At 42.2% G+C, this 72,089-nt stretch overlaps 1 protein-coding gene and 1 pseudogene across 1 annotated transcript; one reads left to right on the plus strand and one right to left on the minus strand.

The window, feature by feature from the left end:
• Positions 1–31,171: 31,171 nt before the first annotated feature.
• Positions 31,172–60,428, minus strand: PSAT1 (phosphoserine aminotransferase 1). Its single transcript, XM_007516113.3, has 9 exons — positions 60,245–60,428; positions 55,382–55,442; positions 53,940–54,009; positions 52,931–53,136; positions 51,514–51,686; positions 48,952–49,121; positions 43,932–44,060; positions 33,242–33,379; positions 31,172–32,282 (listed from the first exon to the last, which is right to left on the minus strand). Exons 1-9 carry the CDS (start codon positions 60,302–60,304, stop codon positions 32,177–32,179), a joined length of 1,113 nt encoding a protein of 370 aa, XP_007516175.1. The 5' UTR covers positions 60,305–60,428; the 3' UTR covers positions 31,172–32,176.
• An 8,268-nt stretch (positions 60,429–68,696) lies between these two features.
• Positions 68,697–69,076, plus strand: LOC103107325 (ATP synthase subunit f, mitochondrial-like; annotated as a pseudogene).
• Positions 69,077–72,089: the final 3,013 nt, after the last annotated feature.

Consider the following 72,089-nt stretch of genomic DNA (forward strand, 5'->3'; position numbering starts at 1 on the left):
ATTAAAAGGGAATTTTAAGGTTATCACATCGGCTTCTCTATTCCTCAAAGGGAAGTAGTTACTGTAATGATGTACTTTGAGTCACATGGCTAGTTAGCACCTTGCTCTTTGCTGGAGAACCATGAAATCTATTATATTCCTTTAGGAGAGCAGTTTTCAATGAGAAATTGCTACATTTGTAAAGAACATATTTGCCATGATGGAAAAATTTCACCCACATCTACACAATGAGGGCAAAATTGGACATGACTGAAAGGCTTGGTTAGCCCAATTCTCAGAGAGCAAAACCTAGAAACAAATGTCAGGCTGCCCATAGAAAATGCCTTGATGTGTCACAGGACACCTGATGGAAGTTTTTAATTTGAATTCAAGTATAGGTGGCCTTGAAGGTGTCACAGATCAGTGACTTTGATGTTTTTAGTAGAAACAGCCCTTTGCTTAAATAAGATCTTACATGGATCTTACAAAGTATTGCTCAGCACTCTGAATTGAAAATCATAGGGTAGCAGTTCCTTTCAGCCAGCAGTGGCACCTGAGCTCTTCAAAGAAGTTTCCACAGGCTCCATTAGATCATATATGGTCTCTTGAGTCCACCACCCAAACACCCCAACTATGATACTAACTTGGAGAATATCAGAGAAAGCTGAGGAGGAAAGAGTGCTGCAATAAGAGAAAGAAGATCATCCCTGAAAGACTATCACTTGCCAAAAGGACTTTTAAAAAAACAAAAAACAGTCAGATCCTACTAGTTCTAAGCCACATTACATGAAAATTACTAATATCTTCCTTCTATACGGACAGGGATGGAATGGAGGGGCTCAAGGGTCCTGGCATCTAATGATGGATAATGACCTAGTTTGAGGAGGGGATATATTACTGGCATCTATCATGTGGATGAGAAGTTGTACCCATGTGTCAACAACTGTGTTGTAGACCATTAACCCCCCCCCCATACAGTGAGGGACTTTTGTCCTTTTACCCTAAAAGTGGAGCGCTTAGTGAATAGCACATCAGTTCTAGGTAAACTTGATTAACTACATTTTTTTCTATTCATGTCCATTGTAATTTAAGGAAATATGAACACCAGTCTGCTGCCTAGTATCACTCATTCCAGACTCAACTTCAGCACGATTTTGGACTGGATTATTCTGTCCAGGGTTGGGAAGGGGCTGCTGTATGTATTGTAATTGTGTAGTGGCATCCCTGGGCTCTGGACTGTAGATTCCAGGGACAGCCCCAAAGTAAAGCCATCTATAAACCTCCACACATTGCAAAATCATCTCCTGGTAAGAACACTTCTAGATTCACTCCTTCTGTACCAGTGCCAGCAGTAGCATAAAACAATCTTAGATATGAACCTCCCTGACTTGAAGTTCATCCATCTAGTTATTTAGCCTTGTGAGTGGCTGAGAGTTGGCATGAATGTCTATAGTCACAGCCTCCAGAGGGAGGCTTCCAAGGGATCCAAACTCCCTTTCTCAGCATGTTAGTTTCAACTCCAGCCATCATGAAACACTTTACATTTACCCATGCTCATAGGACTTGCTTTCCTTGATACCTGGAGCTTCCTTTCTTAATCTGTGCACTGCCCCACCCCACTGAAAACTATCTGTCTATCTATCTACCAATCTACTTATCCATCCATCTATAAACCTTTGGCCAAATTAATATTCATATGCCAGATTTCTAGAGATAAAGTTAGCAGCCAGACAGTCCCTGTCCTGCCAAGACTTGGGCACCAGCTAACCAAATCCTTAACTATGTCCTTTTCTGTCTTACTATGATTGCAGGTTGCCATATCTGCCTTTTCTATATATTGAAACTCCTTTAAGAGTTTCTGTTTGTTTGACAACCACCATGCCCGTTAGAAGAAATCAATTTAGTGGGCAAATATTATCCCACATTCACACATTTTCCTTAAATTTAAAATGCTGAGAATGTTGAGGACTCCAACAAAAATAGTGCTTAATGCCACTAAAGAAAAAACAAAGCAAAAAGGCATGATCCACAAAGGAATATTCATTTGGGGGGAGGGGGAGAGACCTTCTTATAATACACTGAAAGGACAGCAAAATTATACATATTTGGCTAGAGGAATGAGTAATCAACTAATTTCAGTTCTAATAGTTTTAAGATGGCTTGAGAAAAATAACCCTGGTTGAAGCTAATTTTGAGTCTTCTCATCAAAAGCTTTGTGCCAGCCCAAAAGTGTGTATTAGTCTAAATCTCTACTGGATTCTCTAAATTTGTGTCCAGACAAATTGCAAACATCACACCATCCAGTGGTCACTGTGAGTCTGCTTTTAACAGGCTGATTGATTTTTATAATGTTCCAGGCAATTTCAAGTTGTCAGTAAGAACTAATTCGGTCTCGTTACTGCCGTCACTCTTGGCAGCTCTGTGACCACTTATTGGTTTTTGTCTTCTTGTTCATTTTCTTCTGCTAATTCTAAAGCCTTTTTTTCCCCTCTCCAAGGTCTAAAGCTATAATCATAGGGAGCCCCCCAACACAATTACAGGTGAAAGCACTGGTTCTTCTCTAACCCTCCGAAGTTGAACCCTGAAACTCTGTACCCCATGAAGCCTTCTGCCAAACCCATACCCATTAGAGCCTGCAAGGCTGTATTGCTTAATCAATCCAGCCACTCTGTAGTTGAAGCCCTCTCTCTCAAGTTGATATTAAACAACTTGTCAATTCACAATGGTGGAGTCCACACTCTCTTTTGGCATCTCCTGCAGCTGGGGAATGGAAGCAGCCTGGTTGCCAACATGACCTTTCTATATGTATTTCCATACAGTCTAAAACAGGAGTCATGTATGAATCACTTAACTCTAGATCCAGGTGGTGCATGAGGTTTTAGAGCAGCATGAGATCTCAACAAGTGCCAGCTTATAGTAGAAGAATGCTTAAGTATATTCCCATTAGTAATATTCAGAAATAATCCTTGCCATTAAGCAGAAACATAGGCAGTTATTACCTGTATATCACACAGTCTTCTTACGCAATGGAAACTTCACTAACCTTCTTTATTTCTATCTTTCTTTTGTTCTCTCTTTTACCTTCCTCTTTTATTGCTTCCAAGGTTATCAATGGGGCTTAGTGTCTATACACGCCTGATGGCCCTTTTTTCCTTTTGTCTTTACTTGATAGGACAGAGAGAAATCAAGAAGAAAAGAGATAGGCAGAGAGAAAGTGAGACACCTGAAATCCTGTTTCACTTATCATGAAGCTTCCCCCTTGCAGATGGGGACTGAGGGCTTGAACCTAAGTGCTTGCACATGTTAATGTGTGCACTCATCTGGCTGCACTACAGCGCAGTCCCACAGCAGAACCTTCTGTAAGGCCTATACTCTGAATAAACACCAATGGTGTAGCACGACAAATACAATAAATAAATTGAAACTGTCTTTGCTTATTCCTTAGGTGATGAGTTCTATATGGTTTAGGAGAAAGAATGACAGCTCCACCGACAACATTATATATGTCCTAATCAATTCCCATGTGACTACCAAGGCTTCAAGGCCACCATATCAGATATATATTGCCCTGTGACCATAGTGGACTGGCAGTGGTAGCCTGGGAGTACTGTGCTGGGAAGTAACCACAGATGAAGCACCTGAAGGACCCCAGGAAAGAAGGGCTGTTCTTTATAGCATTGGCTCCCACACATGTGTAGTAGGCAGCACTAATGCCTCTTTTGCAGGTCTCTTCCTAGACAGGCAGTGCCCAGCTTGTGGTAGGTGAACTTCAATGCCTCCTACTCTCATGGCAATCCCTACTTTCTTCCCCACTAAGACTAGTCCCAGCCCCACTGCACCTGCTTCTGCTTGCTGTGTCTGAATGTCATCTGCTTATATAAAGCAGCAAATAATGAACCCTAGAAAAACATAGGCAGGTGGAAGCCATCTGATTGGGGCAAAGGTCCCCTGAGCCTTATGTCATCCTCACTAAGTCTGAATGTGATGAACTGTATTAAATGTTCTACCCTTGAGTGAGGACTTGAGATAAATGGATTTGGAAGCATTGTATCTGGAAAATTATCTCAACCTGGGAGCACCAGTATTTTTGCACTATTTTTAGTATCTATCTTTACAAACTATTTGTCAAAGGCACTACTTGCAGTAAATCTAATGCTTTTCTTCCCAAACCTGAGCATTTTTATGCAAACTTTTTATCTTTCTGGGTTAGATGAGGCCAAGAAAAATACTCCCATTTATTTTTAGGGCTACATCACCACATTTTATTCCTCTGCTAGAACTCAAGTTCTATGAAAGCAGGGATTTTTGCCTGGTTTGTTGAGTCTGAACCTAACCCAGTATCTCCACATCACAAGGATTCAATAATTTTTGTTGCCTTTGTTGAATTTACATCACAGGATGATCATCCTCTTTTGTCCTGTGTCACCATCCCCCTAGAGGATTAAGGCCTTGGTGAATCATTTTATCAGCTCAGTGATGCGCTTTAGATAAGAAATAGAGATGTAGAGAAAGACTCCTTGTGAATCAAAACTTTTAAAAAATTTTAATATTTATTTCCTTTTGTTGCCCTTGTTGTTTTATTGTTGTAGTTATTGATATTGTCCTTGTTGGATAGGACAGAGAGAAATGGAGAGAGGAAGGGAAGACAGAGAGGGGGAGTTGCCTGTGAAGCGCCCATCCTTGCGCTTTGCATGGCCACCTGTGCTCAAACTGCTGCGCTACTGCCCAACTCCCTTTTTTTTTTTTCTTATTAGTACCACTCAGCTCTGGCTTATACTGATACTGAGGATTGAACCTGGGAATTCAGGCCCTCAGGCATTAAAGTCATTTGCATAATCATTATGCTCTCTCCCCAGTATATCTTAAACACTTCCAAGAAACATATGCCACATGTTGCTGGTTGTAAATTCAAATCAGCAGCTCTTCTTATGAGGCATTGCAAAACATTAGCAGTCTAGTAATAATCATATTGAGCACAAGTGCTAGGTTTTAGAAGACCTCACTTAATCCTCACAGCAAGACTGAATCAGGCAACTTTCATCCATTTCACAGATGAGAAAATGGAAGCACTGAGCTAGTCCAAATGCCAACATCACATAGACAGGTAGCATCTGAAACAGAAATGTGAGACTGGCCATCTAGTTTAAGTCTCTATTTGTACAATATCTCCACTGTTATATGACTTTTTTTTTTAAGAATTACTACATTATGTCCTTTATTTTTATTAGTGGTTTAATAATGGTTTACAAGAAGAATATAGTTCCACACTACACCCACCACCAAACTTTTGTTATTATTATTATTATTTTGTTGTTGTTGTTGTTGGGAGGATTAATGATTTACATTACATACAGTTGTTCATACATATGTAAAATTTCTCAATTTTTCTGCAAAAACACTCTCATCTCCAGCCTAGGTCCTCCTCTATCATTATGCACAAGGAGGGACCTGAAAGCCTCCTCCTCTCTCCCCACCCAGAATCCTTTAATTGTGTGCAGTACACCAAACCCAGTCCAAGTGTTTTCTTCAGAAATTTTATTTGGCTAGATACAGGATAATATGGTAACTAACCAAGGACTGAGGAGAAGAGGAAGGAAACTGTTGAAAGTGTAGAAAGGTTTTTATTGTTGTTAAATGAAAAAGTGCTACAGAGGGCCAGCAAGACAACTCACGTGGATAACAAACTTGATTTATGAGGTTCAAGCTCTGCCCCACCACAGTAGAGGGAGTTTCAGTGCTGTGGCTGTCTTTATTTGTCTTCCTGTCTCTCTGTCTCAGTCTCTATCTGAAAAGGTTTGCCCAGAGTAGTGAAACCTTGGCACAACAGAAGAGGAGGAGGAGAAAATGGAGGAGGAATTGTTGTGGAAAGTTATTTCACAACAATGTGAGATACTTCACACTGCTGCCCTGCACCTATAGATGATTTAGATAGCAAATTTTTTAAAGATTTTTTTTAAAATTTTATTTATTTATTTTCCCTTTTGTTGCCCTTGTTGTCTTTTTTTATTGTTGTTGTAGTTATTATTGTTGTTGTTATTGATGTGGTTGTTATTGGATAGGACAGAGAGAAATGGAGAGAGGAGGGGAAGACAGAGGGGGGAGAGAAAGATAGACACCTGCAGACCTGCTTCACCGCCTGTGAAGCGACTCCCCTGCAGGTGGGGAGCTGGGGGCTGGAACCCGGATCCTTACACCAGTCCTTGCACTTTGCGTGCGCCACCTGCGCTTAACCCACTGCGCTACCGCCCGACTCCCAGATAGTAAATTTTATGCATATTTTGCCATAATAAAGACAAATCTTACCAGACAGCTTGATAAGTAAAGCAGAACAGGAATTGACAGATCCAGTGGGAGGGAGGAAGGGTCTATTGTTCCACCCTTTTTTAACTTTTTCTCCCACTCCCCTCCAGCAACATGAACATACCTTCCAGAGCAGCCCCTGTAGATAGAGGCATCTTCAAAGCACAGGCAATTCCAAAGACATCTAGTCAAATCATACTCTCCAGGGTCCATCTCACAAACATCCTTGTGGCCTCTCAGGGTATAATCAATCCCTGTTCACCACCAGGGCACTTGAGACATTACATGAAGTGGCTCCAGGTTAAGCTTCAGAGTTGAAAAGGCAGCACCATATCGTTATCTTCACTGACACCAGCAACCAACCCCTTCAGTCCCACTCCACCACTCCAGCCAAAATCTACTCCAATCATTTTTTTAAGATTTTATTTATTAATGAGAACAAGAATGATAGGGAGAGAGAGAGAGGAAGAAGAACCAGATATCACTCTTGTACATGTGCTGCCAGGGATTGAACTCAAGACCTCATGCTTGAGAGTCCAATGCTTCATCCACTGTACCACCTCCCAGACTACGAGCTACTCCAGTTTTTTGGGTCAGGCACTAGCACACTTCCATACCGTGATACCCCATTTCTGGCTTCCTCTTCTTTACAGAGTCCACTCCTCGCAACTCTCTGGTCTACCTATACTCAATATCAGTCTCAGTAGTCCCTTGAGTCTCAATGTGCGGCCTGTCTTAACCTTATTCAGAAAGTGAAGGCTCCACTACTCAGCAGTTCAGAAGGCTGCTTCTACCCTCATCTTTGCTATGGACAAGATCTACCTTTAATTTATAATCACCTCTATAAAACATTTATTCCCTTCACCCTTGGTCTGTTTTGGGTGCTTAATAGTTCCCCAAGAAGTAGTCTATAAAAGATTGAGGTACAGGAGAGTATAGGTCACAAGACAGCCCATTGCTCCCTAGCCACCCCCAGGCCCCAAGCATGATTCTGAACCTAAGGAAGATGGCGGGAATACATTCCAAGAAGGCAATGATCACTGTAGTCACTTTGCACAGTAAGACCCAGAGAATAAGAAAATAATCTTTCTTTCTCCTTCTCTATGACCCCCCCTACTCTCTCAGTTTCTCTCTGTTATATCCAGTAAGATGGAAAAAACGGCTACCAGGAGCAGTGGATTCATAGTGCCAGCACTGAGCCCCAGCAATAACCCTAGAGGGAGAGAGAGAGAGGGAGAGGGAGAGGGAGAGGGAGAGGGAGAGGGAGAGGGAGAGGGAGAGGGAGAGGGAGAGGGAGAGAGAGAGAGAGAGAGGGAGAGAAAGAGAGGGGGGAGAGAATGAATAAGAAGACAAAAATAAAGTGGAGCACTGACAGATAGTTTCAATTTAAAAAATAAAAGACTAATTAAAGGACTTGGGCTGTGGCACAACCAATAAAGTTGCCATGGGAGAAGACCCAAGGTCAAGACCCCAGTCCCCATCTGCAGAGGGGAAGCTTAACAAGTACTGGAACAGGATACAGCTGTCTGTCCCCCCTCTCTCATCCTATCTTTCTGTTTCTATCATAGTAAAAAATAAGGGGAAAAATGGCTGCCAGGAGCCATTGTGCAGGTGCAGGCATCGAGCCCCAGTAATAATCCTAGTGGAAATTAATTAATTAATTAATTAATATACCAACTAAAGAAGGAAACAAATATTATCTATTACTATGAAGCTTTCTGCATCCTCCTTAGATCTTGAAGGGACCTATTTCTCTCACAGGTATATCTCCGCCAGCTACTGAAACATCCCCTAGTACCTTAGTGATAGTCTCACCCTATTTACAGGAAGCTAACTAAAAAGAAACACAAAACAGGAAAGGAAGGCATTTGAAAGGGAAACTCATGCTTCCAAACTTAGCCCTGTACCAACTCCTTTGCCCACCACAGGAAAATGATTTGGCTACTCAAACAGTGCCAACCCCATTTTTCTTTGTTTGGGAATATGGTGATTATACTCATGCAATGGAGTAAATAAGATAAAGGACATCACACACACACTAGATTTTTCATTTGGTGAGTCAAATGAAAATCATGTGAACATATCCCTGTGGAAAAAATAATTAATTTTTCATAGACTTGTTATAGGTTTCATAAAATATATTGCACACATATTTTATAAAGTAAGAAAATGGCTTTTTAATGATACTTTAAATATATGACATGACAAGAATTATTTAAAATGTGTTTCTGAGACCTGAAGTTTGGTACTGCCTGCTAAAATATGGATGATTTGGATAAGTCTGTCTTCTTGGGATGAATGTGAGACTGAGCTCATTATAAAGATAATATGAAGGAATTTGGTATTCAGGCAGTTAAGTAATTAGTATAAAGCCTCCCAAGATATTAGAACTTCTCCCATTTAGCTATTGCCCATTGATCTGAATGCATCAAAACAACTACTCTTCACCCAGTGGCTAGTGACACATTAATGGTACACATAGAAAAAGTCAATAGAAAGCCAAGCATGAAGATACACAGCTGAACTCAACACAAATATGGCAACCACTCACTCAAAAGCACTTTAATAAAAATAAGTGTATCAGCCCAGAAATGTAGAAATATCTGATCCAGGTGGACTGGCTTCTCAATCCCTTACCTAGTCAGACCAGCTCCATTTTTATGAGCAACCAGCTCGATTTTCCTCATTGCTGACCAAGATTTTTACAGGACTGTATCTTTTTTTTTTTTTTTTTGATATTTATTCATTTATAAGCAAGAGAAGGAAGAGGAGGAGAAGTAACCAGAGCATCACTCTAGCACATTCAATGGCAGGGACCGAACTCAGGACTTCATGACAGAGAGCCCAACACTTTATCCACTGTGAAGACCATGTCTCTACATCTATATCCTGTATTGAGCATTTGACATAGTCATGTAACAGGGCACAGATAGGAATGTAGAGGACTATCATGTCACCACAACTAAGAAACAGGCCTTGTCAAAACTACTGGTGGTGAGCCATGAGGGTCCTGTGCATATCACGGGCTCCTTATATATCAGAGTTCCAGAAATACCAAGAGGTTTTCACTATTCTGTCAAATAGAGGTGTGCCTGACATGGTATCCGGGTATATATTTTTTCTATGTTTTTCTAAGCAAATTTATGTTATGACTTTTCCAACAACCCAATATATATGCTTATATATCCACATAGGTATGTATGTATATATGTATGTATGTGTGTATGTGGCATACTCACATAAACCTGACTAGATGGAGGAATGAATGAAAGAGATTTCCTACATATACTTGAAGCAGACTCAATACATAAAGATACAAATTTCCAAAATAAAAGCACTTGGGTTTAGTTTCTTCATGTAAGTTAAATGTCATTGCTCTATTGTGTCTTGCACCCTGCTTCAAGGTCCTATGAGGACATTAAGTATCACTGATGCCAGAATTCACAATGTAGCTGAGAAGACAAAGTGATATTCCCCAACTGTATGATATCAAGTGGAACTGCTTCAGAAGTTTGCCACAGGGAAAGCCAACCTCTGGATCCTGAAGGCCTGAAAGATGGCCTGAAAGATGGGAGGCTTTCGGGCAGGGGTAGATAGCATAGTGGTTATGCAAAGAGACTGTCATGCCTGAGGTTCCAAAGTCCCAGGTTCAATCCACCACACCACCATAAGCCAGAGCTGAGCAGTGCTCTGGTGTTTCTCTCTGTGTCTTTCTCTCTGCATCTCTCTCAAAAATAAAATAAATAAAATACTTTAAAAAATATAAGTTTCTGGGAGTCAGGTGGTAGCACAGAGGGTTAAGCGCACGTGGCGCAAAGCGCAAAGACCAGTGTAAGGATCACAGTTCGAGTCCCCAGCTCCCCACCTGCAAGAGAGTTGCTTCACAGGTGGTAAAGCAGGTCTGCAGGTGTCTATCTTTCTCTCCTCCTCTCTGTCTTCCCCTCCTCTCTCCATTTCTCTCTGTCCTATCCAACAACAACAACATCAATAACAACAACAATAATAACTATAACAATAAAAAACAACAAGGGCAACAAAAGGGAATAAATAAATAAAAATAAAAAATAAGTTTCTTTAAAAAATATATATGGGAGGCTTTCCATTAGTGAGGATCTGGGGTGGCATTTCTAAGAGGTAGAAAAGCAAAGAAAGATTTAGAGTCAGAAATTAACCCTGTTTGCTGATAGAACATGATTTTTTATAGTAAATATTTGCTGATAGCCTGTCTGATTGGAGTTCCAGGAAGGGGCTTGTTCTGGGGTTTGGCAGAGTTTTTATGAAGGAAGGGGTAAGTAACTAGCTGTCGAAGAAGTTAATTTATCATATGGGAAAGTCATTCTATGATCTTGAACAGGAGTAACGGGGTATTCTTTCAACCTGGTGAGCATTTTCCTCAGGGTTTATTTAAAGAGCTTGCTCCCCTTGACAGTGAGTTAATGATTTCATTTTCACTCAGCTTTTCAATATCCCATCTCAGTGGTTCCGAAGTTATGGGCTATAGTTGCAGTGGAGGTCCCAGAAGTCAAATAAAGCACCAGTGAGAGACTTGTTTCCACGAAATTGCTAGGACCTTGTTCTAATATCCATAGAGTCAGTGTGAGGGCGAAAATGCAAATTCACTCAAAAGCAACAGCAATCTGAGTTGTCCTAGGTACCTACCCAGCACTACAGATGGAGTCAGTAGAGCTATCACCATAACACTAGGTCTCTGACTCTCCCTATTGTTCATGCAGGACTTCCTCCATCAATATAATACCTGCTCCTCAAGCTTATCTAGGAGTTCCCAGGGATTTTATACCAGCCTGCAAGCAAATTCAGTTCACTCCAGGAAGCCACTGGATGATGGCAGGCTGTCTGCTTTTTAGTCACAAACCCCCATGCCCTACACCCCAACCAGACCAAAACAGCAAGACGGCTTATATAAAACATTAGGCGTTTACACTTCATTCCTCTTTTCAGCAATCTCCAAAGTAGTAATGTTTGTTCCTCATGATATTTTAATGGAGACTTTTTCCTCCAAGAAAAATCAGCTCTTCCAGTTTTTACTTCACTACAAATTACAACTGTACTGTATGGAAAAGGGACCATTCCCATGCTATGTTCATGACCATTTCTCCTATAATTTGTTGTCCAAATAGATAAACATCCCCTTTCACCAGCAGATGCAACTTCTGTGTGTGTAAGGACACAGAAAATGTAGAAGGATTTTCATGGTAGGATATTTGCAAAGATGAAAAGGGAGTATAGAAAAGGTTAATTGTGGCACAGTTTCATGCTAGATGCAGACAACTGTTAAAACAAGGAGATCTGCTTAGAAGACTGCTGCAGAAGGTTGAATATGTTGTTAAATGAAGTAAGACAATTGGAAGATGTTGGCTATAGTAGACAACATTGTTTAAATGGGGATAATCATGGAAACAGCACAGTGGTTTATGCAACATTCTCTTGAGCTTGATGCATCAGAAGTCCCAGGTTCAATTCCTGGCACAGAACTGAGCAGTGATCTGGTTTAGGAAAAAAAAAAAAAGTAGGGGCAAGGGAGAGATCATAATTGTTATGCAAAAATATTTTCATGTCTGAGACTCTAAAGTCCCATGTTCAGTCTTCAGCACCACTATAAACCAGAGCTGAGCAGTGCCTTTGTTGAGATAGAGAAAGAGAGAGGATGAGAATGAAATTAAAGACACTCCAGGATTGATGCCTGTGATTACCCCTGCTAACATTAGACTAAGTACTAGTGGACTTGGCTATAATGATGATGTGTGACTTGTAATTTTGGTAATTATGTTTTACTTGTACTCAGTATGGGGCCTGGATGCAGACTTTAAGGGCTCATTGTTTTTTAGTATCTTATCCACTCAGAGTTGACATATAACTATCACCAGGAAGGAGTATCCACCTTAAATTTGGGGATACCATCTGCCACACATCCTATATACAGAGCATGTGGCCATTGTAAAAATACTCCTGTGTTTATTGCACTGATTCTTTTTTAAAAGATTTTTTAAAATTTATTAATGAGAGAGATAGGAGGAAAAAGAAGACCTGGCACATGTACTGCTAATGATCAAACTAGGGAATTCATGCTTGAAAGTCCACCACTATCCACTGTGCTACCTCCCAGACCACAAAATACATTTTTTAGAGTTGGCAGAGGAATTTGGTTTATTTTCTTTAATTATGTATTGGATAAGGACAGAGAGAAATCAAGACAGAAAGGAGAAATAGGAAGGGAGGGAGGGAGAGAGGGAGAGAGAGAGAGAGAGAGACAGACAGACCTACAGCACTGCTTCATCAGTTGTGAAACTTCTCTCCTGCAGATGGGGAGGGTGAGAAGGGGCTTGAATGGTCCTTGAGCTTTGTAATGTGGGCACTCAACTGGGTGCACCACTGCCCAGCCCCTGCACTGACTCTTCAAAACAGTCTCTAAGAAAGATAGGGCAGGTGCAATAATTCTTATTTTACAGGTGAGAATCAATAAGGTTCATGCCTGTCCAAAGACACAAAAAGTAATAGTAAAACTCAACCAAGTTCACAACAGCTGCACTGACTCCAGTAGTATTCCCATCCTGTAGTATTTCTATGACACCAGGCAAACAGGAAGGAAAAAGAAGAAAGGGAGGGAGAGAGGGAGAAAGAATGAAAAAGAGAGAGAAAAGGGAAGGGAAGAAATGGATATAGTTTTCTATCAGGGTGAAAAATGAATATCTCAAATGAACCTACTACCAGACATTAGTATATCCCATTAAAATAAAATCCTGCATCTTCCCTTGCTCCCTTTAAATGCACAGGAAGCACAATACTTAAGAAAATATCTTAGCATTGACTAGCCAAGATAACCACCTCCAAGGAGAAGTGCTTTCCCCACCCCCACACACATTTTATCTGGCAGCAGTTTCACCAAGGTCTATAAGCATGTCGCTGGCTGCTGACTGGCAGTGTATGAACTGGGAAGTGAAAGGGTTTCTGCACAGGAGGCATTAAGCTGAGACTCTGAGAGGCGCCAGATAGCCCTGACTGTAAAGTACACAGCTAGTGATGGTCAGCACTTCAGGCTACCCCCCTTGAGATGAGAAGAAAGGAGTCATACAGCATCAGCTGCCACTAGCCTGGACTTGAGCCAATAGGCTAATGACCCGGAAATTTGTTTAGGGACTTGCTTCAGGCATAAATTGAAATGCCCTGTTCACTCAGCTGTCTTCTGAAGTATTAGCAAGACCCCAGTCCTGCATTCACTGAAAAACATCCCTCCTCCATCCTTTGCAGAAAAAGTCCTTTGCAGAATTGTTTTTCTAGGTTTAAAATGGAAGTTAAAACAAAGAAGCTGACAAAACACACTCACTACTTGCTACTTGTGTCTTTAAAACACAAAACAAAACAAACTTGAGTCATACCTAGCAAAATTCAACCTGTTCTTGTGTTACTATCTGAAGCAGAGGCTTCAGATCATTGTTTAGTTAAGACTTTGCCTCCCTCTTCTGTTAAAAAGAAGAACAGCTCAAAGCAAACTCCAATTCTATCTTTAACAAAAATCGTGAGAGACAATATCCTAGGATGTTTACATAAGTTGTGTAAAGTGGCTTTAAAAAGGGTCTGGTATTACAGCATCATTTATATAACACTTGAATTAATGCTTCCCAGAAAAAGTAAACTTTAAATCAAATAAAATCAAATCAGGATAAATTGCACACCCACCTGTGTTGCTGAACAAAATCAATGGAGTGATTCTTTGGTCACTGGACTAAAAGATTCAAGATTGATTTTTCCTCCCTTTTAGTAAAATATGAAACCCCCCAGTAACCTGAAGTGTTATTGAAGTCCTGTGTCTCACAAAGATTTATGCAGCAAAGGCACAGCAATTTGTCTAAAAACTTTCAAAAGCAACACAGATGGCTGAATTTGCATGAGCTCATCAGGCTGTGCTGTTTAAAAGCATTAACCTCAGAAATGGGGGTGGGGAACTGGGGGATAAGTTTTCCTGCTCAGGAATGGAGTTTTCAATCATAAAATTAAATATTCTTAGGTTGGGGAGACAGCATAATGGTTATGCAAAGTGTCTTTCATGCCTAAGGCTCTGAGTTCCCAGGTTCAATCCCCAGCACTATCATAAATCAGAGCTGAGCAATGTTACAATGCGCAAGGACCTAGGTTTGAGCCCCAGTCCCCACCTGCAGGGGGAAAGTTTCACAAGTGGTGAAGCAGTGCTGCAGGTATCTGTCTCTCACCCTCTCTATCTCCTCCTTTCCTCTCGATTTCTGACTGTCTCTAGCCAATAAATAAAGATAATAAATAAAAAAAAAAAAAGAGCTGGGCATTGTTCCGGTCTGTCTCTCTTTGTAACTGTATCTCTCTCATTAAAGTAAAATAATATATATATATATATATTCATTCTTTTGCAAGCTCAGTCAAGTCTCAAAACGATCAGGACTTACTAAAGGTGTCCTGCAGGGAATTCTGAGTTTCTGAAGGACACTACAGTAGCTTTAACAAAACAGAAGACCCTTTTAAGCACACTTTTCTTTCTGAAGATGACTTATGTTCTATGGGATGCTGTTGTCTCATTTATAAGCTATTTTCACAGTGGAGTCAAGTGGCACATACACAGTGATACTGCTTTAGACAAGGGTGACCATCATTAGGCATCATATAAGGCATTCCACATAGATCCACCTACTGACACCCAACTAACATCATTCTCATTTCTCAAGCAAAAACAAAAACAAAACCCAAAAAAAAACCAAAGTTAAATGTGACTTACCAGAGATTGCAAGGTTTGAGGAGAGGCAGAGCTGGATTATAGTTCTACAGTTTGTGATACTAAAAGCAACACCCACTGCCTCTTGTAAAGGTTCTCCACTGGGCTGGTAAAACAGTTCACTTGGATAGTATTCTGCTTTGCCATGTGCATGACCCACGTTCAAGCCTGGCCCCCAGTGTGTTGAAAGATACTTTAGTGCTGTGGTCTCTTTCACTCTCTCTTTTCCTCTCAACCTCTCTGTCCCTAAGAAAAACAAAAACAGGGGGGGGTTAGTGGTACTTCTTCACTTGCCTAACAAGAAAAATACACCTGAGTCCAATTGCTTTCCGGGAATCACCTGGGAAGCATGTTCACCACGGCTTCCCAAACTCCCTACCTAAGCTATCAACAGAAATTAAGTCTTGATGGATATGGGCTCTTAAAGTGATGTTCATTCATTCATTAGTTCCACCTGGATTCTCACGTGACTCAAGCCAAAGTACACAACTTGAGTATCAGGAGTGTAGTTATCTAGAACCAGCTGACTGCAATGCCACATGTCCAAGACCAGCTTGCAGGTTTATTTCCACACGTGTCATGTGGAAAGCACCAGGTCATATTTTAGGAGTGGGTCAGAGATTAGGAATGAAAGGACAAAGAAATTTACATCTTGACTGAGCAATCTTACAAATTAATTGTCACAACTGAAGTGTAAGGAAAACATGTGGGAGGGGCCCAGGAAGTAATGCAGTGGATAAAGCCTTGAACTCTCAACCACAAGGTCAACCACATGGCATCCCATGTGCTAGAATGACATTCTGGTTTCTCTATCTCTCTCCCTCTCTCACATTAACAAATAAATATAAAGAAAGGAAGAAAGATAGAGAGAAAGAAAGAGAGAAAGAGAGAAAGAAAGGAGAAAGAAAGAAAGGAAAGAAAGAAAGAAAGAAAGAAAGAAAGAAAGAAAGAAAGAAAAAAGAAAGAAAGAAGGGAGAAAGAAGGGAAAAAGAAAGAAAGGAGAAAGGAAGGAAGGAGAAAATCCTATGGAATCTCAAAAAGCAGGTTAATTAAGTCAAACCAAGAAAAGATGAACTTTCTCCCCAGACAATAACTTGGGTCCACCTGCATATTAGATGTCAGGCTCAGGCAAAAACGGGTGAAGTCATGGGCCCCTAGGAATATATCCCTTGGAATATAAAATAGACCTACTAACTTTTTCTAAAACGGAGACCCTAAATCTTTATCTGCAATATTCTTGCCTTTAGGTTCATGAGTCGTCAAGTTTGTTCTGCTTTCTGTCTTAACTCCTTTTCAGCCACCAGGTTCCAGATGTTACCATGATGCCAACCGGACTTCCCTGGGCAGATGACCACACCAATGTGTCCTGGAGCCCCACTCCCCAGAGCTCTGTCCCACTAGGGAAAGAGAAAGACAGGCTGGGAGTATGGATCGACTTGTCAACACCCAGGTTCAGTGGGAAGCATTTACAGAAGCCAGACCTTCCACTTTCTGCACCCCATAATGATCCTAGGTTTATACTCCCAGAATGATAAAGAATAGGAAATAGGCTCCCCTCCTACAGGGGGGGTCGCCTCACAAGTGGTGAGGTAGATCTGCAGGTGTCTTTCTCTCCCCCTCTCTGTCTTCCCCTCCTCTCGATTTCTCTCTGTCCTATCCAACAACGACAACAGTAGCAACAACAATAATAATGACAACAATGATAAACAAGGGTAACAAAAGGGGGGAAATAGCCAGGGGGGACAACAGCACAGAGGGTTAAGCGCCCATGGCACAAAGCTCAAGGACCCTGGCTAAGGACCCTGGTTCAAGCCTCCAGCTCTCCACCTCGGGATGGGGGGTCGCTTCAAAAATGGTGAAGTAGGCCTTCAGGTGTCTATTTTTTTCTGTCTTCCCCCTCCTCTCTCAATGTCTCTCTATCCTATCCAACAACAACAGCTATAACTACAATGACAATAACAACCACAAGAGCAACAAAATGGGGAAAACGGCCTCTACAAGCAGTGGATTCATAGTGCAGGTACCGAGCCCCACAATAATTCTGGAGGAAAAAAAAAAGAATAGGAAAGCTATCAGGGGAGGGGATGAGATATGGAGTTCTGGTGGTGGGAATTGTGTGGAATTGTATCTCTCTTATCCTATGGTCTTGTCAGTGTTTCCATTTTATAAAGAAAAAAGAAAAAGATGAACTTTCTTCAAGAGGATATAAGCCAGAAAATAGAAATGCATTGGGTTTTAAATTCAGTTTGAGATTGTAAAACATCGGTGGAGACTATAGGAGGTTGGATTGTGTTCTTTATTCAATAGACACCAAAGGGCTCCCCCAGATTCTTTCTGCATCTTGGGAGCAGTAATTGTGACCACCAAGCAATCTTTGGGGACACTTGTTCCTATATCACCCTTTTTTACTGCTTCATGATGATGCTCAGCTGAATCCAGAAAATCTTTTTCTTTTCTCTTCTTTTTATTTCTTTCTTTTCTTTTCTTTTTTTCTTTTTTTTTTTTTTTTTTTTTTTTTTGGCCTTTTTCTTCTGAGGGTGCCTTTACTGAATGCCTGGTTAGACACTCGGCACATCAAAAAGCATCTAATCATGAGTGCAAGACACAATCACCATGCAGAGTGAACAACAACTGGCAGTCTGAAAATTGTCCCCAGTGCAAAACACAAGTGCAGGAGCCAGATGTTGACTCATATGTTGCTATGCACAAGGGACTGGGTTCGAGCCCCTGCTCACCATCTGTAAGGGAGAAGCTTCACGAGTTGTGAAGCAGGTCTGCAAGTATCTTTCTCTCTATATCACCCCCACCTCTCAATTTCTCTGTCTTATCAAATGAAATAGAAAGAAAAAAATGACTACCAGGAGTGGTGGGTTTGTAGTGCCAACACTGAGCTCCAGTGATAGCCCCTGTGGCGACACAATTTTTTGTTTAACAATACACATGAAGGGAGGGCTGGAGAGAAGAAGTATGTGTTTCTATTGCCACCACTTCCCAAGCAATCTCTTAACACAGATGTTTAATTGATCTTTATTGAGCAGAACCTTCCCTTCTGCTTATAAAAGAAACAATAACCCCCCACACACACACCTCTTCTATCTGAAGAAGTTAATCGTCCCCATTTTCTCTTAGAGAGATGATACTTAATGACCAGGAAACAATCACAAGTAGAGTTTATTATCCAAAATACAAGGCACATTCTAATCAACCTTCACCACTGAGACTGCCTTGCTTGTATCTACTGACCTTTGCTTGTACCTGCCAACCAAGGAGAGGTTTCTCCCAGCTGACAGGTGCTTGGTTCTTGCCATCCAAGGTCTCCTGTCCAATTAACAAATGCTTTTGGCTAAGTAATCTATAGGCCTTTCCTGAGACCCTGGAGGATGTTGTAATGTGTATTGATCTATCCTCTCATGCAGCAGTTCCTAGATGAGGCCTGAGAGATGAGCCACAATCATTTCATTTGTACATATCATGCAGGAAATGTTGCAGCTGGCACAAAGATGATCATTTCAGTACTTCCAGGATTCAGAGACACTTCCAGGATTCAGTACAAATTAAATGATTGCTTAGTTGGTCACTATCAGATTCAGAACAGAAGCAATACTTTGTTTTCAAGGGCTTTGTTGGTATTAGCATTCCTCCTTGAAATAACCTTTGTCCACAATAAGCAGGCATTGATATTTCTGTTTTGTAGCTCAGAAGTGTTGCATTAAATGCTCCTACTAGCATGCTATTTGAGGAATAGATTTGACAATAAAGTAGAGGCTAGTGCTCACTATTACAGGAAACTACAGTCATTTGGGAATTTGTTCTAGAGTGATGAATTGTCTGGGTCATGCTTTTTTCTCCTTTTCACTTTGTCCACCTCTCACCTGTCACTCTCTACCAAGTTACTATCTTTGGCATGGTAGGCACCATGCCTATACTTTCCATTCCAAATTGGAAAGACTGTTGTTTGAAAAATCGAAGTGTTCTTGGATAGATAACATTTTTGAAATTACAATTAACCAGAAAAACTGGGGCCAGAAGATGACTCACCTGGTTAAGCACATACACACTACAGTGCTCAAAGATCAAGATTCAAGCCCCCAGTCCCCACCTACAGGGGGAAAGTTTCACAAGTGGTAAAGGAGGCTGCAGGTGTCTCTCTGTCTCTTTCTCTATCTCCCCCAACCATCTCAATTTCTCTGTCTCTACCCAATAATAAATAAAAATAGTTTTTTTAAATTATCTAGAAAAACCTAAGATCTATGATCTCCCTGATCATGTGGTTCTAACATGTCAGCAGAGCAAAGGAAGGTGTGGGCTCTTTACTGAGACAACAGTATAGTTAAGGGAGTCGGGCAGAGCGCAAAAGTGCAAGGACTGGCATAAGGATCCCAGTTGGAGTCCCAGGCTCCCCACCTGCAGGGGAGTCACTTCACAAGCGGTGAAGCAGGTCTGCAGGTGTCTAACTTTCTCTCCCCATCTCTGTCTTCCCCTCCTCTCTCCATTTCTCTCTGTCCTATCTAACAATGACATCAATAACAACAGCAATAATAACTACAACAATAAAACAACAAAGGCAACAAAAAGGAATAAATAATTCTTTTTTTTAAAAGGAGCATAGTAGGGGACTGGGTGGTGGCGCACCTGGTTGAGCGCACATGTTACAGTGCTCAAGGACCCGGGTTCGAGCCCCCATTCCCCACCTGCAGAGGGAAAGCTTTGCAAGTGTTGAAGCACGGAGGCAGGTATCTCTCTTTCTCTCTCCCTCTCTATCTCCCCTACCCTCTCAATTTCTGGCTGTCTCTATCCAATAAATCAAGATAATAATAAAAAAAAATTTTAAAAAGGAGCATAGTTTAAGGAGGGATGAGATTCGGACCTGGGCTTTTACTCTGGGTATGATGGATATGCAGAAAGGAGGTTTTATACCTGAGACTTTCATATTCACTTGGTATCATAGTTAAACTTTTAGGACTTTGTTGACGTTATCAGGAACTTGGCAGCTGTTAGGGGTTTAATTATACCCCTCCCCACAGCACCCCAATTCCTATATTGTAACCTTAACCCTTAGTACCTTATGCTTGTGCTAGGAAATAGGGGGTTCTTAAAAGAGATTGAGGGGCCAGGTGATGGCGCACCTGGTTGAGCGCACATGTTACAGTGCGCAAGGACCCAGGTTCAAACCCCTGGCCCCCACCCGCAGGGGGAGAGCTTCACAAGTGGACAAGCAGGGCTGCTGGTGTCTCTGTCTCTCTCCCTCTCTATCACCCCCTTCCCTCTCAATTTCTGACTGTCTCTATCCAGCAAATAAAGATTTAAAAAATATATTAAATTGAAAAATGAGTCATTTTAAGAACTCAATATGTATATTTAATGTACTGATGGTATTATAGCAATAGTAATTTGTTAGCATTTTATTGGGGAGTCAGTGGTTTACACGTATGTTGTTGACACATGCAATTTCTCATCTCCCCATCATAAATACTCTCACCCCCAACTTAGGTCCTTTTCCACCATCATGCACCAGGACCTCAAAGCCCCTCTCAGTCCCCCCTCCACCCTCCTTTTATTTAGACTATAGTCAACTGATTACACTATACCAAAAAAGGGGGGGGAGGAAAGAAAGAAAATTACTCACACTTTCACACTAGTCATTATCATAAGTTTAATATTCTGAATATGAAAGAAATTATCTGTTTTGTAAAATAATAATGATGAATAAAACAAAAGTCATACAAACGCACACATCATGTTAACTCCTGGAAAATAAGTATTTCATTGTTGTTTTTTTTAAAGCAACATTTACTTCTTTACTAGCCTCCTGAGAAAATGTGAAAGCAAATTACTTGCAATAAAGCGTTCTTGAATCATAGAGAAAAAAAATCTAAAAGCCATAAAACTGAGCTGGCAAATAGAATACATAATTGATCTGCCTATTTTTATGTGTGTGATTTTACTGACCACAAGTTTATGGCAATTATATAGTGTTTCTCCTTCTTTGTTCCAAACCCAACAATAAATGCTTAAATCTAAAAATAATAATAAATATTTAAAAACGAAGTCTTTTGGGTGGATCTTGATCTAACTGACTTATGTTGTTATAAGAAGAAGAAACTGGAGAGTCGGGCAGTAGTGCAACAGGTTAAGTGCACATGGCACGAAGCACAAGGACCTGCGTAAGGATCCCAGGCTCAAGCCCATGGTCTCTGCCTGCATGGGGGAAGCTTCACAAGCAGTGGAACAGGTGTTTCTCTCTTTCTCCTTCTCTACTTCACCCTCCCTTCTCAATTTCTCTCTATCCTGTCCAGTAAAAAGAAAGGAAAGAAAAAGAAAAAAATGAAAATGACTGCTGGGATCTGGAGCACTTAGCTCCAGCAATAATCCTCCTGGCGATGAAAACAAAGAAAAAAGAAAAGAAAAGAAAAAAAATAAGGAAAGAGAAAAGAAAAGAATACCATCCTCTGAAAGCCAAAGAGTCTGGCCTGAAGCATTTCTTTCCCTCAGAACACTTAGAGAGAGCCAATCCTGCTGACATCTTGATCTTGGGTTTCCAGCTTCCTGAAGTGTAAGAAAATATACTTTGTATCATGTAAGGTACCCAGACTATGATGTTTTGTTATGAGACACCTAGAAAGCTAACATAGCACTAAAAAGTTACTGTGAAAAGAGGACTAGAAGAGTAGTCGCATGTGCCATGTTTGCTACCTGCCCAGCACAGCCTGTCGTTACCACCATCTCCCTAAGAATAACATACTATTGTTCTTCTCTCTTACCAATGAGGAAACTGGACCATGTAGACTCTGAATTACTGAAGACTGTACATCTGACTTGTGGAAAAGCTGAGATTTGAACCTGACCACCAGTCTGGGAATTACCTGTTTTGTCCCTGCTATAAGATCTGTGAACAAAAGCTGCGACATCCAGGTGCAGGATAAGAGAGTTTATTGGTGCCTGACCCGGAATTAACTCGCATTATAATTTCAGAACCTTGCATTTTGTTGGAGTTTCTCTTTTACAGTAAAACAGTACACAAAGAAAGTTGGTAATGACTCAGTCAAGTATCTGTCACAATAATATAAGCTAGTGCCCTGTGTCTGTGGTGCTGTATAGTACACAACCTGCCCAACTGCACATGGCAGTCTTCCTCCTCTTTTTCCTCAAGCCTCGTCTGCCCTACACTTGATCATTCCTACTTACTTCCCACCCTCTGGAGAAAACTCATGGAGGTGTGGGAGAGGGTGACTGTATCATCAAATTGCAAGCTCCCTCTGGCCTCAGCATGGGGCTAGGTTTGGGACCAACCTTTCTCCACCCTGAGGTGAAGATTTTTTAAAGAAAAACTGGTGATCTTTCTGATTTTCTAAGTCTAGCCATTAAAATGACAGAGATTTTAATGACATTTTTTCCCCTCCCTCACTGCTGAAGCAATAGATAAAACAATTTATAGCTATGTTTCCCTTATCCCTAAAGCAGGCAGTATTAATTAGGAAATAAAACAACTGACAGGGTGTGCATTAATGGGCTATTAATGCCTGCCTTGGGTTCCTGGCTCACTCTGAAGCCAAAGGCCAAGCAATTTCCAGTGCCCAGTAAGCACACTAATAGCCAATTAAAGTCCATCCTAAATTGTCTCCTTTTTCTTGGTCTGGAGTTTTTACCACTTAAAAAAAGCCTTGAAATTTCAAAGTAAGCAGGCGCTTCTTTCAGCTCATATTCCTTCTCTCTTCTTGAAATAAAAGGTGGAAAGAAATCACAACCATGACAGGGAGTAACAGCCTGGGGTTCTTTCTTCCACCCCTGTCTTCCGGTGTGTCCAAACTGCAGGAAGAGAGGAGACTGTTTTTTGTTTTGTTTTGTTTTTGGAGCAGCTTCTGTTTTAGTGAATGTTGAGTATTTGGTGAGGCTTTGTCTTCTAACAAAAGCTAAGCCCTAAAGCAAGTATCTGTAAACATCTTTAATCCCTGTGATAGCCTCCTTTGGGAGGGGACAATGGTTATTCCTCAAGCAGAAACAGCCACAGAGACTTAAATAATTTATCCACATCACACAGCTATAGAGAGGTGGGGAGAGCTAGTTGCTAAATTCACTTTGATTTCTTCAGATCTGGAAGCCTGAAACCAACTCATGACCTACAAGTCTCTTCTGTTTGCCCAGACCCTGACACAAGGGTCCTTGCCCAAGAGAGAAACAAACTATAGTATTTATAGGTATGGTGAGTACTGACATTGCAGATCTTTTCTCCTCCTGGGGGCAGCCATCTTGCTCTGCCAGAAAGCCCAGAGAAAGGCAAAAGTTAGAGCCTCCCTGCTTGAAGTGTGAACCTTATCCAGCTGCCTAACGGCTGCCTGGGTACTTATTCGAAATGCAAAATCCAGGCCCTGCCTTAGAATTATTGAACTAGAACCTGCATTTTAACCATCTCCCCAGGAGCTGCTTATGCACATTAAAGTTTGAGAAGCATCAAGCTGGAATCTAAATATCCCTTTCCGAAGGGTACATTCTTCTGTACAACTAATTTATTTTTCAATTAATTAATTAACTTTAAGCAGAGCAATCAGTTCTGGTTTATGGTGGTGCTGGGGATTGAACTTGGGACCCTTGTTGCCTCAGGCATAAAAGCCATTTTGCATAACCATTATGCTGTCTCTCCAGCAGTGTGACTAATTTAAATAAAGCAAAGTTTCTTTTTACTGCCTACTCACCCTCAGCCACTTGAATATCATATGAACTTATTTTAAGCCCCATACATACAAACACTCTGGGAACTGCAAATCTTGAGGGTCAGAGTGGTCAAACACTCACCCAGGGGTGGCACCACCATCAGAAGATGCTATGCACTGGAAGAAGCCCAGGTGCTGTGATATTTCTTGTTCTTTCTTTTTTAATCTTTCTCTCTTCCTCTCTCTTTCAGAATGATTAAGTGGCCTAGAGCCACTGGTTCTGCAATTAATTAATTTATTTATTAGAACATGACCAAGGTGTATTGGGTGGAGCCCAGATCCCTGTTAAGACAAACTAAATCCAAACAGCCAGGATCATGGATCAGGAGTGTAAGCCAGGGTCCTCAAAGAGAGTTCATGTCACATCTAGAGAAACCCCCAGCAGACAAGCCAAAGGTAAGACGTGAACTGTTTTTACAGAGTTTCTGAATTGTAAGATTTAAATGGTGGGGGGCAATTCCAGCTTTCTGGCCTGGTTGAAACAGTCCTACCAGGGAGTAAAGACAGCATGTCTCCAAGGCCCTTCTGGAGTTAGACTTTAATGCCTATTTATTGAGAACTTCCCAGTGCATTTGCTCAGTGCTACATCAAGATGGAGTTGTTCTCTGTGCCCTAAAAGCTTATGATCTAAAAAGGCTACAGAAATGAGTAAGACATAAAGAAGACCAAGGGGAAAAGAAAAAAAAAAAGCCAGAACAATACAACAGCCTTAATCAGACTGTCTTTGCCTTTCTCTGCCTCTAAGTCACTGGCTTTAAATTTAATATCTTGTCACATCTTTATCTTTCTTGATTTTTTGAAAGATCATAGAAAGATTTTCTTCCATGGTAAGTCTTTTATATTGTATTTTTCTTAAAACAGAGTAGGGCACATTTACCTTTATCAGATGGTTGCTTATAACTCACCTTGCTTTATTAAGAAAACTGCTAGAGACTCCTATGCCTCTAGTAATAAAAATGTATTTTCAGACCCACTCAAACCAATGAAAGTCTGAGATTTCAGAACCCAAGATAATGAAAGTTCTCTTGGTTTGTTCTTTTACTAATTTTTATTTTAATTTTTTAATATTTATTTATTTTCCCTTTTGTTGCCTTTGTTGTTTTTTATGATTGTTGTAATTGATGTCGTCGTTGTTGGATAGGACAGAGAGAAATGGAGAGAGGAGGGGAAGACAGAGATGGGGAGAGAAAGACAGACACCTGCAGACCTGCTTCACCACCTGTGAAGCGACTCACCTGCAGGTGGGGAGCCAGGGGCTTGAACCGGTATCCTTAGTCGGTCTTTGCCTTAGCGCCACCTATGCTTAACCCGACTCCTTCTTTTACTACTTGCTAACAGATCTTGGGTATCTCCAATGAAAGATAGTAGTGTGAACTACCATTGTTAATAGCACTCCATACATACGATTCTTGTTTATTTCACTTCCTCACAGATTTGGACACTTTTATTGCCTTCAAAACACTGCTACGGTTTGTGAAAAGAGAGAGAGACCTACCCGGAACATGATGGCAGAGGAGGATCTAGCAGGGGTCGTATCATTATGTGGAAATGTCATACATGTATAAACTATTGTATTTTACTGTCAACTGTAAACCATCAATCTCCCAATAAAGAAATTTTAAAAATGTAAAAAAAAAAGGGGAGTCGGGCTGTAGCACAGCGGGTTAAGCGCAGGTGGCGCAAAGCACAAGGATCGGCATAAGGATCCCGGTTCGAACCCCGGCTCCCCACCTGCAGGGGAGTCGCTTCACAGGCCGTGAAGCAGGTCTGCAGGTGTCTATCTTTCTCTCCTCCTCTCTGTCTTCCCCTCCTCTCTCCATTTCTCTCTGTCCTATCCAACAACGACAACAATAATAACTACAACAATAAAACAACAAGGGCAATAAAAGGGGATAAATAAATAAAATAAATATTTTTTTAAAAAAATGTAAAAAAAAAAAAAAAAGGAAAGGAAAAAAAGGAAGAAGAGACCTGGACAATTTACTTCTCAAAATGCACAGAAATAGAATTGCACACAGTAAAAATCTTAATGTGTGAGTGATGTAACATCAGTAACATAACTACTGGTTCAGACAGACAACAAATCACAAATTACCCACTGCACCAAAATGGAAATTTTTAGGGACCATGGAACCAGAGAGAAGACTCTGGGATGTTTGAAAATGAAGGCTTTTGATGACTTCCTTGGCTTCCAGAACTACACAAATGCTTCCTAAGAGTCTCCCTTACTATGTGATTACAGCTTCACTCATTCAAATATAGGATCTGTTTCCCCACTCTTCAAGCTGTGCTCACTTTATGACTCGTTTTGGCCAAGAGGAAATTGCAAAAACATAATGTGCCAGCTAAGACTCAAGAAGGTTGGTGGTTTCTGCTCTTGGAGTCTCCACCCTACCCCACCCCTCCCAACTCCCGCCTGCCCACAGATACCTACTGGGAAGGTGGGAGGGTCAGAAAACATGTGGGCTCCACCCTGCTGACACAATTTTGGTTTAGATCACTGTGCTGTGATTATGGAAGAGAATGTCATTCTTAGGAAATAATCACCACTAAGTGGTAATGGGTGGGATGCGGGAGATGGTTTATCCCATGGTATACACATACCTTGTCATGTGCAAGGACTTGAGTTCAAGTGTCTGGTCACATGGGAGCACTTGCACTGAAGCGTCAGTGATGGTGGAACAGTGCTGTTCTCTTTTTCTTCCTCCTGCTATCTATCTGTGGGAGAAAAAGAAAGGAAGAAAGGAAGGAAGGAAGGAAGGAAGGAAGGAAGGAAGGAAGGAAGGAAGGAAGGAAGGAAGGAGAAAAGAGAAGAGAAGAGAGGAGAGGAGAGGGGAGGGGAGGGGAGGGGAGGGGAGGGGAGGGGAGGGGAGGGGAGGGGAGGGGAGGGGAGGGGAGGGGAGGGGAGGGGAGGGGAGGGGAGGAGAGGAGAGGAGAGGAGAGGAGAGGAGAGGAGAGGAGAGGAGAGGAGAGGAGAGGAGAGGAGAGGAGAGGAGAGGAGAGGAAAGGAAAGGAAAGGAAAGGAAAGGAAAGGAAAGGAAAGGAAAGGAAAGGAAAGGAAAGGAAAGGAAAGGAAAGGAAAGGAAAGGAAAGGAAAAGAAAAGAAGGCAGGGAAGCTATACAGGTCTGCCAAGAGCAGAATTCAGCAGGCATGGATGCCTGGTGACAATCCTGGTGGTAAAAGCACATTAATTAAAAACGTGGGGAAAAAAAAACACCAAGGTAAAGCATATGTCTCCAACTTTTGCCTTTCATGAGTTTTTGGGAGTGGGAAATATGTATATATTGAGAGTGAGGGTATGCCAAAGAAAAGAAAATAATGCTAAGTGGTAATAATTAGTGAATCTTGGTAAGGCCTTTATACTAATTAATGTCACCTCTTTTTCTATCAACCTAAAACCCAGCCTACTCCTTGAGTATTCTCAGGTAACAGATATATAGAAACAAAGGCTGGGGCCGGGCAGTGGTAGACTCCGTTGAGCACACACAGTACCATGCCCAAGAACCTGGGTTCAAGACCCCAATTCACACCTTCAGGAGGGAAGCTTCATGAGCTGTGAAGCAGGTCTGTAGGTATCTGTTTTTCCTTCTCTCAATTTCTCTGTCCTATAAAATTAAATAAACAAATAAAACTTCTTTCTTTCCTTCCTTTTTCATTTTTCTTAATTTTATTTATTTTAAAAATTTATTTATTCATTAATGAGAAAGATAGGAGAGAGGGAGTGAGAAAGAACCAGACATCACTTTAGTACATGTGCTATCAGGGATTGAACTCGGGACCTTCAGCTTGAGAGCCCAATGCTTTATGCACTGCACCATCTCCTGGACCACATCAATTTTATTTATTTACCAAGAGTGGTAGGGTCAGATTCATTAATCCATGCCTTGTCTCATTTCTACTGTTTTGGACTCCCTTAAGCTTAGTACTCATTATTTATATATTTAAGCACTGAAAATACAAATCACATACTTTCTCCCCAGATAAGGCCTGAAGTTGTCAATTTTTTCTTATATTAACAAGTGAGCATAGTTAATATAACCTAGAGAATTTATCAGTACCTAAATTTTTTCTAATATGTTTCCTGTTTTCTTAGAAAATCCAGTTTATATTTCTGGGATTTCTAATACCATGAGTGCTTGTTTTCATCACATTGAATCAACTATTTTAGTCTTTAGTTTCTTAAAAAGAAATTCAATATATCTATGTTCACCACTCGCTTTTTCTCCCCCACCCATCTCTACAATCAAAGCTATCCTTCTGTTCTGGAATAATCCAGAGGTAATTAGAACTTCCTGCCTTCTTTAGCCCAAAAGGAGTCAATTTATCACACACTGTCATGGATTCCAATCTTAAATTACCAAGAGTCCAATTACCAAGAGAGGCAAGGAATCTCCTTTCCAATTAAAGTGATTGATTTCTTTGCAGACCCAGTAGCATTTCACTTTCTAATTAAGCTCGTTTTGATCAAATGTGAGAAAACTCTTCCACATTTTATTTTCCTTCCAAAGAACATGATATAACAAGCATTAATCACGGAGTCATTCCAGGCTGGACCTGCTAATGCCTTTAGCAGAATTGAACATCTAGTCTACCAGTGGGTCTTGCCCATTTTGTGGGTCACAGTGATCCCTTCAACTCTGACGGGAAGAGGGAATCATTATTTATCACACCATATAGATCACCGAGAGGCATCAGCTATGTTGTGTGAGACAATATTCACATAAACATAGATCAGCAGGAGAATGAAAAGTTAAAAGGAGAACATTCTTTTTTTTTTTGCCATCAGAGTATTGCTGGGGTTCAGTGTCTGTGCTCCCAGTGGCCATTTTTCTTTTATTTGATAGGACAGAAATTGAGGCAAAGGGTTATAGGGAGGGAGAGAGGGGGAGAGAGAGAGAGAGGACTACAATGCTGCTTCACTGTTCATGAAGCTCCTCCCACCCCTTCAATCCCCAGATGGGGACGAGGGATTTGAGTTCGGATCCTTGAACATGGTGTCTGCTCAACCAGATGTGCCACCAGTTAGCCCCCATAATTTTATTTTTTATACAAAGACAAGCCACAGCCTAGGAGACAAAGGAGTGTGTGAAGGTAAAACATATGGAACATGGAACACTTTTTTTTTCTCATTTGGGTGGCACTAGAAATTTACATTTGGTCAAAAACTTTGCAAGAGAAAAGTAGAACTTCAAGCTCAGTTTAAAGGAAGAAGTATAATTTGCAGAATACAAAAGAATTGAGGTGATTTTGTTTCTGGGGAGACATTCATGTTGACTAAGTTGTCTACTTGACCTTTAATCAAAAAGGAATGACCAGCTAGTTCTGGATTCTCAGCCTGCTGACCCAAGAGCCTGCATTGTTATCTCCCCTTCTGTCCCTCTCCAGATAGTCAGCAGACTGAGATGTATAAAGGTCAGGGTTTTCACTTGATGAAGGTATTTGCACAAGCTGTACTCCAGAACCTCCATGCAACCAAAAATGCTAATTCTTTGTGCTTGCACAAATGCAGCTGTTAAGCATTTTCCAACAGCTTTTATGGACTTCTAAGATGAGCTAAGGGGGGGGGGGGCTTCGAAGATTCTTAATTTCCTCATTCAATCAAAGAGTGCTATTTGATCATTTCAGGGGAAAATTAAGTTGGACAGTATATTTAAACATCTGGGGGTGGGGGAAGAATCCAAGTATGTGAGATTATATCTCTGCCTTCACTCTAGGCTGTTTGTATGAGCCATTTAAGATTTCTTCATCCAACAGACCATCACTGAACACCTCCTAGTGCTGAGAATGCCAGACTGTGTGGAAATGCCACACAGATCCTTACATGCTGTTCTCTTAGGGGAGGGCAGGGAAGCAGGTACCTAAATACAGTAAGCAAAATAGAGGCACTGGGTTGGGGAGACAGCTTAATAGTATGCAAAAAAGACATTTACACCTAAGCTCTAAGGTCCCAGGTTCAATTCCCAGTACCACCATAAGCCATAACTGAGCAGGGCTTTGGTCTCTCTGTGTGCATTTTTCTCTCTCATTAAAAAAAACAATTAGGGGGAGTTGGTCAGTAGCACAGCGGGTTAAGCGTGAGGTGACTCGAACCGGCATTAGGGTCCTGGTTCAAGCACCCGGCTCCCCACCTGCAGGGTGAAGCAGGTCTGCAGGTGTCTATCTTTCTCTCCCCCTCTCTGTCTTCCCCTCCTCTCTCCATTTCACTCTGTCCTATCCAACAATGACATCAATAACAACAATAATAACTACAACAATAAAACAAGGGCAACAAAAGGTAATACATAAATAAATATTTTAAAAGTCTTAAAAAAAACACAATTAGGGAGCTAGGCAGTAGCACACCAGATTAAGCGTACATAGTGTGAAGCACAAGGATAGCCGCAAGGATCCCTGTTGGAGACCCCGTCTCTTCACCTGCAAGGGGGTCGCTTCACTAGTGGTGAAGTAGGTTTGCAAGTGTCTTTCTTTCCCCATCTCCCCCTCCTCTCTCAATTTCCCTGTCTTATCCTATAACAGCAGTAGCAATGAGTGACAACAATGGACAACACCACTTGTGAAGCGACACCCCCCTGCAGGTGTTATCTCCATTTTCCCTCTGTCCTATCTAATAAAAATATATATATATGTATTTTTTAATTTATTTATTTATTCCCTTTTGTATTGTTATAGTTATTATTATTGTTACTATCATTGTTGGATAGGACAGAGAGATATGGAGAGAGGAGGGGAAGACAGAGAGGGGGAGAGAAAGACACCTGCAGACCTGCTTCACCTCTTGTGTAGCAACGCCCCTGCAGGAGGCGAGCCGGGGGCTAGAACCGGGATCCTCACGCTGGTCCTTGTGCTTTCTGCCATGTGCGCTTAGCCCGCTGCACTACCACCTGACTCCCCCTAAAATATATTTTTTTTAAAAACCCTTCTTTTCACAGATATGAAATCAACAGAAAACCTCCAAATCCCAAAGAAGTGGTTTAGGAATTGAGAGCTAGAAGACAGGACAGTTCTTGTTACACAATTGGGTCAAACATAAAGATAGCTCAAAAATGTCCTGTTTGGCAAACTGCCACCCTAAGTGGGCAAAAGTTCACAGAATCTGATACTGTGAGCAAAGATTGGGACAATAGTTTGCTGACAATGTTTCAGAAGCAAGTCAGTTCACAACCATGGTGTACTAAATCATTTTAAAAATATTTTATTTTTAAATAAAAAATAGAAGGTAGAACCCAAAGCACTACTCAGTCCTGGCTTACAGTATTAGTGATTAAACTAGGAACCTCAGAGCCTCAGGCATAAATCTGTTTGCAGAACCATTATGTTATCTCCAACTGATTTTTTTTTTTTTTAATGAATGCAGAGGGCTGAAGTCTTCTCCCGGTCAGATGTCAACCAAATTGGTAAAAGCAGGTAAGGAGATTCACTGACAAGATCTGGATGTTTCAGGACTTTAATGTTTTCTACTTACTCAAAATAAAATACTGACAATGGATAAGCAATTGGGGAAAAGACTCTTCAAGAGCTCACAGCATCACTGGTCAAAAAAATACATGAAGAGAACAGTTAAATGAACAAAGAATAAGGGGGTTTAACCAAGATTTCTTTTAATTTAGTAGCATAGCTGGAAATCTAAAACCAAACAAGCAACCAACCAGTCTTTGCTTCTACCCACTAAAACCAACGTACAAATGAATTAGGGGACTTCTAAATCTTGTAAAGCAGATTAAAAAAAGAAAAGGACCAGGGAGAAGCAACTGTGAGTTGAATGTGTAATGCACAAGGTCAAGGGCTCTTAACAAATTCTAAGACCCTCTACATAAACCACAGAAAGCCTTATCATTAGAAATATAAATGTATAGAGGTATAAACTATACAGTATTAAAAATATGTCACTTTCATCTCTTTATGAGAAAAACTATATAAAAAAAAGATGTAGTTTGCCTTTAGCTTGGAATTTCTTAACATACATGGCCAGTGCTGACCTGAATTAACAGCTGTGGGGCTCAAGAGACCCCACTGCTATCATCTGGAAAGGATCAACACTCAGTACCTAGAGGACCTTCCTCCATCCACCCTCCAAGCTGGTGTCCTGGCTCTAGAAACAGTTAACTGAAATTTGCATAATTAAATCCACAGGCAAGTTTAAATCATGAGATCTGCATAGAGAAAAATAGCTGTGAAGACAAAATAAGCTGCAATGAGTCTGAAAAGTTAATGGACAAGTTTTGTAATGCTTCCAGTTCCAGACAGCATTACAGGTGCCACTAAATCCCACCAGTTTTGCAGGGATGTGGATATTTTGCTCTTTAAAAAAAAAAGAATCTATGTAACAAGCATGTTTGAGAGAACTGCTATTTGTTAAGTGTTCAAAATCATTCCCAAGTTACTTTAAATTTTGTACTAGGTTCAAGAGCAAAGTATACATTGGTGAGGATGTATTCACAGCTGATGCATCTCCAAAAAGTTCTTCATGTAGGCTGCTAGCTTCTGAACATCCTCAATTGTCACAGCATTATACAGAGAGGCCCGGATGCCTCCCACAGACCTAGGATGAACAATGATATAGACGGTAAGAAAAACATCTAATTTAGTATCAAAATAACTTTTTCTTCTGGTCATTTGCTCACAAGAGTCACAGTACCTGAGGTCACTATATCCAAACTCCCACCTGAAGGCTCTCACAGGAAGCCAAGGGCTTCAGAGATCTGAGCCACTAGAAAATTCTCCCTTGTTGCCTCATAAACTATGTCAAGTGACTTTCAAGGTAGTGTGGACAAAGGTCCCTGAAAATTGTGCCTCTGGAAATGAGCAGCCCTTAGAATATAAGCAAACATCAGAAGCTCCATCTTGTTCTCCCATGAGTCCTTTCTCTCCCTCTCAGCCTAGTCACAGACGGATGAGTAGAAATAAGCGAGTGTGAAACACTGAGTCCCAACAGACAGATTCTAGAGGCTGTCTTACTGAGTTCTTAGCAATGAATTTAAAAGTTTTCCCGGCAACCAACCACCCTGGCTTGGTGGTTGGTTGTGTTCTTGTGATCAAATTGCTAAAGTTAGCTAGGCAGGCATGGGGCTGGATGCCCTTTCTTTATCTCACTGACTTACTATTCATTCCTTCCCTATATAATGCCCCAGACCCTGAGCTGAGGCTAGGATTTTTGAGACAATGAGTCAACCATCTTCTCGGGCTGAAAATAAACTCATTTTTCCTACATCAACCCTTGCTTATGGAATTAATCAGCCTTGCAAGTGGCATCCAGGACATCATGCTTGAGAGTTCAACATTAAGTGGCATTCAGGATCTGTGCCATTGTGTTCTCAGCCAAGGAATCAAGTTGAGAGTTCTATAAGCAAGAGGAGGACTTACACCCTTTAAAAACTGGTATTTACCAACAAATGAAAGTAACTGCTATTTCAAGTTGGAATGACTACTAAATTGATTTTATTCTACATTTCACAAACTAAACCACTTCTGATGACTTCTGGGATAGATGTGTGTACTTACCTGTGCCCTTTCAAAGAGATCATATTGAGTTCAAGAGCTTTGTCAAGAAACCTTTTTTCTAACGCATCATCTCCTTTGATGTTGCCAATTCGAAATGGAATATTCATCTTGCTTCTATTCTGGGGCTCCACTGGACATCTGAAAAATATGTTTGTTATCCTCCTTCATTTTCTCTTTTCTTTTTTTGCTTGTTTTATTGCCACCAGGGTTATCACTGGGACTTGGTGCAAGCACTATGAATCCACCACTCCCAGTGGCCATTATTTTTCTATTTTTACTTTCTTCCTATCTTTATTTGCTAGAAAGGGGGGGCAGAAAGAGGGGAGAAAAGACAGACACCTGCAGACCTGCTTCACTGCTTGTGAGGCATCCCTCCTCCAGGTGAGGAGCAGGGGCTCAAACCCAGGTCCTTGTGCCTGGAATTGTGCAAGCTCAAACAGGTACACCACCACCTGGCACCCTCCCAGCAACTTCTCTGAAATGAGTGGATTGCAATCAACACTAGCAGGAACATTTTTTAAAATTTTTATTTACTTATTTTATTGTCACCAAGGTTCTCAAAAATCATTGCTCCTGGCAGCCATTCCCTTTCCCCCCCCTTTTTTTTTTACTTGATAGGAGACTGTGAGGGGAAAAAGTAGGACACCTGCAGTCCTGCTTCACCACTTGTGAATTTTCCCTCTGCAGGTGGGGACCAGGGGCTGGAATCCGGGTCCTTGTGCATATATTTGCACTCATTTGGTTGGGTGTGTTACAACCCAGTTCCTATTTTACATTTAGATTTTTATGTGTAATTTAAAAATCTGGAATGAATTTTTTTCCAGTGGAATTAGAAATGGGTGACAGAATAAAAGAACAAAAATTTTAAATGGTTTTTAAGTATTTTTTTCAGATGTGTTTGTTTTTGAGGGAGACACTACAACACTTAGTTCTGGTATAAGGAGGTGCTGGGGATTCTAGGGCTTTTAGGGTTTCTGGCATGCAAATCTGGTACACTACCACTATGCTCTACCATCTTCTCAGACCAGAAGTTTATATAAGTGACTGCTTCACTTAAAAAATAAAAATGTGTTTGTCAGATAATTTCATTCACACAGTGAAATGAATGAACTTGACAAAACACCAGCAACAACAAAAAGTAACTGAACTATCTGTAAGACTCTGCCAAAACTATGGTGGCTATTAGGAGGAGGCACAGAAGTTTGGCAGTGGGCACAGTATTAAACGACTATTAAATCATAACTAAAATCATATAAAATTAAAAAAATAATAGTGGTGGTGCAGTGATAAAGTGTTGGGATCTTAAGACTGAGGTCCTGAGTTCAATTGCTGATATTCTTTTTAGAGATGTAGTCTATTTATTTTACTAATATAATATAATGTAATATAATATATATAGATTATTTAGGGGTTGAAGAACTACTTGGGGGATAAGCAGGAAGGCACGGAGATGACTTTGTTTTTAAGGATGTTGTGCAAATACTCCATGATGTCTATCACTTGTACCTTCTCATGTAAAATAGGTCTGTGCATGTTAAAACTGTACAGGGATATGCTGGGGGTGGCTCTGTCCCTACAAATTAGCAGGGACTCAGTCGCCTCTGAGGCATGGAGAGCCAGCAGGGCCAATGCTCTGGGCACCCTGGGGCCCACATGCATGTGTGGGGGGAGCACTGGCAGGTATCTTCCCTGCTACACTGGCTGGAGAAGATGTCATCCTAGTAGCAATGATGCACCACCATCTTGGTACCCTGGTAGGGGGAGCGCTTGGTAATGTAAAGTGGAGTGGATCAGGTGGTTGCTTCTCCAGCAAAGACACTCATTACTGTGTCTGGGGTCTTATTTTCATAGCAATCAGACAGCTGACTGTGCAGCATCACGTTATCCAGACTGTCACTCCCATGAGAATTTTGTGACTAGGTTGGCGCAGGGTGGAATTCCTGTCCTGTGGTGGTACACTATGGATGCCCCTGCCCCTAAGGAGCCTCATGGACTGGGGACAGGAGGGCTCACAGGTGTTCAGGTCTTAGGGCATCCCAAGGGGCCTTGTGCATCTGCATGCACAAGGGACTGCTGCCAAATGGCTTCTCTCTGATACAGGATAGAGAAGATCTCATGACTGTGCTCATCCAGTAGGGTTTCCAGGGGCTGGGAGTTCCTGGTGATGCCCTGGAATGCCACCCAGGGGGGCTTTCCCACCAGCACCCCTGCTGGCTCCTTCTCAGATGCCTGGGCTTGGGGACCAGCTAACTTGGGGTCTCCTCAGACATCTGCTCCAGATGGAAGGATTCACATGTGTCGTCCTCCCTACTGAGTATGGTCCTTGTCCTTAGCAAGAGATGCAGCTCTCCAGACAGGAATGCCACCCTTGCTTTTCTGAACAGATAAGAAAGTAACCATGAGGTTGGTGCTGGGCCTTCCTAGAATCAGCGACCTCCTGTCTCTTGTGTCGGTGGCTCTTCTGGGCCTCTCCCACATGCTGCGGGGAGTAAGGATCAACCTGCCAACACCCATGTCCAGTGGAGAAACAATTACAGAAGCCAGACTTTCCACCTTCTGCAACCCATAATGATCCTGGGTCCATACTCCCAGAGGGATAAAGAACAGGGAAGCTATATCAAGGGAGGGGTTTGGATATGGAGCTCTGGGGAGGACATCGTGTGGAAATGCACCCCTCTTATCCTATAGTCTTGTCAATATTTCCATTTTATAAATACAAAAAAAAAATTTTTTTAAGTTTTTTGTGGTATATGTATTTTTTTATTCTTTTTTTTTTTTTTTTGCCACTAGTTTTCACTGTTTATTGGTGCCTGCATAGCTCCACTATTCCTGGCAGTCATTCTTTTTTTGTCTTTGTTTTGTTTTTTTTTTTTTCCCTTTTGTTTCCCTTTTTTTTTTTATTGTTGTTGTAGTTATTGTTGTTGTTATTGATGTTGTCATTGTTGAATAGGACAGAGAGAAATGGAGAGAGATGGGGAAGTCAGAGAGGGGGAGAGAAAGATAGTCACCTGCAGACCTGCTTCACTGCCTGTGAAACGACTCCCTTGCAGGTGGGGAACTGAGGGCTTGAACCGGGATGTTTATACGGTCCTTCCGCTTTGCTCCACGTGCGCTTAACCCGCTGTGCTACCGCCCGACTCCCCTTTTTTTGTTTTTTAACAGAGAAAAAGAAGAGAGAGGAGAAACCTGAAGCATTGCTCCACAGCTTGTGAAACTCCCACCCTGTCCACAAGTGTACAACCTGGGATTTGACACAGGTTCTTGTGCATGGTAATGCATACTCTACTGAGTTAGTCACCACCCATCCTCAGTATGTGTATTTTTTTAAAGATATATTTGTATTTGTTTTATATGAGATTCAGAGTTTCACTGAAAGAGAGATAGAGGAGTAAGAGCACAACTCTGGCACATGTAGCACCAGGAATCAAACCAGGAGACTTAGGCACTCAATTCCCAGTCTTATGAGTTGAGCTATTTCTTGGTTGCTCTGTGGCATATTTTCAGATGGTCATAACTCTCTTCAAGAAGTGAGGTCTAGCTCTTCACCTGCAGAATCTAGTTTGGCCTTGTAACTAGAGTTGGCCAAGAGACTATATCAGAAGTGATGCAGTGGCTCTCTTGGCCTTAGCACCATCTTCCTAGAACCCTTTGAACGATGAGAGCCAAGTGGAGGAAGAAGCGAATGTGCAGGCTGAAACGCAAAAGAAGATGAGGCAGAGGTCCAAGTAGACTTGTGCACCCATGGAAGCTACAAGAGCAGAAATAAGGAATGCCAGAGGCCAGAGGCGCTGGTACAAATTGGACTTCTGTGCTGCAACCTAGAACTTGTTTCAGCGGATCTAGAACCTCATCACCATTTGATCCTACACAACCATCTTGAGTGACCTTCATTGCTCATACCAAAACACAGTCCCTTTTGCTCCTTTGCCTTGGACTTGACATTCTGGACTAGTTCTGCTCACCTTGTGGCTGAATGTAGCCCATGTATAATAAATAACCTCTTCTGCTATCTTGGCTGAAGGGAGAGGAAAAAAAAAAAAGGAAGTGATGCAGTATAACCTCCAAGTCTTAACCTCAAGGGGTAACCTGCCTTCCTAGTACACCAAGGCCATGTCTTCAAGCCCAGACTAGCCTACTAGAAATGAAAGGCCTAGATAATAGGCAGCATCACATGCCAGACACGTCAGTGGGGCCATTTTAGACCCCTGACTAGGAAAGAGAAAAAAAATGACTCAGGGCCAGGCGGTGGTACACCAGTTGAGTACACACACTACCATGCACAAGGACCTGAATTCAAGCCCCTGATCCTCACCTGCAGGGGTGGAAGCTTCATGAGCCATGAAACATTACTACAAGTGTCTCTCTATTTCCCCCCGTCCCTTCAATTTCCTTCTGTCCTATCAATTAATTATAGTCAATTAATTGGTTTGACAAAGTGAGAGGGAAGGGGGAGAAAGGGAGGCAGGACAGACACCTGCAGCACTGCTTCACCACTCATGAAGCTTTCCCCTTGCAGGTGAGGACCAGGGGCTTAAACCCGGGCTCAGGGTAACAGGTGCATCACCACCTAGTTCCCTTGTCCTATTAAAAAAAAAAGTCACGAGGAGCAGTAGATTCATCATGTGGGCACCAACCCCCAGAGATAACCTTGGTGACAATACAAAATAAATAAAATTAAATAAATAAATAAATAAATAAAAAGAAATATATGAGTGGTTAATTGAGACCAGCAGAACCCCAGATGAATTCAGTTCCACTGCTTAACTAGGACATAATAAATCCCATGGAAGTATCTACTAAATTTAATACAGTTATCGTTTTAGTTCCAGCATTTTTATTTATTATTTTTTTAATTCTATCTTGTTTTACATTTGATAGGACAAAGAGAACCTGAAAAGGATGGGAGAAACAGAAAGGGAAATACCTACAGACCTGCTTCACTGCTCAGTTTTCCCCCTACAGGGGGGGACTGGGGGCTTGAATCCAGATCCTCACACATGGTAATGTGCTCAACCAAGTCTTAGCATCTTGTGAAAGGTTTAGATTGACAAAAAAAGTGAATTTGCATCTAGGAAAGGTTAGCTGCATTGGGAAAAAAAGGGGGGGGATATGTAACTCTTCATTCTCCATTTCTCAGTCTATTTTGGTCTTCCATGTCTAAAGGGTGAAATTCATTATAAAACAGTACATAAAACAAGTGTGTATGAGCTCCCTAAGGGCACATACAAGTTTGCTGTTAAAGGTAACAGGACTCTAGGGCATACCCACAGTGAATACCAGAAGGGAAAAGGTTAATAGGCTTTGAAGCTGAATTCAAGGGCTCAACCCTTTACAAGGTGGTATGTTTCACAGTTAACATATAAATTTAAAATTCAGTGGCTACCCTCTTTTGATATTCTGCTGCCTCAGGCTCCCAACCTGAAGGTCCAAACTAGAGAGATAGAACAGAAGAACATACATCTAGTAAAATAATTAAAAAGGGAAGAATTAAGAATCTGTAGTTATAATAATTTTTGACATTTACAGTACATTTACAGGACCTACATTTACAGTATTCATAGTGAAATGAAGGTGAGAGAGCACAAACTTCCAGTTATAAACTAGGTACAGAGGTACAGCCAGTAGAGCACACACATTACCATGATTTAAGCCCCCGGTAACCACCCAAAGGGAGGGGAAGCTTCATGAGCAGTGGAGCAGTGCTGCAGGTACCTCTTCACTCTGTCTTTCTCCCTCTCTTAAATCCAACAAAATGGAAAATGGGGAGTCAGGCAGTAGCGCAGAGGGTTAAGCGCACGTGGCGCAAAGCACAAGGACCAGCATAAGGATCCCGGTTCGAGCCCCCAGTCCCCCACCTGCAGGGGAGTTGCTTCACAGGCAGTGAAGCAGGTCTGCAGGTGACTATCTTTCTCTCCCTCTCTCTCCATTTCTCTGTCCTATCCAACAACAACATCAATAATAACTACAACAATAAAACAATAAGGGCAACAAAAGGGAATAAATATAAAAATAAAATAAAATAAATAAATATTTATAAAAAATGGGAAATGAAAAAAATAAGTAGGTAAGTCAGGTGGTGTCATGCACAGCATGGTGACTACAGTTAACAATAATACTGGACTGCCTGCCAGTTGGAAAGTCACTAGTGGAGTCAACCTCTCCTTTTAAAAATACTTTATTCATTTATTTAACTTATTTTAATGAGAATAAAAGATAGAAAGACCAGAGCACTACTTGGGTAGGCATTATGGTGGTGCTGGGGATTGAACCTGGGACCTCAGAGCCTCAGGCATAAAAATATCTTACATAATTATTACAGTGTCTCCTTATAGCCTAGAGTAAAATCCCTTTAAGGTTTATTTTACTTAAAAAGAGACAGAGACCCCCAGAAAACTGTTTGGGCATCAACAGTGCCAGGAATTAAACCCAAGGCCTCACACTTGCAACTCTTGTGTTTTACCACTGAGCCACTCCATTTATTGCATTACAGAATTAATCTTTAAAAAGTTCTGGTCATTCCCTAGGCAAATGATCTCACCAATGTGGCCAGGGACCTCGTCTCTCCAGAACCCTACCCAACTAGGGAAAGATAGAAACAGGCTTGGGGTATGGATCAATCTGCCAACATCCATATCCAGTGGAAAAGCAATTACTGAATCCAGAACTCCCACCTTCTATACCCCAAGAAGAATTTGTCCATACTCCCAGAGGGGGAAAGATGTTAGGGAAAGATGACCAGAGGGCTCTGAATTCTAATTCCCTCAGGAACCAGAGAGATAAGAAGAAAAAAGGAAGGACATTTAGAAGTAGTAACAGGTATATGTATGAATTAGAAAGGAAGAGAAGGCAGAAGAAAAAGTGGGCAAATATATAAAAATATAGATAGTTATATAAATAATAGTCAACCCATATCTGTGATCTTGGGAAAACTACTGCAGTTTCCAATGGGAGGAATGGGGACTTTGGCGGTGGGAACAGTGTGGAATTAACTGTTATCTCATAATTTTATTAATAAATATTAAATCACTAATAACTTTTAAAGTTTTGGTCACAAGAGAAAAATAAATACAAATGATAATACCTTATGATGCAAAAATTCCACTCCTAGGCATAAAACCAAAAGATACAATAGCACTGATTCAAAGAGACATATGTACTTCCATGTTTATAGCAGTTTTCTTCACAATAGCAAAAAACTTGGAAATAACCAAAATGCCCTTCGACAGAAGACTGGATAAAAAAGTTATGAGACATATGAAGTATTAATTAGCAATAAAAAGATGATATTGTTTCTTTTGTGATAAAGTGGAATTTGAGAAGATTATGCTTAATGAAGCAAGTAAGTAGGCAAAGAATAATTGCAGAATTTCACTCATGTGAAATATGAAATATTGAGAATGGGAACATATAAATTTGGGGAAAAAATTCAACCTATATCTAAGACTGTGGGAGAAGTACAGTGGTTATCTATGGGTGTGGGGATGGGGAGTAGTGAGAGCTGAGAGCCAAAAAAAAAAAAAAGGGAGTAGTGAGAGCCAAAAAAAAAAAAAAAGACTATACTATAAACCATTAACCAACCCCTCGATAAGAGGGGAGGGGGGCCGGGCGGTGGCTCACCTGGTTGAGGGCACAGGTTACAGTGCACAAGGACCCAGGTTCGAGCCCCCATTCCCCGCCTGCAGGGGGAAAGCTTTGCAAGTGGTAAAGCAGGGCTGCAGGTGTCTCTCTGTCTCTCCTTCTCTATCACCCCCTTCCCTCTCGATTTCTGGCTATCTCTATACAGTAAATAAAATAAAGATAATAAAAAAAAGAGAGAGAGAAAAGTGAGTTTATTCTTCTGGGTATTCCCAGAGTTCAAAATGAGCTAACTCAGATGGGTGCTAGGGAACTATCTGCCAGGTGGGAAGGAAGGATGGATCAGTGGATGGAAGCTGGCTGGGTAGGCAGATGGATAGATGAACAGGTAGGTTAAGCATGCCATCAGACCCTTCCAGTCTCAGCACAAGCCCTCCCTCCAGGTGGCCTATGCTGATCCTCAAACACACTGGTCTGTCAGTGACACTGATCATTACCCCCTTCCTAAACATACTTTTGTTCTCCTCTGCCTAACTCTACTTACACCCACCACAATAATCCAAGTCTCCCTATGAAAAAAAATAGTATCTTCCTGCCTCAAGTTCATGCCTATTTTTGTGTTTTATAGAGCTTCAGCTTTGGGTTCTACATGTTAAAAAGGTTCCAGCAAGGGCACTTGGATAGTGTGCTGCTTTGTTGTTCATGTAACCCAGGTTTAAGCCCTGCACCCAAAGCACTGAAGGAAGCTGCCTCTTACTTAAAAGGGGGGGGGGGGGGGGGGACCTGTAGCACAGCCGGTTAAAGGCACATGGCACCAAGCACAAGGACCTGCGCAAGGATCCTGGTTCAAGTCCCAGCTCCCCACCTGCAATGGGGTCGTTTCACAAGTGGTGAAGCTGTTCTATAGGTGTTTATCTTTCTCTTGCACCCCTCTGTCTTCCCCTCCTCTCTTGATTTTTCTCTGTCCTATCCAATAACAACAGCAATGGCAACAGCAAGGGCAACAAAATGGGAAAATGGCCTCCAGGATTTGTAGTGCAGGCACCAATACTTAGCAATAACCGTGGAGGCAAAAAGGGGGGGCAGTGTTCCAGCAAGGTGCTGACAAAAGATCTTAGTATCCCCACTCACACTCCAGGGTCTATGGTGGAAAATCCCCCAGGATGAAGCACTAACCTCTATTACACAGCTGGCAGAAAAACAAAGCACAGCTCTGCCCCCAGATGACACAGGGGAGAGGAGCCCAAAGGCTAAGGCAGCCATCCAAGTGGAATTCACTCAGAGCTGTGACTCGAATGCCAAGAGCTCACAGAGGCAGATGAGCGGAATTTTAAAGGCAGAGGGACAACACCATGCTGCTCTATCCTCGCCATCTGAAAAGGAGGCCTCTACCCAGAGGTAGCTGAGTTAAATTGTAAATTGGGATTGAGACACTGCTTCGTATGTGGTGTGTGGCTTGCCAAGTTCTCAGAGTGAAAATTCCCATGTTCTCAGATATTTTTATTGTAATAGAACCCTGAAGACCAATATCTAAGAAAGAGATCCTGGCTTGGTAAGTGTGTATAAATGTTTGTACCTGTATAAGTATGTGTGTGTTTGCACACACAGCATAAAGTCAGTTCCTTGAGCTGGGTGGTAGTGCACCCAGCAGAGCACATGTTATACACCAGGACCTGGGTAGAAGCCCCCAGTCTCCACTTGTAGGAAGGGAAGCTTTGTGAGCAGTGTTGCAAGTGTCATTTGTTCTGTCACTCTTCAAATAATAATAACAACAATAATAATGATAACCAATGGGAAGGGTAGAGTTGTGCAGACACATAGCTCCAGCAATAATCCTAGTAGTAACAATAAATAAAATAAAATGTTAGTTCCTCATTCACCTGGCCCCTCCATGAAGGACGGGAAACAAGCGAAGATCATTTACTGAACTTTCAATTTATTTTAATGAGAGCTACAGAGAGAAAGACCATAGCATGGCTTGGTTCTGGCTTATGGTGTTGCCAGGGATTCAATCTGGAACCTCAGGCTCGTGTGAATGTCTTTTGCATAAACCATTGTATTGTCTCCCCAGTCCATCTGTTGAATTGTTTATGTACCACGCACTATACTAGGTACTTCAGATCTGGTATTCTAGTATTCTGGTGAGGCTTCTTTGTAAGGGGTTCAGTGGTCTTCCCTCATCCACCCACCCTCCCCTCCAGCCACCAGCAAAAGATATATTCATGTCCTAACTCCCAGAACCTATGAGTATAGCCCATTTGGAAAAATGGCCTGTGCAGATGAGATGACACTAAAGATTCAAAAGTGAGATATATCATCATGGGCTATCTGGGCCCAAAAGCCATATACCTGTCCCTACAGGAGACAAAAGACAGATAAGTAAGTTGGAGGCCTGGTGAGGACAGGCAGAGATGGGAGATGGAGAGAGACAGACAGACAGACAAACACACACACACATGAAAGCCTGGATCTGACAAAAGACAGATAAGTAAGTTGGAGGCCTGGTAAGGACAGGCAGAGATGGAAGATGGAGACAGACAGACAGACAGACAGACAGACACACACACACACACACACACACACACACACACACACGAAAGCCTGGATCTGACGAAAGACAGTTAAGTAAGTTGGAGGCCTGGTGAGGACAGGTAGAGATGGGAGATGGAGACCACACACACACACACACACACACACACACACACACACGCACGAAGGCCTGGATCTACTTTCAAATTTTTGACCCATGGAACAGAACTAAGAATATGTCTGTTATATTATCAATTAATCACAAACACATCTAGCTTGCAGTCAACTTAGACCACAGCCAATTCTATTCAGAACTGTGGGTCTGGGATGGGAACACTCATCCTGTGACAAGGCAACCAGAGGGTACGACTGGTTGAACACACATGCTATCATGAACAAGAACTCAAGTCCAAGCCCCAAGTCCCCACCTGCAAGGGAGAAGCTTCACAAGTGGTGAAGCAATGCTGCAAATGTATCTTTCTCTCCCTACAATCTCAATTTTCTTCTGTTTCTAACAAAAAGAAAAGAAAAAAGGGCAAAACAAATTCACAAGAGGCAAAGCATGAACTGAAACCCATCAACTTACACATAGAATCCTTGAGAGTTATCAATAATGTCGTAAATCATCTGTGATTTGATGGAGCTAAGCTTCTCCATGGCTGCTGCTCCACCATTGTTCTTAATCCACTCCAGGACTAAACCCATCACATAGACACTAAAATAAAGATGACAAGAAAAAAAAATTCATTTATTCCAACTTTGCTAAAGTGGAAAGGCAGCAAAGCCAACTGTCATTTAAACTGTACTAAAACAGACTTAGAGGCATAGACAAGAGCAACCTAGAACACACTGTAGAACACACACACATTACTGTGCACACTTGCAGTAGAACACACACATTACTGTGCACACTTGCAGTAGAACACACACACATTACTGTGCACACTTGCAGTAGAACACACACACATTACTGTGCACACTTGCAGTAGAACACACACACATTACTGTGCACACTTGCAGTAGAACACACACACATTACTGTGCACACTTGCAGTGGGCAGGGGACCATTATGAGTGGTGAAGCAGCACCGATATCTATTCTCTCTCTTACTATAACAGTCTCACCACTTATCAAAAGAAAAATGGGGGGCAAGAGCCATGAAAAAGAATAGAGTAGGCAGAGTTTGATCCCCACCATTTCACAGATAGATTGATATTATGGTTCTTTCTCTTTCATAAACAAATACATCTTTTTAAAAAAATCTTCAAAAAACAGGGGCCCTTAAAATATGTAAGCAGCTTTGCAAACTGATCTCAGATCTCCACACTAGCCAATGTAGACCTTCTAACAGATTTCTACCTTTACTTCTAAACTGCCACCTGCAAACATATTATTTGCCAATTATGGATCTGTTAAGATACTCAGCTAACAATTCACAATATGTACCTCAGCAAACTCTGTTCACATCAGAAATTTTGTGAAAAGTATACTTTTCTCCATAAGGACTTCACCTCTCTGAGCTAACTTTTTTAGACAGAGACTGAGGGTATCGGGAGGTGGCTCACCCAGTAGAGAACACACCTTACCAAGCCCATAAGGATCTGGGTTCAAGCTCCAGGCTACCATATGGGAGTACCAGGTGGGAAAAGCTTCATTAGAGGTGGAGAGGTGGTGTGTGGTCTCCTCCTCTCTCGGGTTTTCTATTCATTATCTCTCACCCTCAAACTTTAAAAAAAAAAAAAATTCTCTAGGAGTGGAGAGCAAGCAATAACCCTGTGGGGGTGTGAGGAAAAAAAGGGACAGAAGGAAAAACACCACAGCACCAGAACTTCCCCTAGTGCAGGGAGCCTGGGCTTGAACATGGATCTCATGCATGACAAAACTAGCCAGGTGAGCTCTTTTGTTGGAATGTAGTGGGTTTTTTTTGTTTGTTTTTTTTAACCACAACAGTGGCTTATGATTAATACTGGAGATTGAAACTGGGACCTCTGAGCCTCAGGCATGGAACTCTGCAGAATTATTGTGCTGATCCCCCACCAAGCCCAGTAGTTTTTAAAGGCAATACAATATAATCTCTGTGCCCGGAAGTTTCAAAAAGCATGTTATACAGTTTTCAGAAGACTTCCTGGCTGTTCAAAAGGTAGTTCTAAGGCTGCAGATAAGTTTCAGGAGTTGATGCACAGCACAACCTTGCCATGCAAGGAGGAAAGTAACCAGGATGAGCATTTTTCCAAGGATGCTCCCACAAGCCGTTCCCCTACACAGCCCTGCAGATTCAAGACACTGAGCTTCTCACCCAGGGGAAAGCTGTCAGGCCAGAAAGGTGGGCTGGGCTACTGGCATTGGTTTTGTTTCTCATTTGTGACTCTACCTGGTACTTCAGCTAGATTGCATTTACATTTAAGGATCTAGCTACTTCTGGTACAACTGCTTTGTGGTCTCAGAAAGGAAGTTATGGAGGGCAGGTGAAATAGCTCTGTTGAATAAAAAGCTGCTTTACCATGTACACAAGTCACATTCAAGCCTGGCTGCCACTAAATTAAAGGAAGCTTCAGTGTTGTGGTCTCTTTCAACTCCCTCCCTGACTTTCTGTCTTAAAAAAGGGGGGGGGGGGGAATAGAACATTGGTCATGCCTCTCATGTCTGAGGCACTGAAGTCCCAGGTTCAATTCCCCCACACCACCACATTATAAGCTGAGTGGTATTCCGGTAAAAAAAATATATATGACATCTTTTGTTTCTCCGATAACTGGATGTGATGTGTTCTCCTAAGAGGTTAAACTGAGCGACCATGTGGCCTTTTATTCCACCCCAATTCACTGCCCAGGGCTACAGGCAACTATGTGAAGGTCAGATACCCAGCTCAGTTCAAACAAACTTCTCAGGGCTTATGGTGAATGGACTCTGAGACTTTTAAAGGAAAAAAGAAGGCTTCTTTTCAGACTTGGGACTTTTCCAAGAGTGTCTATGTGATACAAAGCCCTGAAATCTTCTCAGTGCTGTGTCAGCATACAGTCAAGGATTGGGCGGGGGGGGGGGGGGGGGAGGCCAGTTTGCACAAATCTTTGTCACTCACTGGAGGGAGTTCTCACCAAGACACTACAGTTTTCTTTCTTTCTTTTTAAATTTTATTTATTTATTATTGAATAGAGACAGAGAACAACTGAAAGGGGAGGGGGAGATAGAGAGACACCTGCAGCCCTGCTTCAGCATTTGTGAATCTGTCCCCCTATAGATGAGTGAGGACCAGGGGCTTGAACCTGGGACCTGGGTCCTTGCACACTTGAGTGCTTAACCAGGTGTGCCACTGCCTGCCCCCACCCCTAGTTTTCTTTTTCTTATTTTTTATCCAGTATAGTTTGCAAACCTAAAATGTTTAAGTACTTCATTTATTTATTTATTTATTTCCTTTTGTTGCCCTTGCTGTTTTATTGTTGTAATTATTGATGCCGTCGTTGTTGGATAAGACAGAGAGAAATGGACAGAGATGGGGAAAACAGAGAGGGGGAGAGAAAGATAGACACCTGCAGACCTGCTTCACCGCCTGTGAAGCAACTCTCCTGCAAGTGGGGAGCCGGGGGCTCGAACCGGAATCCCTACACCGGCCCTGCACTTTGCGCCACATGTGCCCAACCCACTGCGTTATCACCCGACTCCCTGTTTAAGTACTGCAAAGCTAGACTCATAAGTATTTCGTTATACAGACTTACAGTCCTCCCAATGGTGAGGTTGTAAAAGAAAGTAAAGTAACTGGGGGGGGCCACCTTCCCCCACATTTATAATTCTAATCAAATATAATTAATTATCCTGCTTCTAGATGCTTTCAACTATCATTGTTCTGATCTGTCTTTGAAAGATCTGTCACCCAGGGCTAGGTGGTGGCAAATCTGGTTGAGCACACACATTACAGTACACGGGGACCTAGCTTCAAGCCCCCTGTCTGCACCTGTAGGGGGGGAATGCTTCACAAGTGGTGAAAGTGCTGCAGATGTCTCTCATTCTCACTCCCTCTGTATTGTATCCCCCCTTTCATTCGCAATCTCTAGTCAAAATAAGTAAATTATAGGACGTCACCCTTTTTCAGCCCCCTCTTTGTATACTCACAGCTCAAAGGAGGAATTCCCTGGATGGACATGGACACACACACACACACACACACACACACACCCCTAGGGCTGATATGGGGGTGACATCCGTGAGGCCCATTGTCCAAAAAGGATATTCTGTGTCACCAGATCTCCGTTCAAACACTTTCATCTCCAACTAGACATAATGACCTACCTTCTCACTGGTCCGCTTAGTTTTTAGCAGAATACTAGCAAATATCATACCAATGTATTCACTGCATCTTTTAAAATTGCTTCACAGGGGCCAGCAAGTGGTTCAGCTGGTAGAGCACATACATCACCTTGTGCAAGGTCCTGGGTTCAATCCCTAGGCCACAATGGAAGCACCTGCAGGGGGGAGCTACACAAGAAGTGGAGCGGTGCTGTGCTGTCTCGCCCCCCCCCCCCCACACACACACACACACTTTTTGTAAGGGGAAAAAAAGGCCAATGGGAACATCACAGTTGTACAGGCATCAAGCCCCTGAAATAACAAAATTTGTCTCATACTAACTCTTGGAGATAGTGCCAGATAATGTTTACAGTTCCTCCCACTCTTCTGACTGGGATTTAATCTGAACAAACTGGCCTTGAGACCACATTTCAGGAACACTTCTGTCCCTGCCTCCAGTCCTCCCACCCAAGAGAGAAGGTAAAAAAAGAGAGTGGGAAAGAGAAGAACGGCTCAAAGGCCACTAGTCCACTAATCTAGTGCTCCCACAAGGTGGCTGAGGTCTGACAGCTACCATATAGTAGCTACTATATAGTAAAGCATCTTAGGCAATTATTAAATTCTAAATATCACAAAGATTTTTAAATAGAAAATCTGAGTGTCTGGGTAGTGGTGCATCCAGTTAAGTACACACATTACAGTGCACAAGGACCTGGGTTCAAGCCCCCCATTATACATTTGCAGGGGAGAAGCTTGATGAGATATGAAGCAATGCTGCAAGTATCTCTCCTTACTTCTCCTTCCCCTTTTAAGTTTTCTTCCTCTACCCAGTAAGTGAATAAAAAAAAAAATTTTAAGTAAGAATTTAAAAACTTTCAAAACAAAAAAGAAAGAAAACCTTGGAATTACAAGTTAAAAGGGAAGTCAGACTAGCAGGCTCCCTATACAGTGAGTTCAAAACCAGAGTGGGGCTTATTCTAAGACCACGTGAATGCTGCCAAGCCAGCTCCATGCACACCCAGCAAAGAAGGAAAGTCCTTTCCTGCCTTTGAAGATCTTTCTCCAAAGCTGTATGGATTATTTCAGGTGTAGCCACAGCATTTATCTGCAGAGAACTACTTAGTTAATGGTGAACCAGCAAGGCTAGGGTGATCAAAGGAAACAACATCTCAAAGAACGGGCTTGCAGAAAAACTGACCAGTCAGTGCACAGAGGAAAGCAGGAAAAGGCAGTTCCGGCAGACACCCCTGAGAAGAAAGTCACCTCTACATGTTGGCAGTAGACAGTGGTATCCCAGTGGTGCCAACAGACCAAGGCCAAGAGTTACCTGAAGCATGGGGGTGTATTGTACAAGGAGTTGTTTGCAGCCTGCACTTTGTACTCCAGGATGGAGGGGCACTCTTTGAGGGCAAAGCCCAGCAGGTCCTCACGGACAATTACCACTGTGACCCCCGCAGAGCCGACATTTTTCTGTGCCCCAGCAAAAATCACCCCGAACTGAAAAAAAAAAGGGGAGGGAGCATGTCATTTCAGAAGAACACAGTCACTTTTCATCAGTGAATTCAAACTTCCCAACCTCTTTCTGAAGCACAATTTTTAAGAGGAAGTGACTTAGTCGACTCAGATTTAAAGGATACTCCACTCTAAAGAAATTTCTGTCCAGACAACTAATCAATACTTGAGGGCTCTGGGGCCTGCAGATTATATTATCAGTCTAGTCGGTCTCACCAGTAAGGGCAAGGTCATCACCGTAAAGATCTTACATGTTTTCCCTCTTCTTTTCTTTTTGTAACCAGAGCACTGTTCAACTCTGGCTTAAGGCGGTGATTTGGGGTTGAGCCTGGGATTTTGGAGACTCAAGCATGACTGTCTTCTTTGCATAACCATTATATTATCTCCCTGGGCCTAAGATCTTACACCTTTTCACAGTCTCTGTATACATCCTTTCTACACACAAATGAGTCACCATACCACCACTACTACTATACCAGAAACATATTGTTCAGTTTGGGCTTACTATAATGCCAGGGTCTTACCCTGGGATCTATGGGACCCAGGTATGAAAGTCTATTGTGTAAACCACTGTGCTATCTCCTTCAAATCAGTCTTTTAAATGGGGCTGTTATTGTCCTTGATAATACACACAAAAAGAGATTTTTCTCATTCATTTATTCACAGAAACGGATAATGGGAAGATGCCGAGGATGGAGATAAATGACCTGAGAAAATAAATTTTAGAAAAATGTTTTAAAATAACTCATGAAATTCTGTGGTCTGCAATACAGAAGCCTTCTCCATGTCTCCCCATGAAATCCTTAGAATAATAAGTAATGTGCCACATGGGGTGGGGTGGGGGTGGGAGACAGCACAACACAGTCTAACCCAGAGCAAGGAGTATTCTATAGCTGATCTTGTTTAGAATTGCCAGTGCACAGCAGCCAATGTTTAAAAAAAAAAAAGCTACACAGTGCTTGTTGTATAGCTATACAATGTATGGTTGTATAGTGGGCAAAGGCTCACTCAGCAGAGCGCACACATTACCATGTACCAGGACCCCAGCTGGGGCCTCTAGCCAGTATACAGGAATACCTAAAGAGGGGAAGGAAGCTTCAGGAACAGTGGAGGAATGTCACAATCCTTTTCCACCTCTTGCTATCTCTGTCTTTCTCTCTGTCTCTCATCATCTAAAATAAAAAATGGGAGCAGTAGAGAGGTGCAGGTACAGAACCCAGCAACAGACTTAGCAGCAAAAAAGGGAGGATGACAACAAGTGCTACTATATAGAAGAACCTCTGAGAACATTTGCTAAGTGAAATAAGCTTGACCAAAAAAGTACAAATAATATATTGGGTTGTCAGAAAAGTCACAACATGTTTGCATAGAAAAACAGAAAGTGGCCAGGTGGTGACACACCTGGTTAAGTGCACGTATTATCACGCACAAGGACCCAGATTCAAGCCTCCAGTCCCCACCTGCAGGGGGAAAGCTTCACAAGTGGTGAAGCAGTGCTGCAGATCCCTATCTATCTATCTCTTCCCTCCCCTCCCCTCTCAATTTCTCTGTTCCATCAAAATAAAATAAACAGAAAAAAAATATGCCATGACTTTTCCAACAACCTAATATGTGATTCCACTAGAATCAACTACCTAGAGCGAAAAATTCATAGACAGAAAGAAGAAAGGTGGTAGCCCAGGGCTGGGAAGGAGGATGTGGGAGTTATCGGTGTTAGTGTTTAGTGGTGCCAGTGGAGAGGGAAAAAAAAGCTCTTGAGACAATGGCGGCTGCACACTGGTGTGAATGTACTGAGGCTACTGAGCAAGTGTTTTGTTTTGCCACAAATCAAGAAAAGGTAGGCTAGATAGAGCTGGAGAGACAGCACAGCAGTTACACAACAGACTTTCAATGCCTGTGGCCCTGGGTTCAACCTCTGGCACCAATGTAAGTCAGAGTTGAGCAATGGTCCGACCAAAAAACAAACAAACAAACAAAAAACATAAATGTTTTACAGATATTATACTGCCATGTCACATGCTATTATCCCACTGGTCCTCCAGTAAGTCTATATCTTTTGCTGATGTCCTTGTAGTTGACATAGATACAAAGCCTGCTGCAGCTCCATTCACAAGTTCTCCCTGAGACTGGATAATCAGACCACATCGAGCACTTTCAGTGTGTTATGGCTGTAGACAGACCCGCCCTCAAAGACTCAAAGGCAGATACATTTCCCCCGGGTAAATGTGACCCTGTGAGATAATCATTAACACAGGTCTGCGGATGGCCCCGCACTTAAACTGACAGCTGCTAAGCCCACAGCCCCTTCTCTAATAAGTACTAAAATGCCCTTAGCAAGAATCTGGATTTCTGGCTCCCCACCTCTTCCACATACTACCTTGGAAACATCCACAGGCTTGGACAGGAAATTGGAGGACATATCACACACAAGCACTGCTCCCTTGACATCCGGGATAAAGTCAAACTCCACTCCGTGCACTGTCTCGTTGGCGCAGTAATACACATAGGAGGCGTCAGGGCTGAGGTTCCAGGTGCTGGGGTCCGGGATTTCTATCACAGAGGACAAGCTGGAGATGCCACACTACCCCTCCCCAATCTCCTTATGCAAACAGAGGTAGCCAGAAGTGATATCCCACCACCAGCAGAAGACTGAGTTCTTTCTTATTTCATTATTATTTTAAAATATTTATTTACTTATTTATTGGACAGAGATAGATTGAGAGGGAAAGGAGAGATAGGAAGGGAGAAAGAGGAGCCAGATGGTGGCGTACTTGGCTGAATGCACATGTTACAATAGCGCAAGGACCCAGCTTCAAGCCCCTAGTCCCTATAGGGGGAAAGCTATGCAAGTGGGGAAGTAGTGCTGCAGGTGTCTCTCTGTCTCCCTCTCTATCCCCCCCCCCCCGATTTCTGGCTGTCTCTATCCAACAAATAAAATAAAGCAAATTGAGAGAAAGAGAAAGAGAGACCTGCAGCACTGCTTCAACTTTTGTGATGCTTCCCCCCTGCAGGTGGAAACTGGGGTCTTGAACCTGGGTCCTTCTGGATTGAAGCATATGTTATCTACCAGTTGTGTCACTATCTGTCCCTGGAGACTGATTTCAAATCATTCACAAGGGAAAACACCCTCTATCTCTTGCATGATAACCACCACCAACATCCTAAAAGAGAGACTGAGTCTGCCCTTTTCATTGAGGACAGGTAATCTATTAGATTGAGGTAGTGAGTATTTGTTTTCTTCCCCCTGTCAATCAACACCCATGCACCTTACACTCATAATTACATCAGTGTTCTCTTTTTGGGGCTCCAGCATTCTCCCAAGCTTAGCCCATGTGGTTTCAGTAAAGGCAATTTTACCCATAGCCCCAAAGGAGCATTTAATTCAGATATGACCACATGACTGGTTTAGAATGAGATGCATGAGAAATGAGACTACTACTGTGGCGTACCTAAACAAAAGCATTGAAGGCTGGGAGAATATGGAGTGTGGAAAAGCTGCAATCATCTAAAAAGGAGGCAACAGCTTTCTGGACTGTGGAGCCACCACGGAAAAAACAGGGATAAGGACCTGGAACAAAGCTGTGACCGTTTATCACGCCATACCTAAAGCCTTGTCAGCCAAGAAAGATCACGATTACTCTTTCTACTGCATGCAATTGGCATTTTAACTAGTGACAAGGAAGGGAAGAACTAAAAAGAATTCCAGGCTGTCTGGGAAGGGGCTACCTACCTCCTGAGAAAGGACTATGCCCCTAGTCAGCAATTCCCTGTCTAGCTCAGCTCCCAGAACTTACTTGTGTAACTTCCAAGTTTAGGATGGACGATATTCACAGTCCCAAACTTCTTAGCTTCTTCCGCAGCCTTCGCTGACCAAGCTCCTGTCACCACATAGTCGGCACACCGTCCAGATTTCAGGCCAATAAGGTTTAAGGGGACAGCACTGAATTGGCCAGACCCACCTCCTTGTACAAAAATCACCTTGTAGTTATCTGGAACGTCTCTGGGCAGAAGCACAGGTGACAATAAAACTTATATTCAGAGGGTCAAAGATGAAGAATAAGACATTTTACTGATGATACTGTGTCTTCTTGCAGGACAAAGCAGATGGAACTGGAGGAACTACGCTAAGTGAAATAAGAGGTGAAAGAAACTACCTGATGGTTTTTCTCATATGTGAAATATAAAACATATGAACTTGCTAAAAAAAAAAAAAAGTGACCAAACTATTTCTCAGTGAGGACTACAGTGGTTACCAGAGAGGAGGGAGGCAGACTTTGGAGGTGGATGCAGTGAGAAACTGTACCCATGTAATCTTATAATTTTGTAAACCATTCATCACTGGTCAAACCAGTGAATTACTAATAAAAAGAAAAGTTAAAAAAAACTAACTGAATAGAAGGATCCCAGATAGACAGAGTACAATGAATGAACATAGTGAGAAGTAAAGAAAGGCCCAGAAATTGAACCTAAAAGGGAGTCTACCCAAAAGGGAGTCAGCAAGTTGGTTAAATGTTACATTTCCTGGGTCAACATTCCAAATGCTTTCTCAGGGCAGGACAGGATTGTTCTATGAACCTGACATGAGACCAGCAGGCAGAGTGGGATGGGACACCAAGTACATAGGTGAGTACTTATTCTCAACATTGCAATGGACTTTTACTGCTCCTCACAAAAATGTCACCAAGCTAAAGCACATCTTATCAAGACAATTAGAAAGTTCTAACACAGACAGTATAATTCTAACTCTGCTAACAAAATAATACAAGAGTAACAGTGATTTCGGTTTTCAAATTTTAGACTTACAGTAATTCCCGCACGAGATTCTCTGTGTTGTTAATAATCTTGGCGAAATCTGATGACCTGTGGCTCATTTCTGTGAAAGAAAAAAGATAAAGAATTCCCCATTTCAAATCCAAGAAGACAGGAGAGCCTTTAGAAGTAACAGCAAAATTTTCAAGTGAAATAATACAGAGAATCCAGTGATGTGCCATTCAAGTTGTAGGCAAAAGTTCACTTAATTTAGAGGAAAATTCAAATTGGTTTTTAATTTGCAAGCATTGTAGCTTTATAGACACTACAACTTTTTTCAAATGGCACACTCACTGAAAGAGTCATTTACTAATTCATCCCTCTGTTTTCTCTTGTTTCTCAGACACAGGAGTCTGTGTGTTGGCTGCCTTTAAGAACAGCCCAAAATTCTATTATGTTCTTAATTCACAGAGACCTAAGGGTATGCCCCAAACCCACAGGAGTATAAAATGCAACAGCCAGATATAGTCTCAATACTAAATAGTCCCAGGAATGGCCAAAAAAGGAAAACAAATAAAACCAAGTGGATTTTAGAAGTCAAAGATCCTTTCTCCAAAATACAGGGGAAAGAAAAAGAATGAAAATTATAAATGTGCAAGAGCCTCATAAAAGGCTTATGTTCTTTAAAGTTTTTGATAAGTTCAAATTTTTCTTTTCCAAATCACTTCGTTGGGGGATATAATGATTTACAAGACAATTGTCACATGAATAAGTTCATTTTAAACTACAGAAAATTCATTTTAAATAACAGAAAAAAAAAACAAAATTGAATGTGAAGCAACAGTTGGGGCAGTATTATGCAAATGTATGCCTCAAAATGGCAAAAATTTATAATGAAACAGTAAATTGAGCTATATGAACTTCTCACCAGCATATATGCTGGTTTCAAGTGGGTAAGGTGTTGGATCCTTAAGCATGAGGTTCAACCCCCCGCACGGCATGTGTCAGAATGACACTCTGGTTCTCTCTCTCTCCCTCATTAATTAATAGATACATAAATCTTTAAATATCTGTTTCTAGCATACATTTAACTGAAGATATTACAATTTTAAAAGCATATCCACAAAGTTCTATACGAAGAACCATAAAAATTCTAGACTTGGGAGTCAGGCCAAGCGCAGGTGGCGCAAAGCGCAAGGACCTGCTTAAGGATCCCGGTTTGAGCCCCCTGCTCCCCACCTGCAGGGGCGTCTCTTCACAGGCAGTGAAACAGGTCTGCAAGTATCTATCTTTCTCTCCCCCCTCTCTGTCTTCTCTTCCTCTCTCCATTTCTCTCTGTCCTATCCAACAACGACGACATCAACAATAATAACTACAACAATAAAACAAGGGCAACAAAAGGAAATAAATAATTTTTTTTTAATTCTAGTTTTGATGTGCTAAAATGAGGTCCCCTGGCAAGCTGTACATTAATTGAATGCAAAGTTACTTCTTACCAAGAACACTAATTCCAATTCCTTTGTGATCTAACAATTCTTTTTGTATCTCTTGTAGTACCTAGAAGAAATAAAAGATTATTTCAGTATGTTATGCATGCTCTTCCTCTGGATACAGTAACTTGGGAAGTGGGAGGGACAGGGAGGAAGGAGTCCACCCACAAGGCCTGTAAGGTCTTGAAGCTTCTGATCTACCCACAGCTAATCCTCTCCTCCCCCACCTTCCCCCGGAGCCCTCTGATGCATTTAACGGAATCATGAAATGCGACTGACACAAAGATATAGTTTTTCTAAAAGCATAAATGTGAATATGAAAACTCATTTCAATGAAATTTTTAAAAGATTAAGCATAGAATTTTTCTGATGACCATCCTTTACCTGTCATGACAAAGTCTGAGTAAATGATGTCTCCTCCACAATCTCATTTGCCACTCTCTAAAAACAAAAAGTATGGGGCCATGTGGTTGAGAGCACACAATACAATGCACCTAGATTTAAGCCCCCAGTCCCCACCTGGGGTGGGGGGAAGCTTCAAAAGCAATTAAGCAGTACTGCAGGTGTCTCTCCCTCTCTATCTTCCCCTTTCCTCACAATTTCTTTCTGTTTCTACCCAAAATAAATAAATTAACTTTTTTAAAAAGTATGAAATGAAATGCAGGCTGGGGAAACAGCAGAATGATTATGAAAAAGACTTCCATGTCTCAGGCTCTGAGGTCCCAGCAGGTTCACTTGCCTGCACTACCATAAATCAGAGTTGAGCAGTGAGCCGACACTATTTTCCCACCTCAGTAGAAGGAAGAATGCCCTCTTTATCTGGCAGCAGCTTTTCCAAAGTCCACATAAAGGGACCAAAATGGCTGAATAGTAAGAATCTGTGTTTATCTCCTTCCACAGTAACAAAGCCACACCAGTATATGAACAATCTGCCCAGAAATAGGGCCTAAAACCCAGAGAAACAAGCTTCCACAGTAGAAGACAAAGACCAGTATCCTCCAGGTGGTGAGGACAGAAGAGATGTCCTTACCCAAGAAACTCCACTATGCGGCAACAAGTTAAATCAGGGAATGATCTCAAAGGCACAGAATCTGGGAAGCACGGAAGGCAACTGTAATGAACTCTTCCAACCTCAACCTTCCTGCTATCCTATACTTACCACATTGGAAATGGAGGCAAGAAAGAATATGCTACAAAGCTGTTGGGAGTTGTGGCAGTCACCTTCCTGACTCTCTCTACACCATGCAGAAAGGGGGCCCTGCAGAAATGATATTGGAATTCTGTCTCCATAGTAACAGACTCTGGGATCATGTTCTGGAAAAGAGCTCCACCCACTTAGTGCTAATAGACTTAGTGCTAACTCCTGATAAACAGACCTTCACCTGCCCAAACCTGACTGAATACCTTCAAACAAAATGCACCCTTATCAGCAAGAATCCTGTGCACCTCCTGAAGAATCTCCCCCTGTCTATTTACAACCTGCCAGATTCTATTTATATGTATGGAGATTACCACAAATTAAAAAAGAAAGAAATGCTCTAACATGCACAATAGGTGACAAAACCCCTCTACAGTTACATCCTGCCATGAAAGATGGTTTCCTTAAAGGATACAGACTAAAGAGGACATCATAAAAACAATCTAGGGGAGTCGGGCGGTAGCTCAGCGGGTTAAACTCATGTGGCACAAAGCCCAAGGACCGGCATGAGGATCCCAGTTCAAGCCCACGGCTCCCCACCTGCAGGGGAGTTGCTTCATAGGCGGTGAAGTAGGTCTGCAGGTGTCTATCTTTCTCTCCCCATCTTCCCCTATCCTCTCCATTTCTCTCTGTCCTATCCAACAAGGACAACATCAAGCACTACAACAATAATTAACAAGGGCAACAAAAGGGAAAAAAATAGCCTCCAGGAGCAGTGGATTTGTAGTGCAGGCACCAAGCCCCAGCAATAACTCTGAAGGCACAAAGGAAAAAAAAAGAATTAGACTAAAAATAGTTTCCCTTGCCAAGATATTCAAGAGTTTTGTCATTGTTTTACAAACTGATGATCACTGATTGATAATTGAACTTCAGTGAATCCTTGCCCTGAATAAATAAAAACATTTGTCTTTGAACTTCTGTTTAAAACTATGTTTTTCAAAGACTGCATTTCTCTTATAGATATGATTCCTTGAGAAGACATCTATCAACATTTATAACCACAGTTATCACAAAGTTTTAAAGAACAAAAAATATGACCCTCTTATCTAGTGGAATTTTTTTTCCAGCTGCATATGATGAGCCTTGAGTTGTGACTTTAATAGGTAATGACTAATTTTTTTATTGGAGTATCAATAGTTTATAACATTGTATAGGTTTTAGATACACAGCATTACATATTGGCCTATGTATAAGCTTCATTATGACCACCACTGTAAGTCTAGTTTCTTTTCTTTATAATTCTAGTTCCTATCCCCTACCACACAAGTGACCTATGAATATTTCACCTCCTTCCCCTCTGATAACTACCATTCTAGTCTCAGTCTAATCAGATCAGTTACCTCTGCTTTTTTTTTTGCTTGTTTTATCTTGTTAGTGACATCATATGATATCTGTCATTAGCTTATTTCACTAAGTATAATAGTGTCAAGGCCCATTCACATTTTGCAAATGACAAGCTTTCATTTTTCCTTTTGTAGCTGGTGTATTCCATTTTGTATATATACACGCTGCTATACCCATTCATCCTTTGATGGGTACTTAAATTGTTTCCAAATCTCAGATATTGAAGAAATTACATTAGTGAACGTGGGAATACACTTATCTTTCATATTCATGTATTATGCTCTTCAGATAAATGCCAAGAAGTGAAATTGAGGGACATGTGGTATATCTATTCTTAATTTTTTTTTTTTTTTTAGTGCAGCACTGGGGACCAGGCAATGAATGTACAGATTTGATAAAGCCATTAAGTGGCCTCCCCAGCCCAACTGTTTTCATTCTTTATTTAGAGAGAGCCATGGCATCAGGGAGAGAGATAAGCTACAATACCAGTCCACCATTCATGAGACTCCCTTGATGCAATGGTTCTCTTTCTTGTGTCAATAAATAAACACAATGCTGAGGTTCATACACAGGCATGTGCTTTACCAGGTCCCTCTATTTTTCACTCTGCTAAGCAATCACAAGTTTTCCAGTTACTCCAAGAGTTTGCACTCCACCTACAGAGTGCAAAGATTTGCTTTTATCTCTGTAACTAATCTGATAAATAGAAAAACTAGAGTGAAACTGAACTGAAACATCTGTCGTAGCTAATACACTGTAAGAAATAGAAGTTAAGAACACATGTTATAGTTAATTAAGTTAAGCAACACGATTTTTATTTTCACTATAACTATATATACTTGATCATTTAGTTAAGTGTATTTTTTTTTCCTCCAAGGTTATCGCTGGGGTTCGTTGCCTGCTTGGTCCACTGCTCCTGGAGGCCATTTTTTTCCCATTTTTGTTGCCCTTGTTGTTATTACTATTATTGCTGTTTTTATTGTTGTGAGAAGCCAAAAGAGAAGGGGAAGACAGAGAGGGGGACAGAAAGATAGTCACCTGCAGACCTGCTTCACCGCCTATGAAGCAACTCCCCTGCAGGTGAGGAGCCGGGGGTCTCGAACCAGAATCCCTACCGGCTCTGCAAACTGGAAGCTGATACAGCCTCAGATGGACTGCAATAAGCTTTTGATTTACCCTTGCTTAAAAGGATTGCAATAGTAGAAGGAAAATAAGTCCTGTTCTCACAATTACTGTGAGCATTGCTCTTTAAAAACTCCTAAGATGCCGTCTTTACCAAAACACTCTAAGCTCTGTCGCAGGGAAATTTCTACACTGTTCAACTACAGATAATTGTAAAATACTTGGCTATGCCCCCATATTGCAACAAGAATAATATCAGATTCATTTTGGTTAGAAAAGTTAATATAAGACAACAGATTCTATGCCTAGTACTAGGATGCATTCGAGCCACACACGGGAGTGGGGGTGGGAAAGAGGGGAGGAGCCAGAAACTGGTTGGGGCTGGGAAGCCAGTTTCATCCACACTCACAGCAAATGAGGGATTCAGTCCTTTTCCTCCAGGACAAAGTGAAGCTTATGAACTAGAAGTTCAAAGCAAACCAGAGTTTGAATACTGCCTTTAAGGGGTAAGCTCGGCTAGGAAAAGAAAAAGAAAATCTACTTGTGAAACAGAGCAGAGAAAAAGCTTTAGGGAGAAAAAAAAATTCTGTGGGGGACAAGGAAAGAAAGGCTGGACAAAAGGCTTTCAAATTTACATTTGTGAAAATTCAAGGCTCCCAAATGCCGGCTAAATCAAAAGCTTCTTGCAGTCCATCTGAAGCTATATCAGCTTCCAGTTTGCAATCCTCTCCAGTTAACACGTTCCCCATTCACCATTCGCTCAGTGTACACTCAAGCATCCATCCACTCAACACTGCCAGGTTCAGGGCACTGCTGCACAAAGAGAATGCAGACAGAACACCCTTTTTATTTCCGCCGCGTCCCCGCCCGGGGCGAGGAACACGCAGTGCACTGGAGTCCGCAGGTGCGCTGCACAAGCGAGCCGGGACCACCAGGGCCGGGCCAGCACTCCTCGCCTTGGCAATAGGCGTCAGGGGCAGCTGCAACAGGCAAGACTTGCCAGCTCCCCTCGCCATGTGGATTGTTCTAGAAGCCCACTTTCGAGTATCCCAGAGCCAGGAGCGCAAGTAGGTGCCTGCAGTTGGATGGGGCGCGGAGCTGGAAGGGAAAGATTTGGGCACCCCGGGAAGGGACGCACAGCTAACTTGCGTGCGTGCTCCGTCCGACCAGAACCAGCATTTCGGAGCGCGTTCCGTGGCACTTACCGAGCGCGGCAGTTTGGCGGGCCCGGCACCGAAGTTGACCACCAGTCTGGGAGCGTCCATGATGCTACCGCGCGGGAGCTGAGAGAGCTGGAGAGGATCAATCGCAGCCTAGTCTGCCCGGAACGCGGATCTTCTGCCTTCTAGCGCTAAACAGGCTCTTCCCCCATTGGACCGTGCTGTGCAGGCCTTGCGCTGACTGGCTTCAGCGACGGGACTAGCATCTTATTGGCTGCGCTCGCCAGGCAGGCCTTGGAGCGTTGGCTCCTCCTCGCGTTTACTGGTTCAGTCCCCTTTTTGATGAATGCAAGGCGCGCACGAGATTGCACCAGCCGGTTTGCTGGGCTGCGTGTCAGTTTGAGAGTCGTGGGCAGTAAGTAGGAAAAGGCTGCAGCTGACAGTCTGCTTTTGCACTTCTGCGCCCACGATCAGGCGGATGTCGGTCCTCCAGCGCTGACCCCTGTTTCTCTCTCTTTTAGTGGCATGAAGATAAGCAATGCATATCAGTCTCACACAGACATACACCCCCACCCAATCCAATCAGTTCTCAGTAACTCTGAGCTAGACTGTTAAGCTTTTGTGTCAGAATTAGCAATCATTAATTCACCAAACTTTTGTAAGCGCGCGCGCTTACACACATATACCACAAGGCAGGGGCCCCAAAGACTAAAATGGATCGACAAAGGATGAACAATGAATAGGCCGGGGGTCAGTGAGTGGTGGATCAAAGAAAAAAAAAATTTTTTTTTTGCATGACCACATAAGCCTGGAGTTCCAGCGGAATTAAAAAAAAAAAAAAAAAAAAAGGAGGGGGGTTGGTCTGTGTCCAGGACGCTGGGAGGAGCAGTGGGCCAGAAGCCTGGGTGCCCCCTCCCCCAACCGTAAAGTTCTTTAAATTTGCTGATTCTCCATTTCCTCCTCTGTAAAAGCAGTGAGCTGGAACCTGGCAGAAGCTCTCGGGTTGCGCGTGCGCTGACAAGCTGTGAGTTTCGGAACGTGAGGAGCTATTAACAAGAACGCGATTCTCCTTGGGGAGCCTCAGCCTAATCCTGCCAAGAGGCCCAGAGCCCCGCGGGGCGCGGGGTCTGGAGTCAGCTCTTTCTTCCTGCAGGAGTGCTCCAAAGAACTCTAGGAGCGGACAACATGGAGATTTCAAACTGGGAGGCTCTCTTCCTTGCAAAAAAAGTTTTTTTGAAGTCTGGATTTTTTTCATTTTTTCAAAATGGGACTTTGCAGTCTACTCCATAATATTTCCGGGGCTAAAAGGCAGTAGTGAATTAGAATGTACGAGTTCATTAATGGTGGAGGGCTGCACATCCCCCACATATTTGCATGTCCCCTTCACTAGAACAATCCTCACCAGAAAGTGACTGCCCAGCGCCATCTTCCCAAATCACTGGCTTCTTAAGCAGACCATGTGACTGGGTCCTATTGATGAAATGGAGCGAAGAATGTCATTTTCAGGACAAGGAGGCTGTGGGCTTTTCCATTCCTTCTTCCCACTCCACAGGGTGAAACCAAAGACTCCCAGACCTCATAGATGCTGGAAACACTGGCAGGAAGGAGCTACAAGCCTGGATTACCTCCACTGGGCTTGTTATACATAATTGAGAAATCTACTTCTTTTGTGCTGTGCCACCTAATTCAGAGGGCTGTTTGCTCCAGTGGCTGCCAGTATCCTACTTAATGCAACCTGGGAAATGCAAGGGCTATAGCTCAGACCTAGCTGTTCTACTGCCAGATAGGCAAGCAAGATTGCTGGAGCCAACTTCTAAAGAAAACAGTAAAGCAGATTTTTATGTGGCAGGCTCCAATTTTGACTACAAAGGTAAATTTCAGAAACAGAACAAAACAAAACCTCTGCACAGATGGTGAGAAGAATCAAAGCTGCTCTTCTTTAGTCTGAAGGTCTTTGGCTGCCCTGAGTCTACAAGGAGCACAGACTGCTTCCTGCTTGAATAAGAGGTTGTGAAAAGGCAGAACACTGGGACAAATGTAATTAAATCTCCAAATACCCTTCTGTGCTATTGCCTGGTTCCCAGGACATCCCAGGAAACTCCCTTATTTCAGAAAGCTCCTTCTCTGTAGATTCTCATTTAATAGGTAAGAAGTTGTACACCTGGTTAAGTGAATATATTATGGTACACAAGGATCCAGGTTGAAGCCTCCAGTTTCCACATGCTGGGGGGGGGGGGAAGCTGCACAAGTGGTGAAACAGTACAACATGTCTCTTTCCTCTTTCCCTTTCTTGCTCTCTCTCTCTCTCTCACTCTCATTCTCACTTTCTCTCTCTCTCCTCCCCTTTCCCTCTCAATTTCAGTATCTATCCAAAATAAATAAATAAATTTAAAAAAAGAAGAGGTTACTTTATGAATTGCATGTACATTTCTCTTTTAAAATTTTTATTATAACAGAAATCCCATTATTTTAAGGTTTATTTACCTATGAGAAAGGAAGAAAAAAAAGAGAGAGAAAGAGATGGAGGAAGAAAGAGAAGCTTGAGCATCATTTGGGTATAAACAGCTTTGGAGATTAAACTAGGAAGTTCAAGAATGCAAGTCTTGCACCCTACTAGATTCAGCCATTTCCCAGGTTGATAGAGTCAGTTATTTTTATTTCTTTTTAATATTTTATTTATTTTAATGATAGAGGAATACAGGGATAAAGACCAGAACACTGCACAGCTCTAATTTAGAGTGTTGTGGGGGACTGAACCTGAGACTTCCAATCCTCAGACATGAAAGTCTTTTGAACCCCTGGCTCCCCACCTGCAGGGGAGTCGCTTCACAGGCGGTGAAGCAGATCTGCAGGTGTCTGTCTCTCTTCCTCTCTATCTCCCCCTTCTCTCTCAATTTCTCTCTGTCTCTATCCAATAACAAATAAATAAACAAAAAAAAATTTTTTAAAGGAAAGTCTTTTGCATAATGATTAAGCTATCTTCCCCACTCTATTTTAATCAAAAAATTTTTTTATTTATGATAGAGGAGGAGAAGAGAGAGAGAAGGAGGAGAGAAAGAGAATCAGAGCATTACTCTGGCATATGAAATGTTGGGGATCAAACTCTGTACCTCATACTTGAAATTCCTACATTTTATCCACAACAGCACTTCTTTAGATGTAAAGATTTTTGGTAAAAATTGGGATGAGCATAGCCATCAGACCACCAAGAGGCCCTGGCAATAGTAAAACTGCAACTTCTGAGAATCAGTGACTGCTGAGGCTATTCTCCTACAAAGCATGTCTGCTGGGGCTAAATGTCTCTCAGCTCTGCTGAGTGTTGGCGTGTCCTTGTGCTCTTGGGTTTTTAGGTCAGTATTTGCTCTGACAATGGAGGTTGTTTGTGGAAGGTTTCCAAGCCACTGACAGCTATTCAACCTACACTGGATCTAGTCATGCTTCTCTGGCTTTGCACAGCTCACAGCAGGCCTTGGCAAGTTGTAGGCTGTCAAAGGGAAGGGTTGATGGGGGAAAAGGAGGCAAATAAGAGGACAAAGACAAGAGGTAGCATATGCTTGTTTGCAAACTCAGCGATCTAAAAGGAATCCCTTGAGGCCTGGGCACACACAGTTGAGTTCACAGATACCATGCGCAAGGACTTGGGTTCAAGCCACCAGTCCCCATCTGCAGGGGGAAAGTTTCAAAAGTCATGAAGCAGTTCTACAGCTGACTCTTTTTCTCTTTCCCTATTTCCCCTGACCCTCTCAATTTCTCTATGTTCTACCAAATAAATTTTAAAAAATTAAGAAATCTTGAAGTGACATTTAGAATGAGCTACCCACACATTCCGAGATTCATCCTCTCCCTACATTGTCCAGGGGCAGTGGGGAGAAAAAGTGACATTTCCTTACAAATCATCAACACAAAGCCTTTCTTAGATCATTGGGATGGAGGTCTGGACTAAAAGAATAATTCTTAGCATCTTCATCATCTCTTTACTGAAAGTCTATCCCAGCGTCCCTGCATCTTGGATCATCAAAAAGAATTCTCTGGTGGGGGCCAGGCTGTAGCACACTGGGTTAAGCTCACATGACGCAGAATGCAAGGACCGGAATAAGGATCCCAGTTTGAGCCCCCAGCTCCCCACCTGCAGGGGATCACTTCACAAATGGTAAAGTAGGTCTGCAGGTGTCTGTCTTTCTCTCCCTCTCTCCATCTTCCCCTCCTCCCTCTATTTCTTTCTCTCCTATCCAATAGCAATGACAATAATAATAATAACAATAATAAAATAATAAAAGAGCAACAACAATAGTAAAAGAGCAACAAAAGGGGGAAAAATAGCCTCCAAGAGCAGTGGATTCATGGTGTAGGCACTGAGACCCAGCAATAGCACTGGAGGGAAAAAAGGGGAGAGGGTTGTTTGTTTGTTTGTTTTTAAAAAGCCCTTGATCCCCACCTGCAGGGGGAAAGCTTTGCAAGTGGTAAAGTAGTGGCTCAGATGTCTCTCTATCTTTCTCCCCTCTCGGTTTCCCCCTTCCCTCTCAATTTCTGGCTGTCTCTAGCCAATAAATAAACAAATAAAAGTAATAATTAAAAAAAAAAACCTCAGGAGGCAAACACAACTCTGTCTGCATTCTAAACCCTAAGGTAATAAATGGACAGAAAAGACCAAGTATGCTTACAAAGAATAAAGTGGCAGCTTGCAAAATAGCTCAACAGGGAAAGAATTTGGCTTATGAGTCTGAGGTTCCTGGTTCAATCCTGGCACTGCATGTGCCAGAGTGATGCTCTGGCTTGTCTCTTTATCTCATGTGAAACTCTCATTCTCTCATTGTAATAAATAAAATAAATGTTAAAACAAGTAAATAATAAAGTAAAAAGTACACATTCTTTGCAAAGGTGTAAAGAGTCCTCAGGATATTAAAATAGGAAAGATTTTTTTCAGTGTGTCTTGCATATATTTTATTACTGAATTTAGATCACACATCAGGATTTAATTCAGCATATTTCATTTTCTTTTTTTCTAATTTTTTATATTTATTTATTTTCCCTTTTGTTGCCCTTGTTGTTTTTTATTGTTGTAGTTATTATTGTTATTGGTGTTGTTGTTGTTAGGACAGAGAGAAATGTAGAGAGGAGGGGAAGACAGAGAGGGGGAGAGAAAGATAGACACCTGCAGACATGCTTCACTGCTTGTGAAGCGAATCCTCTGTAGGTGGGGAGCCGGGGCTTGAACCGGGATCCTCAGCCAGTCCTAGCACTTTGCCACATGCACTTAACCTGCTGCGCTACCGCCTGACTCTTCATATTTCATTTTCTAATGAGAAAAGTGACCCAGAGGGGTTAAGTGATGCCGTAGGGCCTGACCTACTACCTATGTCTCAATGGGAGTCATTTCTTGCACCCCGCTGGCTACATAATTGTTCATTTTGCAGGAGAAAAGTTGAAGTCCAAGACAAAGATTCATCTAGATTCACCAAGAATATGGTTCTGGGGCTGGGTGGTGGCACACCTGGTTGAGTGTACATGTTACAATGCACAAGGACCCAGGTTCGAGCCCCCAGTCCGCACCTGCAAGGGGAAAGCTTTACAAGTGGTGAAGCAGTGCTGCAGGTGTCTCTCCATCTCTCACCCTCTCTATCCCTCCCTTCCCTCTCGATTTCTGACTGTCTCTATCCAATAAATAAATAAAGATAATTAAAAAGTAAAAAAAAAAAAAGAATATGGTTCTACAAACCAAGAAGAGACACCAAAGCATTGCCTTCCTAGTCCAGTGAATGTACACATTTGTCTTCTATGTGCTTCCTTGTTTTCAAACATAATTTAAAGTTGTCAGTCAAGTCATTAAAATTCTCCTAGGAAAGAGCACAACTATGAGAAAATAGATGGATTCCCAGGGGCAATAGATAAGATCTTGAAAGTAAAGGGTGTGGACAGAGGAAGCACCAGTCTTGATCTGCTCTGCCTCACCCCATTGCCTGGAGGCTATCTGCCCCCTGTCCCCCAAAAGATACATCCAGTAACATGTGCTCCCAAAAGGAGGGCAAGGCTGTAGATGTTTGATCTCAGACTTTCCCTGGTTCTGCTTTCCTACTGTGCTCAACCAAAATTTGATACATGGCCTTTTTTAAGCAACCTTGAGGATGAAGCTCTGTTTTTGTTTGTTCCTGGCCCCTTTCCATGCAAATTATCACCTTTCTCCATCTACTTATCCCCAAGTGAGCTGTTGCCATAATGGTCTTCAGTCTTTTTGCAATTGTTGAATGCCACCAGGGTATTTTGAGCCAACCTTAGGAGTATGGCTTACTGGTGATTTCTGACCCATTTGTAATATAACTGTCAATCATGTTTATGTAAATGACTCAGTGATTGAGAAGTTCTCTCTATCTCCCTACTTTTGATTTATTTTTGATGTCTATTCAATAACCACTTTTAAGTAACCAATTTCTTTGAAAAAAAAAGATTTATTTATTTGTGAAAGAGAGGTTGGGCACAGGGAAAGGAGAAAGAGAGAAACAGAACATCGTTCTAACACACATGATGTCAAGGATCAAACTTAGAACCTCATGCTTGACTCTCCAACACTTGATCCACAGCGTTACCTCTGAGGTCTTCCTTTACCGTGGTGAATAGAGTAGAGCTTTGATTCAAAGACAGCTTGGACAAAATTCCTACCTGTTGTGAAGTGTGCATTTCTGTGTGTCAACTGCGGCCAGGGACTGTCCAGTTTTTGCAATGTCAGAGGAGTGGTCCTCTTCCCTTAGTCTTCTTTGGGAAATCATCTTGGAAAGACCCTGGGGCCTTTGAGTCATGCCTCTACTCTGCACAGAGGTACGGAGCAAGATAACTGTCAAGAGTCATGGTGTCAAGATACTGAGGTGAGATGGGAAGAGTTGAGCCCCAAACAGGAGTGCTCTTGGCAGGAGAAAGGGTGAAGGTTGGGAAGGCAGCACAATGTGTCTCCTTCATCTCTTCTCTCCTTTGCACACCTCATTGTGGTGACCCTGTCTCAGTTTCTTTTCTTTTTTTTTTTCAGATTCTTTATTACCTTTATTTGTTGGATAGATACAGCCAGAAATTGAGAGGAGGAGGAAAGCTAGAGAGGGAGGGAGAGAGACACCTGCAGACCTGCTTCATCACTCCCAAAGCTTTCTCCTGCAGGTGGGGACCGAGGGCTCAAACCCAGGTCCTTGTGCACTGTAGCATGTGCACTCAACTCGGTAAGCTACCACCCAGCCCCTTCATCTCAGTTTCTATCAGTGAGAAGAGTCTAGAGATGTTTTCCTGCTGTCCACTGTGCCCAGAATCCAGTCCATAATTCTTGCAACAAGAGATACTGACCCACCATAAATCCTAGTTTATACAGAAAACCCATGATTAATTTTTCTCTTTGTTTTAACCACAGCACTGCTTAGCTCTGAATAACAGTGGTGCCAGGGATTCAGCCTAGGTTGTCCAATGTCTTAAGTATGATAATCTTTTTCACTGAGCTATTTCCTCCCCACTCCAGTGACTAACATTTTATCATAAGCCAGAGCTGTAGATAACATTATAATAGAAAGCTACTTTGAATATTTATATTTATATTGCCACTGGGGTGATCACTGGAGCATGGTACCTATAAGATGAATCCATTGTTTCCAGTGGCCTCTCTTCTTCTTCTCCTCCTCCTCCTCCCCCTCCTCCTCCTCCTCCTCCTCCTCCTCCTCCTCCTCCTCCTCCTCCTCCCCCTCCTCCTCCTCCTCCTCCTCCTCCTCCTCCTCCTCCTCCCCCTCCTCCTCCTCCTCCTCCTCCTCCTCCTCCTCCTCCTCCTCCTCCTCCTCCTTCTTCTCTTTGGGAGAGACAAATTGAGAAGAAAGGGAAAGACAGAGAGGGAGAAAGAAAGACACCTGCAGTACTGCTCCACAATGAGGTTTCTCTCCTGCAGGTGGCAACAGGGAGGGGACTGGAACTTTGGTGAGGGGGTGGCTGGAGCCTGGGTTCTTTCATGTGGTAATGTGTGTGCTCTACCAGATGCACCACGCCCCCACTGCACAGATGTTTTTATTTTATTTTTAAAGATTTTATTTATTTATGAGAAAGATAGGAAGAGAGAGAAAGAACCAGACATCTCTCTGGTACATGTGCTGCCGGGGATCTAACTCTGGACCTTGTGCTTGAGAGTTCAAAGCTTTGTCACTGCACCACCTCCCGGACCACAGATGTTTTTATTTTAAATCCACTACGCTCTTACTGCTGTAAACTGTGCATGGCCTTAAATGGCTGAGTGCTGAAGACCACACTACATTGAGCAACAGGTTTCATGCAGCAATATTTTATCTAGTCAGGGGCTTGCTAATAAAAGTCTCTTTCTCAACACTTTGTCCTGTCATCTTAGATTGAACTATTGAGATTTATAGCAAGCTCAGTTCTGAGCTTGGACAACTTAAAAATAAATAGTGCACTCTTTCATTATGACTGGTTTAAAAATAGCACAACATAATTGTTTTTCAAAGAAATATCGACCCAGTACTCCAAGATGGCGTCAGTCACACTGTAGAAGAAGATGCTCTTGGATGTGAAACTAGGGGAGCTGCCAAACTGGATGTTGATGCGTCATTTCACCCCGAAAGGCACTGCCGGGGCATTTCAAAGAGGTTACTACCGCTACTACAACAAGTACATCAATGTGAAGAGAGGCAGCCTGGCTGGGGTGTCGATGGTGCTGGCCGCTTATGTGCTGTTCAGCTACTGCCGCTGTTACAAGGAGCTCAAGCGCAAGCGGCTACGGAAGTACCACTGAAGAGGCCTGGTGTGGAAGAAGCACTACATTCCTAACTGGTCATCACTCTGCACCCTGGAAGAAACCCTTTTGTATCCTGGTTGAGATAAGCATCCAGTAAAAGATGACTGATTCAAGGGGAAAAAAAGAAAAGAAAAATCGTGGGGGGGGTGTGGGGAGGGCAGGCAGTGGTGCTGCTGGCTAAGTGCACACATTACAGTGTGAAACTACCTAGGTTCAAGTCCTTGGTCCCTGTTGTTAAAATTCGGAGGCTCCAGCTGGCCGGGCTAGCTTCAGAGGCGGGTAACAGAGACTCGAAGACACATGGCTGGGCAGGGAAGCTGTAGTTCTTTATTCAGGAACAAGGATTCATAAACTAACCCAAACTAATCACCAAACAAAACTCTCCTGCCTCCTTCTCACATGGTGGCTCCAAGAACTCTGGAACTCTGGAACTCTGGAACTCTGGAACTCTCTCGGGGTTCCTTGGGGCAGGGACAAGTGGGCCAAGAAACTAGCAGGACTGAACCAATTTTCTTGGCAGGGGGAGAGCTAGAACAACCCAATGTAAAGCATACAACAGGTCCCCACCTGCAAGGGGAAAGCTTCACAAGTGGTGAAGCAGGGCTGTGTCACTCTGTCTCTTTCCCTCTCTATCTTCCTCCCCCTCTCAATTTTTCCAGTCTCTATACAATAATAAATAAATAAACAAAAGATTTTTAAAGGAAGCCATGCAGTGACACATCCGGTTAAGCGCATAGTAGTAGTAGGTGCAAGGATATACTCAAGGAGTCGGGTTGGAGCCCCCACTCCCCACTCCCAGCAGGACACTTCATGAGCAGAGAAGAAAATCTGCAGGTGTTTATCCTTCTCTCTCTCTTCCTCTCTCTCTATCTCCCCTTCCTCTATCAATTTCTCTCTGTTCTATAGAATGTAAAGGAAAATAAATATGGCCACCAGAAGTAGTGGATTCGTAGTGCCGGCTCAGAGTCCCAGCGACTGGAGGACAAAAAAATTAAAAGAAAAAAAGTGTATATATATATATATCAAGAGAAGTCTCACTAACTCTTCAGTTTCACTTATGAAGGGGGAGGCTTTAGTGTACCAAGTTGGGGGTAAGAGTGTTTTGCACATATACATCATACAGAGATGGGAAATTGTACCCATGTGTCAACAACTGTACTGTAAACCAATAACCTCCCAGTAAACTAGGAATAAATTAATTTGGGGGAGATAAATAATTTCTTTGATACAGATCCTTCTCAGTTGCAGGATTCCAGATCTTCCTAGTGTCTCACTAGTTTCCAGCTTCCAGTGACCGCGAAGGCAGCAGTAACAGACACTAGAGATTTTTCTATTCTAAGCTGCCTCTACCTCTGCTTACCACAATCAGTTGCTTCAGGCAGCCCCCCACAATCCAAAGTGTGTTTATTAGAAGTCTTTCCCAGGGTTCTTTTAAACTGTGAAGAAGATGCATATAACAAAAAAAATTTCACTACGTTACCCAGTTTTTATAAAGTGTGCAGCTCCACAGTGTTAAGTGAATTCACACTGTTGTGTAACCAAGCTCCAGAAGTCTTTTCACCTTAGAAAACTAAAACTGGAGGGAGTCGGGTGGTAGTGCAGTGGGTTAAACACAAGTGGCACAAAGCATAAGGGCCCACATAATGATCCTGGTTTGAGCCCCAGGCTACTCACCTGTAGGGGAGTCGCTTCACAAGCCATGAAGCAGGCCTGGAGGTGTCTGTCTTTCTCTCCCCCTCTCTGTCTTCCTCTCCTCTCTCCATTTCTCTCTGTCCTATCTAACAACGATGACATCAATAACAACAACAATAACTACAACAATGAAAAGCAACAAGGGCAACAAAGGGGAAATAAATAAATATATATATATTTTAAAAAACTAAAAAAAAAAACTAAAACTGGGAGGCAGGAAGATAGCTCACCAGCCGAGTGCACAGGTTACCATGATCCAGGACCCAGATTCAAGCCCCTGGCTACCACTGAGGAGCACCACACCATGCAAAAGAGAAGCTTCCCAAGCAATACAGCAGTGCTGTGATATCTCTCTTTCACCCACCGCCTCTTTCTAACTCTACCTGGAAAAAAGGGGTCAGTGGGAGCAATGTCATTCCACAGACATGAAGTTACAATGTAGCCTTGGTGGAATAAAATTTTTTTAATGTTTTTTATTTTTATTTATTTTATTTTTTTTGCCTCCAGGGTTATTGCTGGGGCTCTGTTTCTGCACCACAAATCCACTGTTCTTGTAGGTCATTTTTTTCCCCTTGTGTTGCCCTTGTTGTATCGTTGTTGTGGTTATTATTGTTTGTTCTTATTGTTGTTGGATAGGACAGAGAGAAATTGAGAGAGGAGGGGAAGATAAAGAGGGAGAGAGAAAGATAGACACCTGCAGACCTGCTTCACCACTTAAGAAGCGAATCCCCCCCTGCTGGTGGGGAGCCGGGGGCTCGAACCAGGATCCTTACGCTGGTCCTTGAGCTTTGTTCCATGTGCACTTAACCCGCTGCACTACCGCCCGATCCCCCAGTAAAATATTTTTTAAACCAAGTTGGCAAGGACTGAACTGGAAGTGTGCCTACTTTACCATAATCATGATCCAGGTTCAAGTTCAGTCCCATCACACTGGAGAAATTTCAGTACTATGTTGTCTTTCCTAATCTCCCTCTGTATCTCTTTCTTCCCTTTTTTCTTTCAATTTTTTTTAATAGATAGGACAGAGAGAAATTGAGAGAGGACAGGGAGATAGAGAAAGGGAGAAAAAGATAAACACCTGAAGACCTACTTCACTGCTCATAAAGTGGACCCCCTATAGGTGGGGAGTGAGGGCTCAAACCTGAGTCCTTATGGTTGTCAATATCTGTGCTTATATCTGGATGTGCCATGGCCCAGCCCCTCTGTCTCTTTCTATCATAAAAAGTCAGTCAGGAAACTGGTAAAATAGCTCACTTGAATTGTCCACTGAGCTTCCTTCTTGCCACATAAAGGAAGCTCAGTCTGTTAAATGTTTAGAGTCATAAATAACACTATTTCTCCATAAAGTCTGCAATTAATGGTATCTAGTCATAGACACCGGGTAGGCTCCAATAAAGTATCAAAATTGCAGCCTCAGGCGGTAGTGCAGTGGGT

Source organism: Erinaceus europaeus, chromosome 10 (genome assembly GCF_950295315.1).
Source record: "Erinaceus europaeus chromosome 10, mEriEur2.1, whole genome shotgun sequence".
Classification (NCBI taxonomy): domain Eukaryota; kingdom Metazoa; phylum Chordata; class Mammalia; order Eulipotyphla; family Erinaceidae; genus Erinaceus; species Erinaceus europaeus.

Excerpts from the sequence above, each read along its gene's own strand:
- PSAT1 (XM_007516113.3), bottom strand. The coding sequence starts at position 60,304 with ATGGACGCTCCCAGACTGGTGGTCAACTTCGGTGCCGGGCCCGCCAAA. Across the intron at positions 51,687-52,930 it reads TAAACTTGGAAGTTACACAA|AAATCCCGGACCCCAGCACC; the intron begins GTAAGTTCTGGG and ends CCTCTGTGATAG. Across the intron at positions 32,283-33,241 it reads ATCTCTTTGAAAGGGCACAG|GTCTGTGGGAGGCATCCGGG; the intron begins GTAAGTACACAC and ends TGTTCATCCTAG.